The sequence below is a fragment of the Lytechinus pictus genome, chromosome 1 (genome assembly GCF_037042905.1).
Source record: "Lytechinus pictus isolate F3 Inbred chromosome 1, Lp3.0, whole genome shotgun sequence".
Lineage (NCBI taxonomy): Eukaryota > Metazoa > Echinodermata > Echinoidea > Temnopleuroida > Toxopneustidae > Lytechinus > Lytechinus pictus.
Window position 1 is genome coordinate 35,962,537 of NC_087245.1, and position 64,964 is coordinate 36,027,500.

At 36.5% G+C, this 64,964-nt stretch overlaps 1 protein-coding gene across 2 annotated transcripts; it reads left to right on the forward strand.

Annotated features, from left to right (window-relative positions):
* The first annotated feature begins 24,684 nt into the window (after positions 1-24,684).
* LOC129261867 (ubiquitin carboxyl-terminal hydrolase 37-like) lies at positions 24,685-60,315 on the forward strand. 2 transcript variants are annotated; one of them, XM_064101544.1, is made up of 19 exons: positions 24,708-25,016; positions 28,549-28,696; positions 30,962-31,083; positions 33,189-33,412; positions 34,340-34,446; positions 35,664-35,751; positions 36,373-36,534; positions 37,499-37,627; positions 40,653-40,779; positions 41,225-41,502; positions 42,140-42,262; positions 45,383-45,550; positions 46,800-46,910; positions 49,161-49,269; positions 51,183-52,136; positions 52,188-52,608; positions 54,139-54,204; positions 54,851-54,966; positions 56,694-60,315. In XM_064101544.1, the coding sequence occupies exons 1-19, from the start codon at positions 24,807-24,809 to the stop codon at positions 56,913-56,915; spliced, it is 3,885 nt and encodes a 1,294-aa protein (XP_063957614.1). In that variant the 5' UTR covers positions 24,708-24,806; the 3' UTR covers positions 56,916-60,315. The 2 variants fall into 2 exon arrangements, with proteins under 2 accessions (XP_063957609.1, XP_063957614.1); XM_064101539.1 differs by having other exon boundaries at positions 24,685-25,016; positions 51,183-52,608.
* The last annotated feature ends 4,649 nt before the right edge of the window (positions 60,316-64,964 follow it).

Consider the following 64,964-nt stretch of genomic DNA (forward strand, 5'->3'; position numbering starts at 1 on the left):
AATTAAAAGTGTGTACATGGGGATGTGGTTGAGGAAGATAATAATGTGTGGAGGAAAAATTGACAGGTCACAAAGAAATGCCCAATGTAAGTAGCTAAAACCTTCGAAAATGCATCAAGTGTTATATACCGCATTTAAACAAGTGTTTAGGGAATTACGAAGTATGTACATGTATTTATCAGTTTGTAACTGCTTCAGAGAAAAGTACTTCATAACATTATATGAGAAAATATCATTCTTATCACAAGTATTTTTAAACATCGAACGTAAGGTTTGGTTGGTTGTTTTAATATGCATTACATCAGTGTGGAGCAGAGTCCTGTTAGATGATCCCAGCTTTCTACTTTGTTGATTGATGTAATTGGCGCCCAACTACACAATACGCTTTCTCAATCAAGCGGACAGCGAAATCCCCCCACTCACCGCCGCAAGAAAAATTAGTTTTACGATTGATTGATTTTTGGGGTTGCTTGCCGCCCCCAAGGCAAAAAAGGCATCATGAGACAGCATGAAATATGCATTATTTGGGGGGGGGTAATTAGCCCGAAAAAATTGGCTTCGAAAATAGCGCTGATCTAATGAGGCAGAAAAACAACCCTAGCTGATAACTTGAATGCTGTCTGCCTGACGCATGAAAAGAGAGATGTATAACTCACAGTTGATAAAAAAAATGGGCAATCTTAAAATGAACATTATAATGATTATGGCGTTGTGGTTGCCGAGTTTACAGTAAGCATTATGCTATGATTAGAATTTGATAAATTAGGAGGGATGATGCAGCAAAGTAAACTGTGTAAAGTAGGTCAGTTGTGTTATGATGAAAAAGAGCTAGGTCAATACTGATGTGAATTAAAAAAAAAACGAAAGGAATCGGGTCATTGATATTCATGAGTAAGTCCTAGTAACTATAATACGTGTAGTTAATGGTATCGATGATTCGAAGTTTTAAACTGCCATCTACTTGACGAGATAATGAGACGATCTAGCCATGCCATTTTGATGACGTCATTATGCCAAAACTTGGACATATTTCATCTTGATATGTCGACTTAATATTCTTATTGTGTCGACGTGCTAAAATATATTTTCTTGCCCAGTTATATACGTCGTCATTGTGGGTTGTATTATCGTTATCTACTAAATATCTCACCGTGACCATGATGGCGGCATGTAACTTTGCATAAGTTGACTCGGCAAGATAACGTGTCTCTTCACAACGTGGTTTACGTCGACTTGGCAAGATTACGTATCTTTCCATGTCGACCTTATAAAGCCTTTCAGGCGATACTGTAGGGCAAAGTATTTCATAAAGTAGATGCCACTTTAAAGCTTCCGTAGGTATACATGAGAATAGTCCTAGTAACTATAATATATGACAGTATCGATTTTACTGTCTGAACTTTAAGTGTATATGGTTCCTACGTATACGGGAGTGTTGTGAACAGCCCATCTGATGGACATCGTCTTGATTGGAAGGGGCTTTGAATTAAGCTCTCAATTACGGTCGCAATTAAATAGATAGGTTATGATGTTTCATTTACGGATTATGTGGAGAGAGGGGAAAGAGAGGGGGAGTGATGTGGGTACTGTCCCACCAATGGAACCGATACCAAACCGACCGACCGTATGTCATTGGTAATGACGTAACAGCTTTTGACGGTGTAGAACCAAGTTTACCTGTGTGACTGGACCTTTATATAGGAGAGGCAGAGATATGAAATGATAGGAGTCAAGGGTAACGTGTAGAAAGAAAGAGAGGAGAGTGGGGTGTGTGTGGGTGGGCTCGCGTGTATGAGATAGGATCAGTTGTGTGTGTATGGGTGTGTGTGGGGTGTGTGTTTGTGATGTGATGGAATGCGGGTGTGTCTGAGACAGAAAGAGAGGGAAAGGGAGATGTATGCGTATCTAAGCTCATGCGTTTGTTTGGTTTGAGGGAGAGGGTGTGTGTGCCAGGGTGTGTGTGTGTGTGTGAGGGCGATATTAACATACAAGGACAGGTTTCGGAAAGAGAGAGAAAAAGAAGATAGGGAAGGTAGAAAAAAATGAAAAGGGGTCTGAGTGTAATTTTCTTGTGTTTCTTATGTTTTCTTAAATTATTTCATAAAATCATAATTTTTTCATTATTTAATACTTGTGTGAATAATATGTCTCCCTTATAATGAAATAAGTTGCAGCAATAAATATCGAATGCACTAAATCAGTTGTCAATCCAATTTTGTCTAGTTCTTGGAGGAAAAAATTTGAATAAACCTAATTTAATACAATAAAATACAACAGAACAAGTGGGGATATGACATCATCAGCCCACCTAATGAATATTCATGACGACTGTTTTCACAAAATATTGCTAATCTTTAAAATTCAACAATTTTGTTATTTGTTATCCGATTTTTATGAAATTTCCAGCATTTTGCTCAGTGAAATCTACTCTATTTATTAAGCTATAAATACTTTCAGCCCGGACCATCCCTTTAAGCATAAAACGGTTAAAAACCTACGACAATGATGGTAAAGTTCATATAGTTATCAGCGCTGTATTTAAATAGCGTTTTTACTGTTTCATTACAGTACTTTTTCAATCGATTCTCTCGATTATTCAATAAAGATCTACTGACTAGTCATTGTAAAAAAAGCAATAAATTGTTTTATTAAGTGGTGTACAATATGGAAACTACTATTCAAGTAAAGAAGAATTTGTCAGTCTGCCCACTGCTACCCCATAATTCCCCCATAGTCTCCCTTTAAACGTTGATGCATGATAAAGATCAATACAGAGCACATCAATGTAAAATACTTCAATAAAAGCATGTCTCATGGTTTTTCCCCCAACACGTTCCTTACCGAACATTATTTATCTCAGTTTACCTTGAATAACATTATGATAGAAGAATATCAACCAAAGACTGCCTGAATATACCCTTCACATTTCAATTTCTAAGGCGAGCGAATAAACAAGGACGCACTGCATGTCGTATCGGGTCAGATTAAAGCGCGCCTTTTCCTAGGCAAAACTTCACCTATTTTATTGCTTTCGTTTTAATGTTATAAATGTGCTTCTGAGGGGCATTTCAGTAACATTTTCCGTCCGTCAAGTTGTCTGTTTCTGATAACCTGTTTTTAATTTTGACTGGCTGAGACGCGATGTTACTCTGGTCTGATAAAAAAAATTGTTCTGACACATTATGTCATGAAACGCTCTGGACAGAGTTCGTGTTGTTTTTTTCCGAAATGAAAAATGATGAATAAAGAAATGGGCAAAGAAGGAGTAAGTGGCTATATCGACCCCTCTCATCTTTGTCAATGTATCATTTGTATTTCTAATTAATCAAATACCTAGCATGACCTATTTCAGCTATTTAGATTACTGTAAAAGATGGACTGGTACAAGGAATAGACGCTCAAACAATACACCCAAGCAAAAGTTCATTACAAAATTGAACCACCAGTGGTATGTAGAAACATATCCAAATCTGTGAGAGTAAAGATTTAGGCACAGTACGTGTGAAAATCTACAAGTGAGCGAGCAAAGCGAACACAAATAGATTGACATTTTTAGATAGATTAGTATTAATGACAGTTTTCTGGGATTTGTATAACAATCATTTCGTCAGGGTGAACTACCCTCTTTAACTGGAGGCGACATTATCAAGATGAAGATGCAAAGATTTTGACAAGATTTTTTCAAAAAATTCAAATTGGTAGTATGTGTTTAACATTCTGAGGCAGGCAAGCAGTGTTGATATTCATATCAATACGCCAATGTATCATGCATACCAAGCCCTAGAGAACTCGGTATATATAAAGCGTAATTTCCAGATAAGAGATAACATATTTTCGCGATCACGAATAGAGGTGCCCGGGGTCGCCCTTGGGAGTGAAGGGGGGGGGGGTAACATAAAGATATATGCTTAATATCTACAACTTATTCTAACTTTTTGTACATGGCTCTCTATAGAGTTACAGTGACACAATAATTATACAATGTACCTCGTACGTTACACGGCCCTGCGAGGCTTTATATGATCTTCTTATATTTTTAAACTATCCTCTTGAAACACCGGTATTCTAAACAAATTGAAATATTTTATCCTGATTACATTAAAAAATATTTCTCATTTTTTGCATCACATATGAATTATGGAATATTGGCCTGGGGAAACTGCAATAAAACTTCAATTCACAAAATATTCAAAATACAATAACGAGCAATGAGGGTGATCAATCAAGTTGGGTATTATTCCCACACAAATCCCTTATTGAAAAATAATAAAATACTTAAGATTTCTGCTTTATATGCATTTCATTTTGGAATGTCCATGTTTCGGCTTTCAAAAGATGGATTGCCTGATATAATTATTTGCGCCTATGTTTCAAAGGAATAATCTAGTCCACACGAATCCCACCCGGCAAAGCGACTCTGTACTCTCCTTGCTCAGAGAACAATGCTTTTGAAGGATCCAGGTTTTGGAACGGTCTCCCACACGATAAATAACAATAATAATAATGATAATAACAATAATAATAATGATAATAATAATAATAATAATCCGCTTTTGTATAACGCTTAATACATCGGAACGACATGTCTAGGCGCTTTACAGATATATTATTACTCCGGTCATCGAATTCAATCAGTCATTTCCGCACACAATGTGTGCACATCCTCCACTCCCTTGGGATTATTCCAGTCAGTCGCCGGTGAGGTGCGCGCAGTACTGGACAAGCTACAATGACTTTTACATCATACCTGGTACCCATTTAGCACCTGGGGCCCGTTTCATAAAGATTTACAACTGTTGTAACTTTGCCATTATGTCAAATACCATGGCAACCTTGATTCTGATTGGCTGCTGAGCCATGTTACAATGGTAGTTGCCATAATGGCAAAGTTACAACAGTTGCAAGTCCTTTGTGAAACGGGCCCCTGGGCCGAGAGTGGCAAATTGTGGATAAACGCCTTGCCAAAGGACGCCAGACCGCGGTGGGATTCGAACACACGACCCTCTGTTTGCAAGACGAGAGTCAGAACCACTACACCACGGCCCCTCAACGATGTGGTACATATTACCTTACTAATTATTTTCAAACATAAATTGAAGTTGATGTTGATTGTTTCTTACAATTTTCCTGTGTAGGTTATATAGACAATTTTACAAATATTGTTAGTACACTCTGGTTGATTTATGTCCAAAGAATAGGAGTTTGAACACGAGAATGTGTGGTGGTCCTTTATCAACAGAGACCGGTGTCATTCTCCAAACTATCCAAAATGCTCGTCTCTTTTGAGGTAACACTTGATAAGCCAGAGTAGCAAGACATTGTGGGGAAAATTGATATTGCTCTGAACATAATAAGCAAATTGGCTGCATTAATAATTGGTTGTAAATGGAAGATCAGATTTTATAAAATTATATAATATCAGTACACACTTAAAAAGTCGGGCAACATACTGTCCACTGTGTTGGGTAATGTATGTTGGTAATATATATTCTGGGCAATTATTATCAAATTGAGCAAATTTATTACCCAATTATTAGTTTTTATTACCCAATTTGGACAGATTTTAACCTATAGTTGTGTGGACAATATGTTGCCCAGGGTTGGATTAAAAATGGGCATTTTTTTGCCCAACTATTTTAAGAGTGTATACAGACCAGTATGCTCCAATCAATATTGTTTAAATATACACATTTATTCTGTGGAAAATCCTTCTCCTATAAATACAGAATGAAGAATGGTCCGTCGACTGCTAAATAATGTGCAGGGATAGGATGATGTCTCTTGTAATATAGGGTTACAAGAACTTAATGATAATTTAAGCTGAAAGTCAACAATTCAAATTACTTACCAATGGTGCTGACAACCGTCAGAGAGAATAACATAGATCCAAAGAATGACCATTTCTCGCCATCATCAAGATACTCCATGAAGACCATAGATTTAGCCGTATAATTCTTTTGCTTGTCAGATAATCTACTGATGGCATTATCAGTCCAGTTCCTGACATTTATGGTCGTTGCTTCCTGGAAGAGTTCCTCGAAGTAGTCTTCCATTTCCCTTCTTATTTCACCTCGCAATGCTGCTTCTTTTCCCATTTCGATGTTCCTGAAGGCTATGGCGCCAAGTAGTAGGTAGGCGCAGAGCATAGCGGTCAGGCCGACGTAGGAGAAAAGAAACTGGATGAAGGCCCGAAAATAATGGCAACATTGTTCTCCAGCGCTTGGTCGATCGATGATGTCGACCCGACCCTCCTCGATGTCGAGTAGGGTCGGACTGTTACTCGATGCTTGAAGACGATTCTCCATCGTTGGCAATGATCACGGCCGAATATCCAAAATGGTGTTAAGAATTGCACCACCTCAAAGAATCACTCAATTCATGACATTGTTTTCTACTGTTCGTCTGCTCGGGGAAGCTATTACAAGAGGACATTTACGTTGGTCAATATCAGGCTCAGCCAACAAATGATATTTCAAGTATACAATATGTTGAATAAAAGACTAGAGAGACAAATAATTGTTGGTTTTTCTTCCAATTTGGCAATTATCTTTATCGGTTAATGCACCGTTCACGAACATGTACCTTCAATTTCCTCGTCTATGCTATTTCAAGACAACCGACACAAACCATGATTGTGATGAGATTTCACAAGAGACCATAACTTTTACGATAAGAAGTGAAAAGCCAAGAGCATAAAGGTACATAACAAACTTATACGTCTCTTGCCGTCCAAACGGTCGCTTGTACCTTACACATATTAAAGATTTTTTAATAATTTTCCGTCAAGCAAATACAATATTCCAACACGTCGTGTATATACCGTTGTTACAAACAATGCAGAAAATATCCTTAGCGCTAAACTGCCAAGCGCGATTGTAGAAGTATTATCCTAGTTAAGTAATCCATTTCGGATTCGCAACGTTGAAACACATAGCAAACTATATTCATAGCAATTGAATCCAAAAGCAATCGGCTCGATTTATATTGTTAACAACCAATTATCTCGTTATTAAATGCCCAGGATATGTCCAGGGGAGAGTGACACCTTCCAAAAAGTTTCCTCCTATTACGAAATTTCCGCTGTTCATCTTGTTAGAACACGAGAACACAGTTCGACACCACTCCCATCGCCGCATAATGGGCCGACACGATTAAGATGACGATGCATAGATTTTGACAAGAAAATGCAGCTGCACTTTACCGCCATAACTATTTTCACGTTTAGTTCAATTTCGCCCCCTGCACCCGGCTTCACCTCTCCTCTTTTTTGTCTTAATGTTTTGTTTCCCTTGCTTCTCTCTCCGGGGATGAGCAGATAGCCAATGTGAGATGGCAGGAATTAGGAGAGGTGTGATAAGACCTTCCGTGGTAGTTAAGCGCTCGCTTGGCGGTGAGCTTCATTCATACAGACTCGCTCTATCCAGCCAAGTTGAGTAAAGCCCATCTCATTGGACCTTGATACCAGCCCATGAGGAGAACGATAGGATTCCAGCTGACTGATGGCGCCAAGCTCATCAACAACATGGATGGCAGCGCCAACCAAGATTGATGAGTATACGGATTGGTTCTTTCAACATTAAAACATGTTTTATGTCAAAAGGAAGAGAATTGGAAAGACAATGAGAAAGTAAAAAATATATTTATATAAATATATATATATATATTTTTTTTTTTTACTGTGATTTTGATTGTAGTAATACATAGGAAAGGGGGTATGACGCTTGAAAACGGGGAATATAAGGGCCCATAATTATCTATGGGTCCTGTCTAGGGATTCGCTATCGCTTTAATGATTCATTGTTTATCGCGAAATGTGTTTTCTCCCTCCCTCTCTATCTCTAATTTATCATTGTCTTCATGTAAATAATGACAGTATGAAAGGGTAAAAGTTTGTTCGCTTGTTTAAAGGGTGAGGTGTTTTAACATTATTTTATGTGCATAAACTGTTTTAAGATAGGAAAATACTATCACCACCACCACTATCATTATTGCTGCTGATGCTGCTGCTGCTACTATTACTACTACTACTAATACTAATACTACTACTCCTACCACTACTACTACTAATAATAATAATAACAATAATACTACTACTAATACTTGTACCACTACTACTCCTCCTCCTCCTTCTCCTTCTCCTCCTCCTACTACTACTACTACTACTTCTACTACTAATACTACTACTACTACCACCACTACTACTACTACTACTACTACTACTGCTACTACTACTACTACTACTACTACTACTACTACTATTACTACTACTAATAATAATACTAGTACTACTATTACTCCTCCTCTTCCTACTACTACTACTACTACTACTACTACTACTACTACTACTACTACTACTCCTACTACTACACTACTTCTACTACTACTACTACTACTACTACTCCTCTTACTACTACTACTACTACTACTACTACTACTACTACTACTACTACTACTACTACTAATGACTACTACTACTACTACTACTCCTCCTACTACTATTGCTACTACTCCCATGACAGCTACTTATCCTTGTATTTTGATTACTAGTCTGTTAACAAGCATTAGCAAGCATTGCTAGCAAGTAAATTAAAAAAGATAGGCTCTAACGAAAGAGGTAAAGCAAATTTTTAGCCATATTTTGATATTCAAATGTAAAAAGGAGGGTACTCTGAACATCATTGCCGAGCTGATGGATAGTGATTCGCTATCGCTTTAATGATTCATTGTTTATCGCGAAATGTGTTTTCTCTCTCCCTCTCTATCTCTAATTTATCATTGTCTTCATCTAAATAATGACAGTATGAAAGGGTAAAAGTTTTTTCGCTAGTTTAAGGGTGAGGTGTTTTAACATTATTTTATGTGCATAAACTGTTTTAAGATAGGAAAATACTATCACCACCACCACCACTATCATTATTGCTGCTGATGCTGTTGCTGCTACTACTACTACTACTACTACTACTAATAATAATACTACTACTTCTACTACTACTCCTACCACTACTACTACTTCTAATAATAATAATAATAATAATAATAATAATAATGATAATAATAATACTATACTACTACTACTACTACTACTACTACTACTACTACTACTACTACTACTACTACTACTGCCACTACTACTACTACTACTATACTACTAGTAGTAGTAGTACTACTACAATTACTACTAACACTACTGCTGCCACTCCTCCTACTACTATTGCTGCTACTACTACTACTACTAATACTAATACTAGTACCACTACTCCTCCTCCTCCTCCTCCTCCTCCTTCTACTACTACTACTACTACTACTACTTCTACTACTACTACTACTCCTACTACTATACTAATTCTACTACTACTACTCCTCCTCCTACCACCACCACTACTACTACCACTACTACAACAACAACTACTACTACTGCTGCTGCTACTCCTCCTACTACTATTGCTGCTACATCTACTTCTACTACTATTACTACTAATAATAATAATACTACTAGTACTACTACTACTACTCCTCCTCCTTCTACTACTACTACTACTATTACTACTAATAATAATAATACTAGTACTACTACTACTCCTCTTCCTCTTCCTCCTCCTACTACTACTACTACTCCTACTACTATACTACTTCTTCTACTACTACTACTACTACTACTACTACTATACTACTACTACTACTTATGACTATTACTACTACTAATACTATTGCTACTACTCCCATTACAACTACTTCTCCTTGTATTTTGATTACTACTCATACTTCTCCTCCTACTATACTACTTCTACTACTACTACTCCTACTCCTCCTACTATTATTGCTACTACTCCCATTACAGCTACTTCTCCTTGTATTTTATTACTAGTCTGTTAACAAGCATTAGCAAGCATTGCTAGTAAGTAAATTATATAAAAAGATAGGCTCTAACGAAAGACGTAAAGCAAATTTTTAGCCATATTTTGATATTCAAATATAAAAAGGAGGGTACTCTGAACATCATTGCCGAGCTGATGGAACTTGCATGCATGCTAACCCACTGCCCTTTTAACATATTTATAAATATCATTTGATTTACAGCGGGGTTTGTAGTGTGATAGGGAACGCTGAAATCATATTTAAGGGCAGGGTAATTGCATTATGTATGGCCATAACATCTTGTAAGTGAAATGTTTCAATTTCCAATGGCGTGAAAAGGTTGTCACTGCCTACTGCACTGTGCTACCTTGTGATATAGGGAACACTGCATAGGTTATGGTAATTAAGTCAAACGTGTGAAAATCGTTAATGTTTCATTCAGATAATTTACCATCAACTGTTACAGAGTTTATTGCAGGGCGTCGTCAGTATTTTAATTGGGAGGCAAGACGACTCTAGGGGTATCATATAATTAATGCTATGATAAAGTCACTGTCATTCTATACGATTTTCTTTTCTAAAAATGCTTTCGTATCTTGTATATGTAGTTCTTTACAATATTCGTTCAAGGGATACACAGTTCACACTCTACGAACTCTGTTTTAGTGGATTTCTCCATTTATTTAACTATACTTTTATAAAGAGGTACATGCATTTTCCGCTATCCAAATATTATGATTTTTATTTTATTCATTACATCGTATATATTGGGTATTGATCTGCATTGTAATCTTGTTTACTACGTAGTAATCTGCTTTATAATTATTTTTAAATTGAAATGAAATAACCAGTTTGAAACTAGACATTGCAACACATGAATGGGGGGAGATGATGTAAAAAAGGCCTCCGTGGAGATTATTATGTCATCTATACATCTATAGATGCCTAACATGAATTCACATACATGGCCATATCGGGGGGGGGGGGGTTCATTATAATATGGCCACTGGATACGGGGTCTCATGCCTCGTTTACATTTGCTACGATAGTCGTACGATAGAATAAGCCACGATTTGTATGACATCGTGGGTGGCTAGACCGCCTAGACGGACTGCAATTTTGTGTTTGACATCATTTGGTCATTGTACGATTTAATGTATTTGGTATATTAGGTGGCTAAAGAAAATGTAATATACAGAGTCCCTGTATTGGTCGTACTCGTACAGATATCCTATGATGCCCCTGCTGATCGTAGAATGTCCTTACAAAATGTCATGCCCATGTACTGATCGTACGGTGAAAGTGCTCTCACCGTACGATGCCCCTTCGATATGTTTCATGGCTACAATAAAAAAAAAGAGTAATATACCATCTACATGTGGTATACGATCATCCAAGATGCCCGTTTGGTGATCTTGCTTATGGTACGATCTCCTAATATGGCATATGATTAAGACCGTATGAATTTTGTTCGGTTTCACGATCATTGTAGATTTTTTTTTGTGTGTGTGTCTTCAAAATATAAGGATCGTAGCCCTTAAATACATCGTAGAGGTAAGGCAAAGTTCATTGTATGATCGTTGCAGGGCCATCGTACGATCAGGCACAGGGACATCGTACAATGTGCAGACATCGTAGGATAAGCACAATGACACAGTAGGATCGTACGGGCATCCTTTACCTCAGCACTGTTTTATCGCACGATCAGCCTAGTGCAGGGACAAGAAAGGAAATCTCACGATTATCCCAAAATATTGTAAGCATACAATCGTAGCCTGTAGCCACCTACGATGCCACCAAATAAAGATCATGGACTAATATCGTAGGCCTATGATTAGCAGGATACGATCTACTTACGTGCACCCTACAATGGTCGTAGCCCAGATGTAAATGGAGTGTTAGATTTTAGGAGGTTTGAGATTAGTATTAAGACATCAATCCAAAGAAACCTTACCAACTGTATGTGATCAAATTGACAGTGAGATGCGGCAAAGGAAAATGTTAAGATGGTGCAATGAAGAAATGACCACAGAGTGAAAGAGAGGGAGAGAGAAAGGGAGTAAACGAGTGTGAGAGGGGAGTGAGGGAGATAGATAGCGAACATGTGCTACCAAATTCGTTTAGAGCTGTGGAGTGAACAAATGAAATCAGATCTGGTAGTTCGATTAGCGGGGCAAAGATAAACCCATTAGTTTTGTCTATTCAGATCAGTACAGAACTAATGTCATATCAGGGTATTCCCACGAGAGGTACAATGACGTCACAATAATGAAACTTATTTCTTATAAACGTGCATTTTGATTTTACTAAATCTTTGCAAAGGTTCATTTTCTATTATTCGCATTAATGTTACCATAGTAAGTCACAAGCTAGTGTGATGATAATATAGTATTTATTGATTAAGTATGTCTCATTTTCTCTATATATTATAATTCATATTTTAATGATAAAATAATTATTACCAACAATCAAGAAATCAGTTACATGCAATATCAAACATAGCATTACAATAAAAAGAAATAATAAAAAAATAAAGGAGTGTCATGAATTTTATCATATAGAGATTACTACGGATGACCATGAACATTCACCAAAAACTAACAAAATCAAATTTACATTTGCGTAAATGAATAGTTAGTTTCCCTTGTTTTCCGATACTCTGTTTATTAATTATTATTCAAATAAACTTTAAATATTGGTAGGTGGAAGGATAAAATATTTAAGCAAAAGAAAGATATTATAAGTCACAAATCTGTCATCGTTATCCTAACATTCTTTCAAAGGGTGTAAATTTGATATCACTTTGCGTTTCATAGCTTTTATCACTTCGTTCCAAAGAGGTTGGATGTGGGTACATGCCATAAACAAACGGAAAATGTTTCTGGTTAGCTTTGCAAAAAGAGCAATTTGGATAGTCGTTTCTTCTGATTTTATGTAAAACACATTATAGGGGCGATTGATTTATGAAAAAAATAAAATAAAGAGAACGAAAACAAGAAGGCCTATGTCTTTTTTTTGTTCAAAATGAACGCATATCTGTATATAAAAGCACTTGTTTTCTAAAGTTCAGACGATGAAAGGAGATTCCTACGAAAGCATGACAGAGATGGTCAAAGCTGATTTTACACAAAAATTTGTTTTATTAAAGCGAACACTTAGTCTGTTTTTTAATTTGACGAATTTACACATTGTATAGGGGATATGCGCAAACAAACATACTGATATACCAGAAAATGATGAAATATGAAGAATCATGGCCAAAAGGAAAGAAAATCAGTTAAAATGTAAGGTAGGGTAATTCAACATTAACATCAACACAGATTAACAAAGTATCAAATCTTATTCTGGCGAGGCTTTTTTAATTGAAATGAAATCCAGACTGTTTAATTGATAAAACATAACAAGTGGAGGGAGGGTAGATGAAGACTCAAATTATGAGATTTTGCTGATAGGATTTCCTTATCATTTTTATTTGAGCATGATCATCAATCCGATAATTCTAAAAAGAAAATTAGACCTATCTCTTTCTCTGATTATCTCCTGGCTGTGCTTAGCCCATACATGTAGGCCTATAGTTCAGCGAAGCGAGGGATCGATGTAATCGGTACAAAACGATCAACTCCTCTGGTATGCGTCATCTTCGAAAAGGTGTTGACTTAAATTGTCTGCACATGTGCCCATGAATTCCCGCCAAAACTATTCCATAGCCTAAAGTGCAGGACTCTGATGGAGGCTCTTGGATGCCGCTAACAGAGAGAGTATCAATTTTACATTTTTCTTATTCGTGCAGTAATCTACACTCTGATATGAAGATGCGACTCTCATATGAATGAGCTGGGTATTCAAAAACCATCCCTCATCCAGTTTATTTTATGATAATATTGCAAAAAGTATATTTAGAAAATATTGAATTAAAATAAAAAGTAAATAAATAAAATAAATTCATCAATTTCGTCATTGCCATTAGATCTAATGAAATTACGTAATTTAATCAACTTTAATGTGATTGGATTTAGTTAAATAAATAATTGAAAAATATAATACTTGGAAATCAAGTAATTGCGAACACTAAATTATCGAAAAGCCAAACTCACTTTGCTTTGTTAATTCATACCGCAATTTGTCCATGTTTTATATCCATCATCATTACAAGACATATTGAATGAGATATGTATCCCAGCCATGGCGTAATTTCCTTCAGTAAAAAATGTATCCACATTGTGCTGCACTCAACCCAGGTGAGGTGAAGGTTACCCGGCAAGATTAATTCCTTGAATGCACTGAGCGCTGAAAGGCAGCTCGAGTTAAAGCCAGGGTAATGATAATAATAAACAATGCGCCTCCGAATAGATTATTTCTAAATAGATGGCGTTATATAAATGCCTTTTATTATTATTATCATTATCATTATTATTACTATTATTGTTATTATTATAAATATTATTATAATTATTATTATTATCATCATTATTTTATTATTATTATTATCATCATTATTATCATTATATTATTAATTATTTAAAATGATATTGATAAAGCCACATGCCACATTTACATACAAGTAATTTTCAGCATAATAAACATAATGATAACATAATACTCAACAATGTATTGTTCTATAAAGTCAAACAAAAATCATACAGGGAAATTTTTCTCCTTTTTAAAACATGTATTATAAACTATTAAAAAATACAGATAATATCGTATAATGAAAATGTGAGAGACCGCCATCTCAAGCTCGGAGCTTGAAATTGATGGAGGCCTCAAAAGAAAAGGGGAGAGAAAACCAGAATATACAATGCAATGAAAGAGCCTTTTCTTTTATTGCACAAAATGATAGCAATGTAGGAAAGGAAAGGTGGTTATGGAAAGAAAAAAAAATTGAAAGTTAAAAGTTAAATATTGAATGTTAAAAGTGAAATTGCAAGTATGGAAGTGAGCGGGTGTGCGCAACGGGGGGGGGGGGGTGCCGATTTTCTGTGTGGAACGTCCTCATATTAATTTGAAGCTCCATATATCTCTAGTTTATATTTCAAACCAAACTGTATTTTTTTCAAAATCATTTCATTTGTAAAGAGCCGATTTCGAAGTCCTTATTACGTGGTTTCCATTATTGTTTCGCAAAGATCTTCAGCTCAACCGTTTCTCTCAGACTCACTATACATCAATAATTCACATTGACCTTACGCTTACCTGTCGAAATCTTTTTGGGGGCAACGATTTTTGGAACCCACCTCCCAGCTCATAACATAAAATCCTCGTTACTGCTAAAATAAGGTTTATGATTTCTTTAGATTCCATTTAAATTATAGGCTCTTAATTGGGACAGAAAACTGAGAAAAAAAATAAGAAAAAAGATGTTAGTGTCTTTGGAGCGAATTCACAATGAAGATTCTGCGAAATCCATCGTTTTGAATTCGGGCCAAATATTTTGATTTAAAATAGTATAATTTGTTAAATGTTTTAATTTCAAATTTCATTAATTTAAAAAATAATGTAATTTGTAAAATATTTTGATCTTAAACTAATGTAATTTGAAGAGGTAATAGTTTGAATTTAATTACATTATTAGCGAGAGCATTGAAAAGACTTGATCCCATTGAAAATTTCCAGACAAAAATAGGAATTTTTTTAAATCTAAATGAAAATTGAGGTATATATTTTGCCATGTTAGAACAGTACTCGTTTTCGTCACAGTATGTTTTTTAAGAATTGTGTCATCCTTTCTTCAGTAGTTTGTTCAGTTGTTGTGCTTCGGAAAGCCGGAAGTCTATATAATAAAATGTGTCTTTATCTGACAATTATAGGTCTGAATATGTCAGATTTGAAACTCGATATTCTGGTAATACTCAATGAATGGTAGATACGAGCGTGGTGGGACAGAGCTTGCGTTGATAGTGTTCACATGTCCCTGACTTTATATAGAGGTAACCCCCTCGGTATTACCGGCACATCCAAAGTTCCTTCAAGTTGGCTTACATGACGGAGATATTCTGGGAATGTAAACTGATATGATGAAGTTCAAACCAATGGTGTATCTAGTTAGAAGGACCGGGGGGGGGGGGGCAAGTAGCGTACTGAATGGGAGGTTGTGGGTTCTATATCTTTGGTCGCACCAACGATTTACCATCGAGCCAGACGCTCGGCATAGAATGGGGAAGTGTATTGATACATTACCGAACAAACAGGAGTTTAGTGCATTTTACTCAAAATGGATGGGGTGCAAAATCCTGTAAATATATATATCCCCCTCTCATTATATTTTACCCCGGGGAAGGGGCAGTCAAATATATTGCTGTGCACATGCGTGACCAAAAAAACCGCGTTTTTAAAAGGGGGTGTTTTTCCGTTTTGGACGAGGCCCGCGCGTGCACTCGTTAAGGCGGGTATCAAAAAGACAGATTTTCAAGAAAAAGGTTGTTTTTAAAGACTGGTCAATGGTCTATCGCGGGGTCAAACGTATTTAGGGTATGTTTTTTCCAAAGTTTTTTTTAAAGACTAGCCAAACGTCTTTAGAGTATGTTTTTTCCCCCAAACTTTTCCCCCCGAGGTCATATATTTTGGCGACAACTTATTTAGGGGCCAAATTGTGTAAATAAAGCCCGCGAAAAACTTGTATGGGAGATTATTTTGCACACAGAGAAAAAACTCGTTTAGGGGTGTTTGGAAATAATTTGGACACGCACGTGTACAGCAATACATTTGACTGCCCCCCCCCCCCCGCCCCCGGGTATTTTACGTCATGATCATAGCGTCGGCCGGAGCACCAGGCACTAGCGTGTATGTGTGTCTGTATTTGAGTTTTGTCAGACGTGTATCAATCAGATATGATTATTTACGTCTGGACCGACCTTTAACGTCACCATCCGAAAGACGTAAGACGTAGCTTATTCCCTCTCGCTGTTGAACCTCGAGACATTTGTTGAGAGAACGGCGAATGAGTTAATATGAATTTTGAGGAAAAAAACTCTCATAGTTGTCTTTAGGTCTACACAATATTATAATGCCCCTGATCCCCATGAAATGCAATTAAATTTTAAGATCCGCCTTCCTGAGAGATAAAAAAAAATGGATTATATGGGGAGGGGTATTTATAGTTAAGTGCTGTTAGAAGTATTTTGTTTTGTCTCGCACTGGGCATTTAAATAAATAACAATACCCAGTATTTATGACGCACTTTTCCAAAATGGCCCAAAGCGCTCATAATTTCAATATTGCACATACATAAAACGAAAGCAGTTGCCTAAAACAGAAAGGTTTTTAGGGACTTCTTGAATGATTAGATTGTTGTGAGAGGGCGTTTGTTCCATTCCATTGAGGATGCAACACTTCTTTCTCCGGTCTGTTTTCGTTCATTTTGATATATATCAGCTTAAGTCTTATTGGGTCTTGAGAAGATTTAGTTCCTTTACCAGGGTTCTGGGACATTTTAAACCATTCGGCAAATATTTTGGGCAAGGTTATTAAGTGATATATACCAAAAGAAGTAGCTTAAGATTATTCATTAATGTCTAATAGGGAGCCAGTAAATAATGCGAGCGCGAAGCCCGAAATAAATGTCAGTATTTACTGACACGAAGAGGGGTGATTTTAACCACAATTTGTAATTGTGGACGGGAATGCACAGGCCCTTAATTCTCATGAAACGAATAATGCGTGCCCGGAGCGCAGGCTAATATATTTTTGGTAGGCTTGTCCTGAAAAGTGACATAAAATAAGTACTTTTTTGTTATACCTCAGATCTCAATAATAATAATAATATAGTGTCTATTTATCATCACCAAATCTGAAGAGTGTTATGAGTCTATTCTGACGTGTTATGCCATCCGGAACTATTGTGCTTTAACAAGAGAGTGGAACGATCGAAAGGCAAAATAATATCTCCTCATATGAATTCAAATTATTTGCAAATTAATAAAATACGACTAATATCTTGTCAATATAATTCCATTTTTTTAATTGTGTTCCTTAACTCTACAGGATGTTTCTAAAAAAAAAGGTAACCGAAGTTCAAAGGTCAGCCTTATCAAGAATACATAATCAATTCTTGTGATTTCTATTCTGCATAACCATAATAACCGAGTATCTTATCAACTTTGATTTGACACCTTTCTTGCGTCACAATTGTCACGGGATACAGAATTATGCACTGTTAAAAAAACCCTGATTTGCAGGAAAAAAACAGAAGATTTTGCAGAAAGCAATAACAGAATCATTCTGTAAATTCATTTTTTTTAAATGCCAGAAACTCACCAAAATTTAACAGAGGGGATAGGATTTTACTGAAATTTTGAAGGGAACACTCTGATGAAACCAAAACCTTACAACATTCACGCATGCACTGTATATTAAGACCCTAAAAAGTGGAAACAGTAGCTTTTGTATACCCTATACACCTTCGATGAACCATAACTCTGTACCTCGTAGAATTGTGATCGATGCAAGGAATTGGTGTCAAATTAAAGTTGATGGTAAATCTTGGAGATATGTGTGCTTGTGTGTGTGTGTTTTTAATTACATATCCATGTATCTCACGAAAGTGCATGGGAAAATCCCGGGGAGGGGGGCACTTACATTGACGATCGAGTGGATACCATGCGCGACCAAAAAAACATGTAAAAAAAACGGGATGTCTTTTTCAAGATAGGGCTCTTTACATACGTAACGTAATAAGGGTGTCAAAAACACTAAAATAATGAAAAAAGGGTATCTATTTTCGCTAGGAGAGCTACGTGTTTAGGGTCAAATTTGCGGGGTACAGCCCGATAGACCGCGGGTCCGATAGACCGCGGGTCCGATAGCCCGCGGGTCCGATAGACCGCGGGTCCGATAGTCCGCGGGTCCGATAGACCGCGGGTCCGATAGACCGCGGGTCCGATAGTCCGCGGGTCCGATAGACCGCGGGTCCGATAGCCCGCGGTGTGTGTAAAATTATGGTCAGGATATAGTGAGATCCAATGCCATCAAGAGGTCAAAAGGCCAATGATACGAGTCCATTGGGGTTCTATAACGATGACCCAAAGGACAATCGCCCCTGACATCTACTTCAAGGAAAATATTATCCCCATATTTTATCGTCAGGGACTGTTACCCCCCCCCCCGGAAATTTACCCTCTAGACGCCATACGGAGCCATCGACTTGACGACATGGCGAGATACTTTATCTTGCCATGTCGACTAAATAATGGCGCGATACGTTATCCTGCCAAATCAGTCCACTTATAAAAAGTTATATGTCAACATGGCGAGATATTTTATCTTGCCAAGTCGACTTAAATAAGTTACATGTCAACATAGCGATATATCGGGATTCTCGCCGGGGCTTGTTACACTTCATATCTCGCCATGTGGACATATCGACTTGACAAGATAGAATATATCGCTATGTCAAAATAATAAGCGTATTAATTACTTAGGCGGCGGAAGCGGGGGGGGGGGGACCTTTCCTCCTAAATTTGAGGTGGGGGACGGTCCCCCCTAGATTTTTAGTTGAGAACCTTTTTTTTTGCTTGTCAATTTGTTTTCTACGTCCCCCCTAAATTGAGGTGGACCCCCCCTAAAATATTTTTGTCCCCCTAATTTTGGTTTATAACATTTTTTCTTGTCAAAAATTTTTCAAAATTGGTGGTCCTTCCTATAAATTTTGGTTGATTTGCTTGTCAATTTTTTTACCTGTGTCCATCCCAAAATTTCAGGTGGACCCCCCTAATTTTTTTTGCCTTCCGCCGCCAATTATTAATTAAGACATGGCAAGATAAAGTACAACGCCATGTCGTCACGTTAATGGCATTTTCAAGGCTCCATACTAGGGGTAATTATCCGGGGTAATTATCTGGAGGGTAAATTTCCGGAGGGGGGGGGGGTATCAGTCCCCGCCGGTAAAAATATGGGGATAATATTTTCCTTGAAGTAGTTGTCAGGGGGTGATTGCCCTAATTGGGTTATTGTTATAGAACCCAGGCGCGGATCCAGGATTTCGTGGGGAGGGAGTGGGGGGGGGGGGGGGGCAAATTTGACCTGATTTTTGGCGCCCATATGTGTACTTTTCGAAAAATGGCGCCCACTCCCTCCCGGCCGCGCGGGCTAACTAAAGTGCCTTAAATGGATTTTGAATTATCTTATAATCACATTTAAAAAAAACCAAAGACCACTTTTTCATGTGTTCTTGAAAAAAAAATCCATGAATATATAATGTAATATCAATGGGAGCGCAAAGCACGAGCGATTTTTTTTTTTTTTTTTTTTTTTGGGGGGGTTCAATTTGGTTTAACTTCTTACCAGAGTAGGCCCTACTAGAATATTCTGTGAACGGGAGCTGTAGTTTCTGTACTGTTGTGTTAGAATACCCTTCAATAATATTAATGATAACATCTTGGGAATAATGCAATCTCGAAGCAATCGACTAATTCTCCTCATCAGTGGCGTATTTATTCAGCATGGGTGCACGGGGGGGGGGGATGGGTGGCGAGGGCACCAAGTAAAAAAAAAAAATGAAATGGGGGGGGGTAGACGTCAAAGAAAATCTGATATTTCATTCTTAAAAACAAATTGAGGTATCTCACAAGGCCTAAATAAATAATGAGAACGCGAAGCGCGATCTGATTTTTTTTTATAGAGTTATCATGTATTATATCCTGAAAGCCTAAGTCAGGGGCGGACCCAGCTTCCGCCATTAGGGGGAGGGGCCATTTTTTCACCCATATTTTCCCCGATCGGCCGCTCAAAGTTGATTTTTTTTTGGTTTCTTTGAAGGGGTTGTCCCAGTGCCGTAATGAGCCAACAATTTCGAGGGGGCTCGATATGGTGTATCGCATAAAATTAATAAGAAGTTGCCAGTGAGCGAAGCGAACAAGCAAATATGCTGACATTTTTATTACAAAAATACAAGGTTGTGATAGATTTTTACATAATATTTGGAAAATAATATTATATTTCATCCTTATCCCTTTCCTTTTCTCTCTATTTTTTCTTAGTCTTGATTCTCTCTTCTTCTTTTTTTTTTTGGGGGGGGGGGCAAAACACCCATGTCCTAACAGTCATTTCCTAGCTTTACTTTATAAGCAACATAAATGTGTAATAATCTCTTAAGCCCTATGTAATCTAAAAATGAAATTTCATGTATTTTGTCCTGAAAATTGAACATTTTGGGCAATGTTTGTGAACCTGAATAGCGTATATAACTAGATAATTACCACGAGCGCGAAGCCGAGCAGAAATGTTAAATATTCGTTCTGGCCTGAGTGAAAAGGGACATGTTAAGGATGTTTTGCAGTTAGCCATTAAGACGATACATATTTCAACGATTAAATAATGCGAGCGCGAAGCGCGAGCTGAACATTTTTGATATTCCAACCTAAAAAGATGAGATTTCAAATCCCCCAATGGGACATTCGATTCATGTTTGTCAATCATAAAAAAGAATGGGTAATTTTTGGTATCTTCCTACAATAATAATGCGAGCGCAAAGCGCGAGCAAATTTTTTTTGATATTCTGATTCGAAACTGGATGATTTTAGCACGTTTTGAATAAGATCAAGCTTTGTATCCTAAAAACATGCGTGCGCGTGTTTTAGAGTTAGACAGAATCCTGGCAATCTGAATACATTTCATTTTTCATCATAAAAATCAATAATGCGAGCGCAGAGCCCGAGCTGAAAATAATATTTGAAATTCCGATATGAAAAGGGTCAATTTAAGCACTGTTTACAGCACTGTGTATATAGGGAAATCTGATAGCACTATATAAATAATGCGAGCGCGAAGCGCGAGCTGATATTTTATTATTTATTTGACCTAGGATCGAGACATTTTAGGCCTAAGGACATTTTGTCATCATATAAGAATGATGACTATCTTCTCTTTGTTTTCCTAAAAATTTATTTCTGAAAAAGGGACAATTTAGTTATAATGAATTTATACAAATTTTATTTCATATTTATTAATCTGTTAAGCCTAATTGAGTGTGTGAAATTTGTTGACAGTGCATGAGGCCTGAAAACTGGATATTTTAAGTATTTTTGTAATCATGAATAGGATTCATTGGTTGATATATTTTTAGCAATTAATGCGAGCGCAAATCGCGATCCGGATTTTTCTTTTAATGGGGGGATTTAAGTAGTATTGTTATAAAATTAATATATAGGTATACATAACTCACCAATCAAAACGCGAGCGCACAGCGCTAGCTCATAGGCCTTTATTATTTTTTTTTATAATCGAGACACCTGAAAAGGTATATTTAGAGAATCTTATATGAAATATAAAAAGACAATACATAGGCCTACTTGGCATATAGTGCGAGCGCACAAAATGTTGCAAATGTTGATTCAAACCATAAAACGGACATTTTCCAGAGCACTTAAAACATAAATTGGTAAATAAAACAAAATAATGAAAGATCGATGTCCGAGCTGAATTATGTTTTGTATATTGATATCAAAACTTGATATTTTAAACTACATATCAGCCTATTGAGCTGTATTTATATACTGACTTAAGAAGGACTAAGGTATAATTCCTATTCTAATTGCTTGTCCTTTTCCCTTCCTTTTTTCTGTTTCTTACCCCTTTTTGCGCCACCATCTTTGCCCCCTAGATCGACCTATGTATGTTGACTTGAAAAACACTAACACTTACATGTGGGATTGAAGCAGAGGATGCATACCTCATTAATCAAATATTGCGAGCGCGTAGCGCGAGCTGAATTTGACAATAACCCTTTTTTGTGACCCTGAACAGGGTATCTATCTCGCTAAACAGACTTAAAACTCGAAAACATTTTTTTTTCTGTTATCGTAAAAACGGGATATTTTAATTCAGCCGCATTAATTGAAGTTTTTTGGCAGGACATATATTTTACTATAAACAGGCAATGTTGCGTCCCCGGTCGAAAATGAATTTGCATGAAGCCCTCTAAGTTCAAGGTCAATTTGGCGCCCTCGGTTGAACATAAACTTGGTGCCCCCATCATGTGAAATATAACTTTGCCCTCCCTCCCCTCTCTGAAACATGTATTTGTCGCATTATGGTCAAAATTCAAATTAGCGCTCCCCTAGTTCGAACATCAATTTGGTGCCCCGCTAGATCGAACATCAATTCGGCGCCCCATAGTTCGAACGTCATTTTGGCGCCATCAAATCGACGTCCAGGTCAACATCTCCCTCTTCCGTTTCCCATCTCCTTTTCTTTCTTTTTTCTTTCTTTTATCCTCATTCCCCTTCCTTCCTTTCTCTTTCTTTCTCTCTTTCTTTCCCCCTCTTCTTTTCCCCCCTTTCTTCTCTTTCCCCCATCTTTTCTTTCCCCCTTTTCTTCTCTTTTTGCTGTCTTTTCTTTCCCTCTTTTCTCGTTTTTCCTCTCTTCCAACTTACTCTCGCTCTCTTTTCTTCTTCTTTTCCCCCTTTTCCTTACTCCGTTCTTTTCTTTTCCCACTTCCACTTTTTTTCTCTTTTCCCCTTTACTTCTCCCTTTTTCTTTTTCTTTCCTTCTCCCTTTTTTCTCTTTTAATATTGTTTCTTCTCTCTCTCCCCTTCCTCCCTCTCTCTCTTTCTTATCTTCTTCCCCTCTTCCTCTCTCTCTCTTTTTTCTTATCTTTCTTTCCATCTTCCTCTCTATTTAAATATTCTTCTCTTCGTTCCTCTTTTTTTTTTTCTTTTTCCTCCTTTTCCTTTCTCCTTTCTTTTCTTCTCTTCCTTTTCCCTCCTCTTTTTTCCCTCTTCTTTCCCCTTTTCTTCTCCCTTTTTTCTTTGTCTTTCCTTTCCCCTTTTTCTTCTCTTCCTTTCTCCTTCTTACTCTCTTTTCTATTCTCTTCTTTTCCCATCTTCCTCTTTCTTTTTTTATTCTCTCCCAGTTTCCCCTCTCCCCCCCTCTTTTTTTTGAGCTGGGGGTGGGGGGGGGGGGTGAGGCAGTTCCCCCTCGGCCCTCCATGGATCCGCACCTGATAGAACCCGGCCCCATGGCCTCGTATCATTTGACCTTTGGACCTCTCGATGACATTTGATATATCTGATCATAATTTTACACACACTGCGGACTATCGGACCCGCGGTCTATCGGACCCGCGGACTATCGGACCCGCGGTCTATCGGACCCGCGGTCTAACGGACCCGCGGTCTAACGGACCCGCGGTCTATCGGACCCGCGGTCTATCGGGATGTCCCCATATTTGCGAGGGTGTAAAAAATTAAGACTAAAATGTTTTATAAAGGATGTACTTTTTGCCCCAAGAGTCAACACTACGTGTTTAGAGTACGACTTTGCGCGGGATGTGGGAAGTGGGGCTTTACTTAAACCCAATCAGGTAAAGGTAAAACCGACGACTGAGTGACATAACAATAAAAATATCGGTGTACTTGTTTAGGGGGTCAATTCAGGGAATACTTATAATTGCCAAGAGTATATTTTGTTTCCAATACTTAAAAAGGGTAGGGTTTCACACGCCAATACTTGTTAATGAATGGAAAATACGTGCCTGCTTTTCGAGACCCCATGGTCGCGCATGACTCGTCAATGGAAGTGGCAACCCCAACCCCCCCCCCCCCCCAGGGGCGGAAATCTCTCCCAAAAGGTAGGGGGGAAACTTGTCCCGGACAAGGGGCTGGAAAATTTGACAAGCAAAAAAAAAAAAAAAAAAGTCGTCCTAAAATGCATGTTTTATTTCGATTTTGAATGATGTATTTCTTACCATCATAAAAGACCACAAATAGTAGGGTGGACATTTGATATTGTGTCCCCCCTACTATTTTGAGTAGGGGGGCATGTCCCCCGGCCTTGCCCCCCCCCCCCCCCGACTTTGCTAGCAACTTTGCAGCACGAAGCTCGAGCGCGCTTGATGAGAGCGCGCGAGCGGCACCGGTGCGTGCACGGCGGACATCGGAAGCGCGCGATTTGTTTTGTGAGAAATTAAAAATGACTGGAATATAATTTCCCAGATTTAAAAGTGTATCTGTACGATAATGGAGAAAAAACAAATAAAAGAACGATATAAAGGAATCATCTGTTCAGCTGGATACCAAGATAAGGATCTTTGGAGCCAAGTTAAGCATTCGAGTGTGGATAACTTAGCGCCATCATGGAAAGATGGCAGATTGCACATTGCTCAGTCCCATACAGACTCATTTATGCTGGTTGTGGAGTACAGGAATGGAGTCCAGAAAACGTTCCCGGTAATATATTCAGGCTTTAATAAACTTTCTTGAAACTCTCGATCAAAATCACTTAGAGACCAATTTGTTTCTTATAAAGGATATTTATCAGGACACTTGATGGTGTAGATTTCATTTAGATCAGTCAGTAGAATAAGACAGCTGGCAGCCGTCTGTTTCGAGCAATCGAGGAGTTATATTATTTATTATAATTAATTTCAATTCAAAGAATCAAACTTTTTAATTCAATTTTTTTTAAGTTAACTTTTGACTTTTGTATTTCTCCTCGCACACAAACCTAGCCAGGATGCTCCTAAAAGTCCTAGAGAGTAAAAATAATTTACTTACGTATGCTTACACCGAGCCAGGTATTGCGTCCCATTCCTGTGCGTGTACCGCAAAAAAAAAAATGAAACTTTCGCCCCCGAGATTTCTATTACTTTATTAGTTACATGTACTTTCCTCCTAAAAGAACTAGATCATGTAGATCTAGGCCCTAGCTAGCCCTAAATCATGTTAATGGGATGCAACTTCATTTCCAACATTTCTACGATATTGATTTCATTTGTAAACAAGAATTCATTTAAAAAACAAGAAAAATATTAGCAAAAGACGGGGGAAACTTGCGCGATGTTTACGCCGCCATCTTGTTTCTTCGCCAACGTTACAGACAAGGATATGCATCGCAGTTTGTCCTGCTTGTTTGTAATTTAATGTTTAACATTGTTTATTGAATTGCTAGTTATTTTTTCTTCATTGTTATTAATTATTTATAGGGTGTCTGGAGAAAAATATTATTTTTCTTATTTCAAGAAAATATCACATTTTCTTTGTGAATTTGAAGAGAAATGACCTTCAGACTGACAGAAATGTAACATTTTTGAAAAAAATCTGATTATTGGCTACAAAAAAGAAGAATGAAATTAGGTCAATTTTCAGCATTTCTCTGCCATAGACTGTGTAGTTAAGAAATGGACACACACAAATCCAAATTTTTAGCTTCAGAGAGCTGTTATAAATTTATTATTAATGCCAAAAACTTGTCCATAAAGAGTCCAATAGGATTTTTTATGCTCTTTCTGATGGTATGATTTTTATAAAGATTTGGAAACCAGATCACAATGAAAAATTGCGACAAAGTGAAAAAATTGTGCAAAACAGAAATTTCATTTTCCCATAGAAAACGCATGGGGAAATGGCAATCTCAACACACACAAAAATAAGGGTTTGCAATTTATCTCTAAATCCTTAATTCAAATGATCATATAAAGTTGTCCTTACTGTCAAAAGAAGCCCCTGAATTTTCTCTTTCCATACATGCCAAACACAAGTTGATAATCAATTCAGATCACGTTTTTTTAGTAGCCTGAACTTCCCGAAAGAAATGTGCCACATTTTCCCCTAAATCAGCCTGTCTTATGCTGACACTTTTCAGTGTGGCTTCAGACACCCTATTATTTAATTGGTGTTCATTTAATGTTTATTGTTTGTAGTATTGCATGTATTAAATTAACCGGACATTCTAAGTTATAAATTTGTCCATCAAATTGAATAGCTTAAAGGTCAAGTTCACCTTCAGAAAAATGTTGATTTGAATAAGTAGAGAAAAATTAAACTAGCATAAAGCTGACAATTCATCAAAATCGGATGTAAAATAAAGTTATGACATTTTAAACTTTCACTTATCTTTCACAAAACAGTGATGCACAATTCAGTGACATTCAAATGAGACAGCTGATGATGTCTCTCACTCAACTTTTCTTTTGTTTTTTATTGTTTGAATAAATACAATATTTAATTTTTTACAGATTTGACAATAAGGACCAACTTCACTGAAACATAAATTTTTAACAATGCTATGTTCAGGCAGGAATTAATTGTTGTTTCACTTGACAATGAGGAGAAAATTAGAATATTTCATGTAATGAAATTCAAAAGAAATAGTGAGTGGATGACATCATCAGTCTCCTCATTTGCATACTCACCAGGATGTGCATATAACTGTTTTGTGAAATTAAGCAAAACTTTAAACTGTCATAACTTTCTTATTTTACAATTACATCCAATTTTGATGAAATTTTCAGTGTTATGCTTGTTGGATTTTTCTATTTTCATTCAAATCATCTTTTTGTTGGGGTGGACTTGTCCTTTACGGAAGGATTAACCTTATCTACTTTGAACAGAATTTGTACTTAGAGGAATCCTTTTCATAATTTTTAATTTCTTATTTGATAAAACTCACTTGAAAATTATTTTATGAATATTGTGAAACATTGTCAACATAATTATACAGTATCAATTTTGGGAATACTTTCTGAGGGACATGTTTACATGTACATGGATATTGTTTTCGACAACGGCACTTATTCTCTTCGACTTTCTTGAAACTGGTATCCCTCGAACCAGATTCGGGAAATAAGTTTAGAAGATTCCTCTGTCTTCTCCACACAATCTCCTGAGCTAATTGTATCCTTACCTTCGCTTAAACCAGTCTAACGAGGCAAAGAGGTCTTCAAAGCCATATCGCAAATTTGGTTTTCGAACTGCTCCGAGCATTTTGCTGTGATGATATTGAAATATTATATATTCACTACAGATAACAGTGCTTAATAACTGATTTGTTTGAATCTGCTATTAATCCCCAAATTGGTGGCTGGTCAAAAATAGTCTGTGCCACGTCCTAAGCCACTCATCAAAACTGTCTTTTAGCACGAATCCTGCTATAATGGTTTGATTTTGTTTCCCAACATTAAGCCCTCCAAAGGCCTTTTATTGAGTCAAATACATGTAATATCAAAATATACACAAGCAAACATTATTACACAATTAATAAATGAACTCAAACAATAATAATACTTAAACATTTCTCTCAAGTAAATGAAGAATGAAGTGACATCCATTTAGTATTAAATTTGTTTAAGAAACCCGATATAGAACTAATATCTCATCTTCATAATATCGAATCATTTTTTTCTTTGCATATGTAAACACTGGTTTTTTACTATTTAACTTTTGAAAAAAAAAAAATGCTGTTTGATTATACATACCAAACAATTCAATGCATCGTTTCTTTTCTCATCAAAAACCAAAGATTACATTTTTCAAACTAAATTCAAGTTAAGTTTAGTTTGAAAAAAAAATAAAGGCTTGATGCGTCTTTTCACTGCGGCTTTCCGCATTGCCTATTTATTTGGCTACATGAATGATGAAATGTGAGAATTGGTAATCAAACGCTGCTAACGGGATTTCTGCAGAAAAGACACAGACACCGACTTTGACGAGGTACATGTAGACACCCTAACAAAAACCTGTGCTGTGTCTTAATAAAGAGGAATCCAAAATAAAAGCACCATGCATCTTTGTGTAATCAACGGTGTCTCACTCTTAACCACATTCCTCATTCTTTGATAAGTAAATTTTCGTATTCCTTGTCAGATTTCTTCAACCTTCCACCAATTTGTGTTTCGTGCCTTTCTTCTCACAGGAATTGTTTTATCACTGAGGCGGAATTATAATTTGAATAATACCACTATTACATTTTCTGTATTTTCAGTTGAACGTGAAGGGTGCAACATATACACCCACCAACAACACTCGAGCAATGATTTTGCTCAAGGATGGCACAGCAGTTCACATCAATAAGGCCCCTGCTTCTGGTCTTGAAAAGATGATGGATGCTATCGATGCTTTAGGCAAAAAAGGTTGGTTGAAAACTAGATAGGTTTTCACTTGGCTCAATTAAGTATGTACATGTACAGTACATGTATTTATTGGTCTAATATTGCTCAGTTATTGTTATACAGTGCGTATAAAAAAAATGGGACAGATTTGAAAAGTCTATAAAATGTTTGTTTCAAATTATGATCTCTATATTTTGGTGTCAATACGTGTAGGTGCTCTGAGGTCTTATCCTTCAAATGCCATCAAAATAATTTAGTTTCGTTCATGTTTGAGCGAACACGGAATGTTTTTGTCTGAGGTTAAAAAGGAGGCTTGCGCCAAAATGGCATAAAATGATAAATATGATGGTCAAACTTCTTGCTAATCAGCAGACTTCCTCTTGACCTTTTCATTAATATCTTTGCCATAATTTTCGAATTATGCGGTCAAAATTTGTTTCCAAATCTACTTATTTGCTTGAATAGTTCTGTTATTCGTTTTTAATATGTTCTCTTTCAGCTTTGAATATTCCTTCTCTAAGCAAAAACAATTTTTTCAACCGAATTATGGGAGAGCGTCAATTTTTTTTCAAATCCTTTTATTGTGTGCTACAAAGGTTATGGTGCCTTTGAACAGTGGCAGACTGATGGGTGGGGGATCGGGGTGCCCACCCCCCCCCAAAAAAAAAACAAAAAAAAATAGAAAGTGAAATATGATATCATTTTCTGAATATTATGTCAAAATCACAAAATTGGATATTTTAATTTAAAAAAGTGGAAATGTTTTGCTTGCTCGCTTCACAACTTTTTAATACATTTTACTCGATCTGCCTTATCTTGCTCCTTCAAAATCGACACAATAGGCTACACCATTGCCATTGAAAGACATGAATCCTTTCCTGTTTGTCTTGCCAAGCACATAATTAAACTTGAAGGATTCAATAATCTCTTGAAAATAGGATTCATGTTTTTTTTATAGGTACCATAACATAATTTGTTTCACATAATAAAAGGATTTGAATAATAACAAATTCTCCCAATTAATAATGCAAATCTTCTTACTTGGGTTGACAAAAAGTCTTCTTTTCTTACTTATGAAGGAAAATTCAAAGGTAAAAGAAGTTTAAATGAAAAACAAAATAATTCAGGTAAATAAATAAATTTGTAAATAAAATTTGACAGCATAATTTGAAAATTATGGCAAAGATAATGAAAAGATTAAGAGGAAGTCTGCTGATTGGCCAAAAGTCTAATCATCAAATTTCTCATTTCTGCCATTTTGGCGCAAGCCTCTTTTTGAACCCCCGACAAAAACGTCCAATGTTCGCTCAAGCATGAACAAAATATATTTTTTTTAATTGCATTTTAAAGATAAGATATCCGAGCATCTATTAACATCAAAATATAGATATAATGATTTGAAACAAATTTTTTATAGACTTTTCAAAACTGTCCCGTTTTTTTATACGCACTGTATAGATTGCATTATTTGCATATGACTATTTGTTTGAAATTAGTAAACAACTAAACATAATTACAATTAGGACAATATCATAATTGGTAGAAGTAAAAACCATCGTAGGAAAGGATTGTCAGAAAATCACACTGCCTCCAACCGGGTTTGATCTTGGGACCCTAGCTTGCATGCCAGGTCCTTGGGTTCAAATCCTGGTTGGGACATTGACTAAGCGATGAAAATGAGTCCATAGAATGTACTAGGCATTCAAACTAAAGGGTAGTGTTACGACACATTTGACCCTGTCACCTCTAACAAGTTTACCCATCTCATGTCATATTTGTCATGTAGAATGAAATTGACGACTTACAGGTGTAACTTGATCAACAGACATTGACAATGGCCACAACGCCCTCTCTCAAATAATAAACTTCCTGCCAAAGCCACCTATTAGAGAGACTTGTCGGTTGGTTTCAAAATGATGCTCTACAAGGCACGATAGCTGAGGACTGTTTGTCTTGCAACTCGGCGAAACAGTTTTAAAACCCATGCTGGGGGCTTTTATGATCCTCATTACAAGGTCCCTTGGAGAGGACCTTAGCCATTGGTTACCAGGGATGTATTCGAGACCATTCTTGAGGCCACACTTGCCAGCCGTGGCCTTGGCCTATTAAAGTCACTTGTACAAAGTCTTTGAGAGAAGGTTTCTCCGGCAGCCCCATGACTTGGAAGAACTTGTCTCGACTACATCTCTGTTTGTTACTTCAAATCATTCCTGCTTAATACATTGTAGGTGAAATAACCATCGCCACATTTAGCCTTTCCCGTTTCTGTTGTGTTCATGTGTCTAGGCAAGACTACAGGGATTAGTTCTCACTTGAACAGTAAACCTCAGGTAAACAAGACATCGCCCCCTTGGCTTAAGGAAGTTATATCACCTCAGAAGCCCAAACCTTCACGAGAACAATCATTGGTAAGTGAAATTCATTCTTTCTTTTTCCACTGTAGTATGAGATGGAAAGTGAATTATTAAATGAATCCATTAGATTATTTGTACAATGTGTCCCCCCAAAATGTCCCTCTAATACATGATGGAATTAATCCCAAAATGTACTATTATTCTCAATTAAATATCCAGAACTAGAAAGCTCATTTCATTTTCTGATTTATCTGAAGATTTCATGGGTCTTGCTTCAGTGGTTTCGAATGCACATTTTGTTTTATAACTTTTTATTCAATTAGGTAAATTAACTTGATCTCTGTAATTCTAATAATGATAATACCAACATGGTTATATACTGTAGCACATATCACTGCCAAATGCGTCCCTATGTGCTCAATGTGATATTATTACCCTGGCTTTAGCCCTGCAGGCTTTTACAGCGCGGTAGCATTTCAAGGAATAAATTCCTGCCAGGTACCCATTTACCTCACCTGGGTTGAGTGCAGCACAATGTGGATAAATTTATTGCGAAGGAAATTACATCGTGGCTGGGATTTGAACCCACTACCCCCTGTTTCAAAGTCAGAAGACTAATCCACTGGGCCATAACGCTCCATAATACTAGTATTAATGAAAGAATGAAAACAAGAATGCAGTTGTTGAAATATATGAATATTAAACATTGAATCAGGCATGATACAGGCTTGGCGGGTTATCCCCGTCAGCATTTCCCATTAACAAACTTAGAATGGCCTGCCAGGCTTTGGTGTTACATATTGCCCTTTTGAACGTGCTCAACTTTGTGATTTGATGAGCCTGGTTAGGTCATGGCAATTTCTCTGGTCAGATCCGGGAATTCCCTGGTCAGATTCTGGATGATCAAAGGGGATTGATATGCCAGACAATGCAGAACATACATGTACTGCAGTGCTGCATGCAAACTTGAAATGGGCCAAAAATTACCACTGTTGCATATTAATAGATTGTGTATTCAAAACTGCTGAAGCGAGACCATTGAAATGTTTATTGAAGTTTGAACACACAATTTGCTTCATAGTTCTGCACATATAACGGAGAATAATACTTAATTGTAGATTTAATTCAGTTGTATTTGAGAGGGACATTTTTGGGGGACGCACTGTAATGCTAGAATCTGTAAAATTTGCCTCTAAGGATATACAGTGCATGTGGGTCCATAAGGTATTCTTAAGATGAATGGTTAGGTGTGTATTTCACTGAGGGGCTAATGTTTGCGAACATCAAAAATTTAGAGTTGTGTACTACGGGTACATCTGGGTTTTAAAGGTTACAAACGGCTCACTAACTGCATAGCGTAGTAAGACGTACATGTAGGTGCCGGCCGCTTTTCTGACAGTGACGGCAGTGAGAGATCAAGTTCCTAGACCGATAGGAGTAGCATTGCCTTTTCATGGCCTCTGATAATTGCATTGTTTATTTAATAGCAATGTCACAAAGTCAACACTGCCGCTATAAATGCAGGTGAGACTGCTAGAGGCATTCCACTTGTTAATATTGATATTGCAATTGTTTCTTAACTTGCAAATGCAAATTTATCTTCATCAAAGTTTTACAAACATTTGCATACTTTGCAAGCATTTATCACATAGTCAAAGTGTTTGCAACATTTAGCAGAAATGGGTTGATGAATAAAAAAAAAAAAGAATCACTCGTAGCTCATTCTGGTACACAGTGTCTATTGGTGGAAATGCAGTTGTTAATTGATATGTTTTAAAAGGACTGTACACACTTAACATTCAAAACTATGTTTCTTATGGGATCAATCTTTGAGTGATTGATATGATTTGAAACACAATTACCTGCACGGGATTAAGAGGGACAAAGCCTTTCATTTGATAATTCTTATTTGTTTTGTGTTTTGTATTGATTTTTAAGATGCATTTCTTGTAAGATGTTTATTTAACTCATCCCATGTCTGTGCAGAAAGTTTTGAACGTATCATACATTGGCCCGCCTCCTTTATATTACATTCCAACTCAATCAAGAATCATACGGTATGCTTCTTGATTGAGTTGGAATGTAATATAAGGAGGCGGGCCAGTCCCCGCGTCAAGTGTAATTAATCAATCTGTTCTTTGTTTTAATTCTAAACTTAGACACCGGGCCGGAGTCGGACGGGTGATCGGGAGGAATTCACGGGTGTGAAAACCCCAACCTTTCATCAGAAGTCATTTTCTCCATGGAAATCCATCAAACGCAAGACCCCTGATGATGAAGTTCTTGAAGTCGGTGACGGCGAAGACACAGAGAATCTAGGAGCATCAATGCTTTTCTCTGATCAGACAGATAAGGAGAACAGATACACACCTACGCCTTGCAGGTGAATTATTATGTTTTTAAAACGCTACCGATAAACCGGCGTTTACGGTTAACCGGAGGCGGTAAAAAAAGAGAAAACCTTCACCAAAGTTGCTAATGTTAACTATAGTCCCACATGTTGCCCCGGGGACCTCGACACGACGTCTTCTTTTACGTGTTCGGGCTGCCGCAGTAAGTCCCACATGTAGACTTTCATAGTGTTGCAACGTTAATTGAAAACAATCGTTTGATCATTCTGATCATTTTTGACCGTTTTATACTCAATCAACACCATGAAAGTGTACATGTGGGACTACAATATTACCGAGTGTAACATGAAACGATCGTTCCGATTCAAGAAAAATGTGAGTATTCTTACTTTTTTCTTTAGTTTCCAACTAAACTAAAACAATTTCAAGGAATCATTGAAAATAGATGACCATTTTATGAATATAAAGATGTAAAATCTGAAATTTCAGCAACTTTTTTGAAGGTTTTCCCCCCTACTGTTAGGCCCTAGATCTATGGTTAAACGGTTGTAAAAATAGGTTAAACGTTTATGCTTTTAACGGTCGTTTGAACAACGTTTAAGTGTTTTGACTCAGCCCTGCTTTTTGATTTGTGATAATTCAGGAAACTAGATTGTTCAAACTATTTGATTGTTTACCCTGGCGAACAATCGAATGGCAAGAAGGGTATTCATCCCACGCCTAGTTGTCATTCAGTTAGCGGAGAGTCACCTCATTCAATCAAATCCAATGATATCACTGAAAATTTCAGAGGTGATGACAATAGTCAGTGCTGACAACTGTTACAAAACACCTTCGGAGTTCAGAAGACGGCCATCGATTCTCTGACACATTCGGTCTACTATTGAGTTTGTAGAGGTCTATGCTTCATCTGTTCATAAGAGTAATATCAGCTTGCTGTTTTTGCTTCTACTTCACAGAGGAGAAAGGCAGGGTGTGCTGCAGAAGAGGATGAAATCCGGGGGCTCCATATTCCTAGAATCGTTTGAGGAGAAGCAAAAGGGAATGAGTGAAAACAAGAAGAAAGGTAAAGCTCTTTGATTTCATAACTAAGCTCAATTCATTTATCTGAAGACAAAGGTTTTGACTTGTGGTGTACGTGTATACTATTTGTATATTCATATAAAGTAGGACTCAAATGACTCCCAGGTTTTTCATTACATAACACACCTGTAAGCACCTCCCCATATGTCACGACATTCTACAAAATGCCACTTACTGAGAATATTGGATGATTCACTCTATCCTAATAAAGACACATTTCATTCACACTTCAATGGACATAAATACATGTACTTGTATTAGGGCAATTCCATAAAATAATCAACCTTTTTGTACATTTGACCCCATTTTTCTCAAGTTTTACTTCACTTAATGAACTGACCAAGTCATGGTCGTTTGAGAGCATTACAGACTGTCAAAAGAACAAGAAATCAGAGAGGGAGAATTTCATGAAGGTCCCACATATAGGGGGTTGGACGTACATATCTTATGGAATTGCCCATATATGTATGGGGCAGCTGCTAAAATATAATGTCACGAAAGCAAAACTTGAAAAAAAATCAGAACTGTATCAATCTTTGTCAGATTTTTTTTCTTCAAATCTTCATGAGTGTGCTTCTCTAACTTTCTTTGTTTATCGAAACAAACTATATGTCAGGATGTATTTCTCACTTGAAAGTATAATGTGCTTACAAAGTTAAGTTTTGTTGTTTTCATCAACAATGTTCTTTCGATGTGTTGTTTGATCTCAAGTTTAAAATTAATTTTAATGGATTAGTCAGATTCTTAATCTGTTTTCAGCTGCTTGTGATGTGATAAAATAGCATTTTGATATCCATCATGCAAGCTACAGTCCTTTGGGGAGGGTCCACGAGGCTGAGGGTTACGTATGCTTGTCTACATACATGTACATCAAATTATTTTCTGTGTTGCCTTATCTTCAATGTAAACTGAGGTATACATTCTAGCAAACACTGTCATCATCTAAACCGCATAGAAGTTATCTTTTGGGCATGTTTTGAAATCGAAAGCAAGGTAGATAAAGCTATTTTTATTTAGACCGACCTAATCCATTGCTTCATGGGAAAACCCCCAGTCCCTCCATGCATGGTATAACTCTCTGAAACAAAGCTCCAAAATCAGAATCTAAACAAACTTCATTTCTTTCATTTTGAAACTATTTTCATAATCATTGTTTGTAAGCTTTGTATTTTCTTATTTTTGTTTTGTGTGCGTTTTCAGGTCCGAATTCAGCCATGGCTGTGTCTCATAATTTCTATTCCCGTGGCAGACAAATGTCAAATTATGGAACAAGTGATCTCTTCTCACGGTAAGTAATCATGAAAATAAAATCATTTCGTTACGTATGAGTTTTTTAGGGTGTTGCTCGAAAATTAGTTGCATGCAAGTGCAATTTTCATGGCAGGTTTGTAGTAGATGCATTCTTTTTGTCAGCATCTTTGTCTGACATGTTTTCAAATCTGATCTTAGCTTTGATATGCTTTAGATGCACACATGTTTGACTGTTACTATGGTAACTGTCAGATTATGACAACTAATCCATTGCTTACAACTTTAATAAAACGGTCCCTTGGTTGAAATATTGCAGGGCTGCCAACTCACTCTGATTAAGTTTCTTACAAATGGGCAGATTTTAGCTCCTAAAGACATTCTCCATCAATCTCTGTTCTAGTACATGTCCTTTCAAAATAAAAACAACCACATGTATTTTTTTCTGATTTGAAATATTTGAGATCAAATGAGGCCTGAAACATTCATTTCACAGACCAGTCATTATTCTTTTATTTCTGGGGCAGTGTTTCATGAAGTAAAATGTTGGTTACTTTCATGAACCACTTTGTTGTGAGCCAATCAGATGCAAGGATTTCAGTAACTTTTATCACATGTCAGTGAAAATCACTGACTATTTGTTTCATGAAATGCTCCCCAGAACTCCATCTCTAAGCAGTAGATCACAGTCTGAAGAACCAGGCAAGAAGACAACTCCTGGGTTTCTTGTCTCAAAGTCCAACAATGTACCAAGGTCAAAGTTCAACTTCAAGACCTGGAACAAACCAAGCGGGATGGAGTCATCTCAGAGAAACCTGCAAGGGTGAGTCACCTTTTATATTGCGGATCCTCCCCACCACCCCTTTAAAGGTCAGGTCCATCCCAGAAAAAAAATTGATTTGAATAAATAGAGAAAAATAAAACTAGCATAACACTGAAAATTTCATCAAAATCGGATGTGGAATAAGAAAGCTATGACATTTTAAAATTTTGTCTATTTTTCTCAAAACAGTGATATGCACCATTCATTGACATGTAAATGAGACAGTCGATGATGTCCTTATACTTACAATTTCTTTTGTTTTTTGTTGTTTGAATTATTCAATATTTCATTTTTTTTTCATATTTGACAATTAGGACCAACTTGACTGAACCATATAATATTAATCATTGCTAGTTCCACAGGTTCAGGGAGAAATTAATCATTGTTTCACTTGACAATGAGGAGAACATTAGAATATTTAATATATCATATTATAAAATACAAAAGAAATAGTGAGTGGATTACGTCATCAGTCTCCTCATTTGCATACCGACCAGGATGTGCATATGCACTGTAACTGTTCTGTAAAATTAAGCAAAACTTAAAAATGTCACAACTTTCTTATTTTACATGCGATTTTGATGAAATTTTCAGTGTTATACAGGTTTGATTTTGCTTTTTTTATTCAAATCACCTTTTTGTTGGGGTGGACTTGTCCTTTAAACTTTCCATCCAACCCCCCCCCCCCTGCAGGTTCTCTAATCTTGGCAACATACATTGAATGCCATCCGATCATCATTTCTGGGTTTACAATGCTTCATCTAAGGAAACAACATATACCTCTCCTGATAACCATATTTATCTGTGATATACTCTTGAAGGGTTTTGTACGTTCTCTAACCTCGGTAACACCTGTTACATGAATGCCATCCTGCAGTTGTTACTGGGTTTACAATGCTTCATCCATTGTCACTAGCATGTACTTATACTGATGACTATTTTTTTTTATTTTAAATCTTTGTAGATTCTCTAACCTCGGTAACACCTGTTACATGAATGCAATCCTGCAGTCGTTATTGGGTTTACAATGCTTCATCCAAGATCTTCAGCATATACCTCTCATCAAAGTCTTGCCTAAATCTAGCCTCTATAGGTAAGTCACTAATGCACATGTACATGTTTTCTTTCTGTATAGAGTCTGTCTTTTCTTCCGATTTGCCAATTTGATAGTTTTCAGGCAAGTCCTACACGAGGAACACTGTTAGGGCTATTTCCTGGACACTTTTCAAGAATGTTGTCAGAATTTACTAAATCATTGTCAGCATTTACTACACCTTTAGTACACCCCTTAGCTTTGATTGGCTGATAAGCAACAAGGTTACTGTCAGAGAGTAATACAGTGTAGCTGTGTGATAAATACCATTGGAGAAATGCTTTGGATTACAGTTTTATTCATATTTCTGAGACCACATGTTGCAGACTAAGAATGAAAGCAATGGCATCATTATTTTCATATCACTTTTTGATGTTATATAGTTATCTATATTTCTCTCTTATGGGCATTTTCACCACAGATGGACACAGAGGCAAAAAAATCAAGTTGATATTCATGTCAAATGCTTTATGTTTTTTAATAAAACTAGACCTGAAGTTACTGAGACAAAAAAATTTCCGACTCTGGCAGCCATTTTTTATTTCAAAATGGCTGCCAAAATATGGATACAAATTAGTGTTGAAAATAGTATATTGATACATATTTTGTTTTGACAGATTTTTAAAGAACAGTTTTGATCATGTTGTTTTCGCCTGTGATTTAGCTTGCTATTATAACACTTTTTAAAATCCCACAGAAAGAAACACCAGTAATTTATTCATCTGATAAAAAAACATTGATGAAGTATGTGATATGGTATGTAATGTCAGTTACCGAAAACATGATTTTTTTTTTCTCATTTCCTGGAAAAGAGGATATATTATATGAAACTTGGTAGATTTCCTCTCTAGGTAACACCCCTCCCTTCTACACCAAAATGAAAGATTACCAATTAAAGATGAAGCCATAGGGTACCATTAAATATATGTAATGTCAGTTACCAAGTGGAAAATGTAATGTCAGTTACCGAGATGTAATGTCAGTTACCATGATAAAACGTTGGTTACCAATATTGAAATGCAAATATGTGGTCAATTTTATGGTGAAGAAATATTGTATACTTGTTATTTAAGTCTTTCACTTTAAAAGTCACACCAGAAGGAGCTTGCTATTGACTTTTAAAAGGTATAGTTCACAAGGAATACTATATGAAATTATGAAGGAAGTTGCATTCCCATTGTGCAAAAAAAAATTACTATGAAATTGTTTTGTACATGCGCTTACCAAGTACCTAATTGTTTGTATCAGACAATTTTTTGTTTGGTTTTCGGGGGGGGGGGGGGGTAGGGGGTACTTTTCCCAACCTATTGCCTAAATCTGCAACATTTTTTAAGCTTAACATTGTGATGAAGGGGATTTCCAGGGTCCCTTTTTTAGTTTCTAGGATTCTTTAGAGCATTGCCTCGCTAAAAGTAAATTCCTGGTTTTTATACCTGTTAGTATGTGGATGTGTGATACAATTTTGTTTTTGGTTTACAAGTATAGATGAAAAGTGAAATTTGACAGTTCTGATCAATGTTGCATGGATCTAGTAAAACTGTGTTTTCTTTTTCTAATTTACAAATAGTTCAGTTTCAGTTTAGAAGCTGGAGTTTATTTTTTGTTGACAGCTTAAAAAAGAAATTAGCAAAGAAAATGATTAAACAAATTATGAAGAGAATTGAAATCCGACAGATATGAACAAGCATTGCTTGTACTGACCAGAATAGAAATCAATAAAACTACATGGCTGCATGAGATTCGGGGGAGGGGTACGTGAAGCCTAGGGGAGGAGACCCTTATTCATTTTGCCTTTTTTGAGGGGAGGGGGAGGTTGGAGAAGGAAAAGGTTTAAAAGGTCAATATAAAACTGATGAATATATTATGGGTGTATAGTCAGAAAAATCCATGTGTACAGTCAATGCAATATTAAATTACTATAGGAAAACATGTAGCTGCTATGACCCCACCCCCCCCCCCCCCCCCCGAGTAAGTAAAACATACATTTCTTATCTTTTGATAATTAAAAATTGTGAAGTATTATGAAACTTTTATGATTTTAAAAAGCCTTACATATAAGTACCAAGAAAATTATGCTTTTGAAAATCATATAGCACTGGTAAATGTTAATGTGTATTGTCAGTTACCGAGTAATGATAAAAATGTTCACATCAAAGAAAGGAATTAAGAAAAAGAAAAAGTTTATTCATTTAAATGTTCCTAGAAACTTGGGTATACTTCCACATCAAGCTCACTTTCAGGTGAAGCCCTGCACAGAAGATACAATGCAATGATTCCACACATTTGACTTCCATGTGTTATCTCTATGGCATATTAAGTGTAATGTCAGTTACCGTAATGTCAGTTACCAGCATGGTTGTGGAAAAATTATCATAGCCCCCAAAAGACAAAAACGAATTGTTTAATATTTTGACACATCTTAACCTAGTAACGGAGGTATACTTACATATTCAAATTATTACTCTATCTACTCAGGGACATGAGATATTTAAATTTTAATGAACACCCTGAAATTGCATGTCCTTTTGCGTAATGTCAGTTACCGACACATTTTTGCTTGCTGATGCGTAAAAAAATGTGGTTACATAGGAAAACTTAGTATCAGAGTATACAGCAAGGCTCACTTTATTAACTCTATCAAAAGCAAACTCCCATCATTTATTGTTTTAGAGATACACACAATGAAAGGTGTGAAAACATTGTGCCGTGTAATGTCAGTTACCGTGAAAATGCCCTTATGGAAATTAGATCAACTGTTGGGTCTAAGGAAAACCATATGATGTAAATGTTATGTGTTTAAGTGGAAACTTCTTTTAATTTGTGAAAGACCCCCTTAAATAGTTTGGGTTTTTCGGCTTCAATACAAAACATAATTTTTGAATGAGCAGAAGTGGTGAAAATGGCCCCAAAGAAAATTGGAATGTTTTATCTATGTACCTAACCATGATTTAGTGAGATCGTGAGAGTTCCAAACTTAGAAATCAATGTGAGAAAGATTAAATCTCTGTATTTTGTTGTTTTCTAGGGCCCTGTCTCGGCTGCTCTACTCAAAGCAAGGCAACAAAGGAAGCAGTGAGATTGAGTTACGCCTCCAGAGTGTCAAGGCTGCAATATCGGCAACTGCCACAAGATTCTCAGGATTCATGCAACATGTAAGATTTCAGTAAAATTATTGTAAGATTGATTTATATGGCAATATCAGAACAAAACAGTATGCATTACAATAAAAATAAATGTAGAAGTATTTTAAGGACCCTTGAACACAATATCTGGTTGCCTGGTTATCAAAGGCAGGTCTTAAGTTTCAATCATTTTCTGGCAAGGATATCTTTCTTTATTGCCAATCAATGGAAATATACTGAATGCTCCCCACTATCAGTTTCAAGTAGTTGCATGTTGCAAGACAGAAAATTCATTACTCAAAGTTGTACACAAAAGCAATATCCTTTCAGCGATATTAAGCCAATTCTTAAAAAAAAAATTAACTGATGCTGAAACCACATTTTCTGGTAGATTGTTCCAAGGACTTATTACTTGTGCCCTTGCTGTATTTTGTTGACATTTTGGACACAATTATTTTGTAATTTGATATTGTAGGATGCCCATGAGTTCCTCTGCCAGTGCCTAGATCAGCTCAAAGAAGATGTGGAACGAGTAAACAATCCAAAGACGGACAAAGACATTCAAGAGGCTGTGTCCCCTCCCAGCCAAGTGGTACCTTCCAATCAGTCAGAGGACAAACCCAAGTTTGCATGTGCTGTCAGTCAGAACTTTGAACTGGAAGTAGAACATTCCATTCTGTGTCAGGAGTGTGGAGAGGAAATAAGCAAGAAGGAGACTTTCAATGATCTCTCACTGGACCTTCCAAGGACGTGGTAAATGTTTTGTTGTGTTTCTCGTAGCACTATACAGACAAACTATTACCTTGGTCATCTGATCCCGGCTTGTCCAGACACAACATATGCACTTTCTCCACTCCCTGGGGAGTATTCCAACTTCCATAACATTTTAAGACAGGGTCCAGGGGTCTATAAAACCAAGGATTGCAATCAATTGCTATTTGGAAATGGCAATTGAAGATTGTTGTTGTATGCTTATTTCCATTCGTGACATAATATATTTGTTCCTTACTGACCAGGAACCAATCAGAATTGTCCGGGCATGTACGTGCAGCAAATCGCAAATCTTTGTGTTACAGAGCCCATATGTGCTGGTGAACGAAGGAAGTAAAAGTGTAGTTGATGATACCTCTGTCTTTAGGTGTTGCTGGAAGACTTCCATTTTATAGACAATCATTTCTTCTGTATTTTTTCTTACCCCCTTCTTTCTCTTTCTCTCGTTATCTCTTTCATTCGTTCTCACTCCATCTCTATCTCTGTCTACCTATATCACTCTCTCTCTCTCTTTTGCTCTGTCTGTGTCTTTTTCTATATATGTATCTTTCTGTCTCTTTCCTCTGTCTCTATCTATCTCTGTATCTATGTCTCTGTCTCTCTCATTCTCTTTCCACAGTGAGCCCTTTTCATTGCAGACGGCTCTAGATAGCTTCTGTGCATCCGAGAAACTAGAATACGCCTGTGCAAAATGTGACTGCAAAGAAGCTAAGGTGTGCCACAAATTCACCAAACTTCCCAGGTAATCTTGGTTTATATTCAGTTTATGTGCCATAAAATCACCAAACTTCCCAGGTAACCTTGGTTTATATTCAGTTTATGTGCCATAAATTCACCAAACTTCCCAGGTAACCTTGGTTTATATTCAGTTTATGTGCCACAAATTCACCAAACTTCCCAGGTAACCTTGGTTTATATTCAGTTTATGTGCCGTAAATTCACCAAACTTCCCAGGTAACCTTGGTTTATATTCAGTTTATGTGCCATAAATGCACCAAACTTCCCAGGTAACCTTGGTTTATATTCAGTTTATGTGCCGTAAATTCACCAAACTTCCCAGGTAACCTTGGTTTATATTCAGTTTATGTGCCATAAATGCACCAAACTTCCCAGGTAACCTTGGTTTATATTCAGTTTATGTGCCACAAATTCACCAAACTTCCCAGGTAACCTTGGTTTATATTCAGTTTATGTGCCATAAATTCACCAAACTTCCCAGTTAACCTTGGTTTATGTGCCATAAATTCACCAAACTTCCCAGGTAACCTTGGTTTATATTCAGTTTATGTGCCACAAATTCACCAAACTTCCCAGGTAACCTTGGTTTATATTCAGTTTATGTGCCATAAATTCACCAAACTTCCCAGGTAACCTTGGTTTACGTTGACTTTATGTACCATAAATTTACCAAGCTTCCCGGTAACCGTGGTTTACATTGACCTTATGTACCATAAATTCACCAAACTTCCCAGGTTGGTGTTTCATGAAGCTGTCCGTAAGATAAGAGCGACTTCAAAACAACTGGTGATCCTTATTTTTGGTAATTGGCGATGGTCTAGCACGTAAGAAAGGTTCACCAGTCATTCTTACAGTCGCTCTTAACTTACGAACAGCTTTATGAATCGGCCCCCTGGTAACCTAACTGTGGTTTATCTGCACTTTGTCTACAAGAATTTGGTCTTCTTCTCAGATAGGCTATTAGTTTGGTCTACACTATGCTTTGTCTAATACCCACTTGGTTCAATTCTAATTTATTTTAATGCCAAGATGGGCCATTCATCGTCTCATCATTTTTTCATTTGTCAAATGAAAATTTGATTTCATTTACGATTCCTCTCATCGCATCTATAGACGATAACATGGTGGTTCACCGAGTGGATATTAGACCAAATATGGGTATAACGTAAGTGGAAATGGTAAATGAGAAAAAAAATGACAATTAGACAACACCATCTGAGATGTAGGTCAATTTCATTGGATGGGTTAGGGGAGAGCAGATATGGTTAGGCCTGAAGAAGTATCCCATTGTGTCCCTGTTTGGTGTACAGACATCATTCAGCAAGGTAGTCTTGAGGTCAAATCTGTCTTATCAAATTCTATAATTTCCGTAAATATTTTTTGAATAAAATTCCTTGAAGTGCAAAAAAGTGCAACACAATTATTCTCAAGCCAGCATAATTATTTTGCAGGGTTGAAAGGTAAGAGGGAAATGTTGTAAAGTCATCATATGAAATACATGAGGGGGATGGGCGGATTTTGCCTTGATGACAGCCCAAATAGCCCCTAAAATTCCCCCAAAAGGCATGCTTTGGGGCGACCATTCTTTCTAGAGTCGCTCCAAGAGATCTGTCACAAAAAATATTCACGATCATGAAAAATCAATATTCTAACTATGGCAAAATAATGATATTTGCTTCTGCTGCATGATTACTGGTTATGCCTAAAAAAGTAGTTTTTAAAATGAAAGAAATAGCCCCCAAAATTCTGCAATCGCCCCAATGTGCAAAACAATAGCCTCTAAAAAATAAGAATTATTTCCGACCCTGAGTAAAGTATATGTGTTAGATGTTTGAAAAGCAAGTATAATTAATGTTATTAGCGTAACAAGATCTTGGGGGAAATAGAACTGTAGTTAACTCTAGTCCCAGGGGGGGGGGGGGGGGCAGTCAATGTATTGCTGTACACACACGTGGCCAAATTATTTCCAAACACCCCCTAAACGAGTTTTACTCTGTGTGCAAAATAATCCCCTAAACAAGTTTTTCGTGGGCTTTTTGTACACATTTTGGCCCCTTAACAAGTTGTCGCCAGAATATGACCGCGGAGAAAAAGCTTAGGGGGAAAAAACATACCCTAAACACGTTTAGCTAGTCTTAAAAAAAAAGCTTTGGAAAAAAAAAATTCCCTAAATACGTTTGACCCTGCGATTGACCATTGACCAGTCTTTCAAAACTACCCCTTTTTTTGAAAATCTGTGTTTTTTGATACCCAATAACGAGTGCACACGCGGCCCGCGTCCAAAACTGAAAAACACCCCTTGTATCACGTTTTTTTGGTCACGCGTGTGTACAACAAAATATTTGACTGCCCCCCCCCCTGGGACTCTAGTGGACTCCCCTTGATTGCAGTACTGAAATGATCAGAGATGATTGTTTGAAATTCGGTGCAATCAATTGAGTTGAATGCAATTTAAAGGAGAATGAAACTCTTGGAGCAAGTTAGCTTTTGTGAAAGCAGAAAAATCAAAAAATAAGATCAACAAAAGTTTGAGTAAAATAGGACTAGCAATAGAAGAGTTATGAGCATTTGAATGTCGAGATCACTAATGCTATGGAGATCCTCATATTGGCAATGCGACCAAGATCTATGATGTCACAGATGAACAACTCTCCCATTTTGGACACTGAAAATATACCCCAAAACATCTCTTTTTGCTCATATTCTAATCATATGACAAACGATTCATCAATGATATAATGTTGTGAAACCTCTGTACTTGTCCTCTCATAAAGAGAACACCTCACCTTGTGATAGACTCTATAAAAGTGAGAATATAAGTGAAATAAGTACTAAAGTAATGAGGGAGTTGTACGTGTGTGACATCACAGATCTTGGTCGCATTGCCAATGTGAGGATCTACATGGCATTAGTGATCTCAATATTCAAATGCTCATAACTTTCTTATTATTCATTCAATCTTCCTCAAACTTTCAACAATATGTTTCTTTGATTTTTCTCTTTTATATGGATTCAGCTGGTTTCAAGGGTTTCATTCTCCTTTAACTGCACTGAACTGTTACGAGCTGAACAGCTGAATTACCCTCAACTTAATCAGACATTGAATGATTATTTTTTTTAACAGAGTTCTTATCCTCCATCTCAAACGTTACACCTACGACTCGGATGCCTCTCTAGACAGCAAGCTCAGGTCAAGTGTTGTCATCCCACGCTTCCTGACATTGGCCTTTCACACCACGAAGAATACTGCCCCACCGCCAGCAAGATCAAACCACACACAAGCTTATCATGTGTAAGTATTGACTATAACTAGATAAAGGTTGAAGGCGGTAGAGGGTGCTAAGGAGGGCACCATAAAATTCACCAAGGGCGTTGAGTATGGAAATTCCCCCATAATTCCAATATGATTCTCAAATTGATATTGAAGAGAAACCCCTTCGTTCTTTTGGTTGGTATTTTCATAGACCTGGGGGTGTTTCACAAAGATTTAATATGACTTAGAGTCGCACTTAAATACCAAGTTGCGTACGGTATGAAAGGCTTGACCGCACTGGTCAGATCGTGTCATGAGGACGTGCACTACTGCATATCTATCAATAAGATCGCGCGCTGCATGTCATGACACGCGTCGGCATTTAAGTACGACTAAAGTCATACTTAAATCTTTGTGAAACACCCCCCTGGTTGGTTGTTTCATAAAGCTGTTTGTAAGTTACAAGCGACTTTACGCACGACTGGTGATCCTTCTGGTAAATGATGCGCACCGGATTTGCATTGGTGTTAATGTAGTTCCTAAGAAAGGATCACCCTTTTTTCATAAAGTTGCTCATAATTTACGAACAGCTTTATGAAACACCCACCTGGCGGATGAATGTATCATTTCTATTGCAATATTCTTATTGGGGGGGGGGGGCATTTACACCAGTTCATATCCTTTTACAGCAATATTTTTTGTAATCTATAGGAACTCTAATTACATTTCTATTTTATAAATTCTGTTAATCATCCTCCCCCTTTATTAAATGTCCGACAGGGTTGTAAAAATTGTATCTAAAACTCATCACCAACAATTTGCGCATTTACATGTTGTCATTCGGCAAGTTAAAAGGTAATATTGCCGATATTATCGAAAAATGTAGTTTTTCATTTTTTACATTTTCTGATATTGAAAGCCCTTTCCGATGATGTCTTCAAAATCGCCCAAATCACCATATTTTTGTAGCAATTTGATATTATAAGAATAAAAGGTCGAATTGCCCCCAAGTGCCAATTTTGGTTAAAGGAAGGGCAATATATAGATCACGCCCTTATACCACTCAGATAACCGTACAAATATATAGGTCGTAGAAAGGGCAATTAAACTGGTACCATTTTTTTTTTCTTCAGTTGTTGCCATTTCATGATGTATGATCATATTTAACCACTTTAAATTGTATGAGTCACTGATTGGTCTTACCACTACCATTACCCTTCAAGAAATGCCATCTTTTGTTCAATACTGTTATTTTTTTTTTTTTTTTTTAATTTTTTTTTTTTTACAGTCCGTTGTCACCTCTACGAGACAACATTGGGACACCTTTCAACCACAGCAGTCCTGATGAGAAAGGAGATGGTAGTAGCATCAGGAAGAAGCTGGACTATGAGAGTACCAGGTTAGTAATCTTAGGCAGTGTTTATGCTTCCACTTTTCAGGCCAGAATCAGCGTTTCCATACGTGATTAGTCCAAAACACGGTTGCGTCCATACTTACTTTCATTTAAACGACATTTCAAAACGCTGATAGTGTTTAAATGACGTCATTTGGTACATATGCTTCCGGTGAGATGAAAATCCGCGGGCAAATGCAGTCGCATGGTACCTCCACGGTATTACCTCTCATCTCTCTTGTTACATTTGCATGTGTGTAATAATTGATTTAAGTACTATCACTAGTATTACTCTTCCAGTTTGTCATCACGATGAATGTTGAAGGATTTACAACAATAAAACCTGGAACATGAGTTATAATGAGGAGAAATCGCCAGATGCCCCAGTAGCATAAACAAATATATGTTTTATTATTTTATAATGTATCTCTGAAAAGTTAAGCATAAACAACACTCCCAGAACCACGTTTACGATTGGCGTTTTGAAACGACGTTTGAAAACGCTGATTCTGTCCTCGCAATGGAAGCATAAACACACCCTCAGCCAACAAAGACATACTCTGTTGAAGCCACCAAGCACTCAAGAGTGGACAGTTAATTTAATTGAAAATCTTTACACAAGTCTTAATACACATTGTCAACAGATATGCCCACATGGGCATCTCTTCATTGATTTGAAGAAAGTCCATATTCCTTTACCAGGGGGCGTTTCATAAAGCTGTTCGTAAGATAAGAGCGACTTTAAAAACGACTGGTGAACCTTTCTCACGCGCTAAACCATCGCCAATGAATATACCATTGACCACAAGAAAGGATCACCAGTCATTCTTAAAGTCGCTCTTAACTTGCGAACAGCTTTGTGAAACACCCACCAGTTTTGCAAATTTTTGAGCATTTTCTCATTGTCTTCCTGAATTAGTTGGCACATAAAAAAATTTTGCTTTGATTTATCTGTTACATTCTGACCAATCTATTTTGTGATAATTACCAAAATTGGAATATATGTGTAGCTGTGGTTTAAATCAGAGGTCTAACTAGAAAAGCTTGGTACTTGGTGGTTTATCCTCCAAAATACTCATGTTGGAATGTTAACTAGGATATGGTGCTTGAGGGTGGATTAAGGGGGGTAGGATCGTGGCTTTAAATTAACCTGAATCAGTTGACGTACGAGGGTAGGATGAAGGTTATTCAACAATGTGATTGTGCGGGAGAAGAAGGAGGTATACAGATTGAGCCTTGAAGATGTTGCCTCACACTGGAAAGAGCATCCATGTCTGTTACTGTCTAGTTGAGTGTTTGCTTGGGGATCAATGTCCACTTTGCAATGTAACATTTCAAAGAAGCAGCTTAAAGCAATGCACCTGCAGCTGTGTCTCTCTTCGAGAGAATTCCAGTCGAGTGAGTTTAGTTGGGTGACACTTGCTTCTGTCTCATTTGTACTGTATTTCAAATCGGACTGCTTGACTCATTCAAGAGAAGAGATATTTTGGAATTGGGTGTATAGGTCAAGCAGCAGAGAAAACACTCGAGCTAAGATTAAATTAGCCCCTGAAAGATTGTAAGATTCAGTTCATTACAATTGGGTTCATGTAAGTGGTGCTTTTGAAAGAACAGAAATAGGAAAGCCAAAATAGCCCCCATAATACTCTTTTTTTAAACATTTTTTTACCCAAGGATGTGATTAAACCAACAACTTGCGCACAACAACAATGGCAAAGAAGGGCACACATTCTTCTCAGATGTCCAACATTTGCTCAAGTTTGTATTCAGTGGCTTAAAAAGAAAAGGCACATGGATATGCATTTTGACTGCATATATTAATCATCCCATTTGTGATTATCTATTTGCAGCGAAGTAGCGAAGGTATAAGAGAAAATGACTGACCTAACTTTCTGATTCCGCTCTGTTAAATGTGGGCAACATGATAATATTTGTTAGGTCTTATAACTTTCTTGGTGGTATGAAATGCTCAGCTTCATTTTGAAAGAGAGCTGCATCCAAATCACCTCAGAAATTATATCTTGTCCCAATCACTTACACCAACTGTAATTATTTGCTTACCATCATGGAATAATGTCTCAAACTTTTATTCCCAGTCAGTTAGAGATGGTGTTGAAGGTTTTCAACAAATGATTTACCAACATCACTACAAATTGCCAATAGCCTCTTTACTTTTGATTTGATATCATTCTTTAAAGTTGCTTAAAGTTTTTTTAATGATAAACTTTGAGTGCATAATTTTGCTTAATATTTTAGGTCTGGCTTCAAGTTCAACCGGGGACGTTTGGCATCGGATTCTGCTAAGAAAGGATCTGAACACTTCATCAGTCGGTTTGAAACAGATATACAAGATAGTAGTAAATCTGTAAGTATGGTACCTTCTATTTCTTTTTTCATTTAGTTTTAACCCTATCTAGGCCGGGGTATTTTTGGAGATCATATGGCTGGGGGGGGGGGGGGGGCCTCCTATGAGATCTCGGCCGTCTATTGCGCAATCATGCCAAAAATTGGCATGCCGGTTGTCTGGGACATAATCTACAAAATTGTATAGTAATTTATTTCATGCAAATTGCTATTTATTGATTATGCTAATTTACATGTAGGTGTAATATAGTACGTAAAATCATGCTTTTTTCTCTAACTCCCTAAATAAAGCTACAAATGTTCAAATTTTTTGTATAAAAACTCTTTGTGATGTTCTCAGCAAATGTACAAATGACAAAAATTGCGATATCAGATCAATTTCTTATGTATTATATTGTATTTTGCAATTTCTCATGTATTTCTTTAGGTTTTTTTTACCTTTTGTTTTTTATTGTTTTTTTGATGAACTTTGTCGGGTCTCTTTTAAGATCATAAACAGCATAAATAAATCCATTTGGAACCAGTAAACCTAAAAATAGTCATAGATTTATGATTTTGGATTGAAAACACAATTTGCATTGACTTTGTACAAAAAATCATGTTTTTGAGCAATTTTTGGTCTGACATGCACTTACAAGATGTTTCATAATTTCGGAACCGCGTACCCGGGCGTCGCAAAATTGGTCTCAAAAGATGCGCAAGACTTAAAAGTAAAAAGTCGGCCTAGATAGGGTTAAACCTTGTACAGATATGGCGAGTCAAATTGCACTACTTATGCTAATATGTTTTTATTGAACCCTTCTCCAATCTAATTTTGCAAAGGCCTTTAATGTTGAGTGCCTATCAAAAAGGTAGAAGGTCCCATTTCTTTTCAAATTGTTTGATCACATTTAGCCAGGGATTGAACCCATGGTATCCTATTCAGTAGGGGGGGGATCCTCTGCCACTTAGCCACCATATCTGACGACTCAATGGTATAAAGAGCAAATGGTACTTTTTTCCTCAAATATGCGATGAAAGAGAAAAAAAATATGTTTAAATATTTTCATAAGAAATCTTTTTTCAATTAGTTTATGTCTCAGAAGATTTTTGTTGTTGTTGACAATTTGTCTATTTGAATTTTTCATGCATGATATTTGTGTACACAATTTAGTTTTGTACTGTGTAATAATTACATTATATTGGATGGGTTAGAATGGAATACCAGAAATATTCCAAGAGTTCGGGAAAATATTCTACTAATCGCAGATGAGTGGAATATTGGCCCTAACGAGTGGAATATTTCTGGTATTTCATGAAATAAAGCCATCCAATATAATTATTATATTCTATCCCACCCCCCCCCTCCCCCCCCAAAAAAAAGAGGTAGCAATTTGATTTAACAAGTCATATATCACTTATCACATTATGCCATTATCACTTCATAGGATCAAATTTGGTCGTTGACATGCGACTTGCATGTAGTTCATTATGACGTCATCGAGCGTAGTTGTGCTCTATGCTGCACATCACATTGCTTTCATTGTTGTACGCATTGTATATTTCCCCTAAACTGTTGAATATGCTCTCATATTCAATAGCAAATTTTGTACAGGAGCCTATGGGATATTCGTTGGATTTTGGTCCTTTTTAGGGATATGCTCCGATACTTCACGGGCAATTGATACAGACCAAAATATGTGTTTTTAATACATCACTAGAACACTCTATATAGATAATAATAGTAGTTACACTAGGTGTCTAATACATCATAGTTTCATGCCAAATCTTGATATACCTGTATATCTCTTGCTTTGCATATGACAAAGTTTTCTCATTTCCCCCAGATTTTTTAAATATTTTCTTAACCCTCCCGTGACAACTTTTGCCTATTCCAAAGAAAGTACATGGACCATGTGTTTTGTGAAATTGCAGGAAAAGTCCAACAATGAAAACTTCATAGAGATGGATGAGGAAGAACAGCTTGCACGTGCCTTGGAGCTGAGTCGCCAGGAAGCAGAGGCAAGTCTTAAAAGGAAGCCTGATGAGGTTGCTATAGATGACTTTACGGATGAAGAATTGGCAAAGGCCCTTAACGATTCCATGGAGGCCGAAGAAAAGAGAGAAAAGTCCAAGGAGGAGGGCCAAGATAGTGATGATGATCTTCCAGTTGGTTTGATTGAGGATCCAGAACTAAGTGACATGGAGAGAGTGCTCTATCTTAGCAAGAAATCTCATCAAGAAGAGCATGGATTGAACGAGGATGCAGGACTTACTGACCTTGAGAGGGCGCTCCACTTGAGCAAGAGAACTCACGAGGAAGAGCTCAAGAGGCAAGGTGCTGTCAACGGAGAAGGGCCTGTAGGAACCCTTACGAATGGTGGCCTTCTCGGAGGTGCTAGGAGAAAGTTTGCTGGAAAATCCACTACTCAGGGTTCTGAAAAGTGCAATTCGATGGGAAATGTAGGCAATTCTTACACGAGAGAGGGTGGGAAATATGCAGGAAGGGATCCTGGTAAGGAGGATGGAGATTCGGTCCAAGAAGGCAATGGCTTGCTTGGTGGAGCCAAAAGATATCATCAGCAACGCTCGGCGTTTGCTACGGATGAGCCAATGGACACTGAGGATGACCAACCCATTGCGTTTTCCTTAGACAGTACTTCCGATGAGGACCCAACTCAACCTAGCATGTGGGACTCGGACACCAATCAAATTGGACAGAAATTAAAAGAGCTTTCCCGTCTACATGCATCTCATATCTTGCCACCAAGGGAAAGCAGTCCGGACATTGTAAACCTGGTGTCTTCTGATGAAGACATCCTTCGTCATCCAGGCAAGGTCAACGGCAAGAGCATTGACAATGTCGCTTTATCAAAGACACCAAACAAGGTCAGTGCCACTAGTGTCGATGATAGCGGTTTATCAAAGACACCAAACAAGGTCAGTGCCACTAGTGTCGATGATAGCGGTTTATCAAAGACACCTGACCACAGAACTGAAGGTCTCGTCAATACCAGTAGTCATCGCCAAACTTCATCTTGCAGCAAACCCAGAAGCATTCTGAATTCTCCATTGACAAATGTGCCAAAGAGTGAGACCAAATTCAATCCCAATGATAAATCTCTTGAGGGAAATAGGGCTGACCTGTGGAAGCCGTACAATAATTTGAAAAAGAACATCTTCCAGCAGTTTCCCTCCTCTGATGAGACTAGGGCAGATGAGGAAAAGAAAGATGATGATGATGATGGAGATGGAGATGATATCCTTGGAGAGGTAAAAGAAGAAAGGAAGCTCAGCTATGACGAGATGAAAGCCAAGGAGGAGGAAGATATTAGGAAAGCTACAGAGCTCAGTATGCAAGGTAAATCATTGCCTTTAAATTCCTAAGGACTTTAATGAAATGTCTGTGACCATCTTACGAAAAAAAGTTTCAAGTTCCAAACTAATGTTTCTTTAGAAAATGACTCCCTGGCACTTAAACTCTAATTGTGAAAAAAAATTGTTAAGTATGTGCCCTTTGTACATGCATGCCCACTAATGACCATGGAAAGGGTGGATGAAAGCAATTTTGGCTCAACTTTTGATAGGGAATAACAATAATAGGCATTTATGTAGCGCCATCTATCTAGAAATATTCTATTCCGAAGCGCACAAGAAAAGAAAGAATGAGAGAGTTTAGATGAGTTTCAAAGTGCCAATAACTAAATACTGTAAGAATAGACTTCAGTTTAGATTTCAGTATAGAAGGGAACTCCACTATAGCTTCCCTTTGCTTTCTTTGATAGTATTTTCTCTTCCTTCTTGTCTTTACTCTTTATACGTGTAAGTCCAAAAAAAATGTATGTCACACTCAACACCATGAAATTCTTTTACTTCTGTATCAAGTGTAGTCAATACATCACTAGGTAATACATGCATCATTTGGGATGAAGTGAAAGACCCAAGTTTATGCTCTTCCTTTAAATCTTTGCCCGCCACAGACAGAATCATTCCTGCACCACCTTAATCTTAAGGTGCAACCTTAAGAGGGGTTTTGAATTGATTATGCTTATTCAGCTCACGATAGCTTTTGATTGGTTTATTGTTAAAGGTCAAGTCCACCCCAACAAAATGTTGATTTGAATCAATAGAGAAAAATCAAACAAACACAATGCTGAAAATTTCATCAAAATCGGATGCAAAATAAGAAAGTTATGACATTTCAAAGTTTCGCTTATTTTTAAAAAAATAGTTATATGAACGAGCCAGTTACATCCAAATTAGAGAGTCGATGATGTCACTCACTCACTATTTCTTTTGTTTTTTATTGTTTGAATTATACAATATTTCAATTTTTACGAATTTGACGATTAGGACCTCCTTGCCTGAACCACAAAATGTTAAAATAATGGAATTCCACGTATTCAGGGAGGAATGGAACTTCATTTCACATGACAATGACGAGAAAATCAAAATATTTCATAATTCTCATAATAAAATACAAAAAAAATAGTGAGTGAGTGATGTCATCAGTTCCCTCATTTGCATACCGACCGGGATGTGCATATAACTCTTTTGTGAAATGAAGCGAAACTTTAAAATGTCATAACTTTCTTATTTTACCTCCGATTTTGATGAAATTTTCAGTGTTATGCTTGTTGGATTTTTCTCTTTTTATTCAAATCAACTGTTTGTTGGGGTGGACTTGTCCTTTAAGAAAAGTTTGTGTGTACAATACGATGCCCACATCAATATTGTGTATGTGTGTATGAACAATAGACTTAATGCAGTCTGTGTCTATTGTGAATAAAATGTGACTTGAGTCGAACTTGGCAGTCTGCTGTATGTGACTCTCGTGAAACAAAGCGGGCAAAGAGTTGATGTTTTACAACCATTTATCTTGCATATACAGAGGTAAAGGATCTTTCTGAGAGAGAAGCAGCTGAGATATTGAGAGCACAAGAAATGAGTCTCCAGGGTAAGTGGATTGTTATCATGGGGGTGTGTCCAAAAGCAAGCTGGCCATGACCGAACGCATGACTATTGACCTCGGCCTCGTTGCATAAAAGTTACTAAAGTCCGACCTCTCTTATCCGGTCTCCCCTTATCCGGATCTCTCTATTATTTGGACGCACACTTGCCAAGATTTTTTTTTTCAATCTAGTACGTCGGGAAATGAGATTTCAATCTAAACTCAAAATTCCTATGCAAACTCACTTTGATTACATACATTTTCCAATAAAGTCTATTATTTTTTATGAAAATATCTTACCCAACTCAACGAAAGAACTTAGAATCATTTTCCAGTAAATCAGGGCACAGCGCAACCATTTTATCACGTTCTCTTTTTTTTCCGGGAAAAATTGTCTCTTAAACAGTCATACACAATGCTATACCCGACTGTCACGAATTTGGTCATAAACGTTGGGCAAAAAAAACTTTATTAATTTGTGTGTTATTTTTATTATTGTTATTATTATATTATTATGTTGCTGTACAGTTGTAATTTTTTTTCATTACATCCTTGTATGATACACCACTAAAATGTTACAACAGGGCCTTTCTTATTAATGGAGAATGTTATTCACTTTATCATGTAACATTCATTTGTTCCTTCCACTCAGATCTGCATGAAAGACAAGGTATGACCCCAAACAAAACCCAAGCCAGAGCTGATTCTAAACCAACATCACCAGTCTATTCCAAGGAAGAAACAGAAATGCTCTCTAAACATTCTGAGGTAAGAATTATATGAGTGAGTGATTAGCAAATGAATGAATGAATGAATGACTGAGTGAATGTATGAAGGAGTGAACATTCTGAGGTAAGATTTATATGAGTGAGTGGTTACCAAATAAATGAATGAAGGAATAAATAAATAAACATTCTGAGGTAAGATTTAAATGAGTGGATAACAAATGAATGGATGGATGGATGGGCTAGCGAACAAATAAAATTTAGTGTATCTTGTTAAACTTGTTAACTATGTGTGTCTGTCAACTCAAGCTGGTGGTCTGTGTTGCAATGCCAGTGTTAAATATTTTTTAAAGATGGGTTTGGGGCTTGTTTCGTTAATAATTTTAATTATTAAACAGGACTTATAGTTTTTTATATTTCTTGTTCTACTCAATTAATCCTCTTTTAACCCAATGACCTACATTTGTGTTATGACCATAGCCTACTTATGATATTTTTGCGTAGTTGAAAGGGGAGGGGGTGAATACCATACATATTTAGACCACAACCTACACATAATCTTTCTTCCTTAGCAAGGATGGTTATAACCATACACTCAACAAAGAAAATTAAATACTATCAAGTAATATCACTTTTGAAACTTCATGAATCAAAGGGGGAGGGGGAAGACACTACCACAATCAAACTTTTATCCTAAAGTAATATCATTTTGGGAGGAAAGACCTTTCTCAGTGGTAGGCTGTTTAGCATAGGAATGATTTGTATCAAAATACCCAAATATGCCAAAAAAGGTATAAGAGATTGGTTAATGTGAGAAAGGTCCTTTGCCTTGCTGGGGAGTCCAGGTTGCACAGTTGGTAAGATGCTGGTCGTGCAAGCTGAAAAAAGGGGTTAAAGTCTTCAAAGAAATCTGTTAGCATGGTAAAGCCTGTTCTTTTCCTCTCCTACCGTAGACTTCTATAATCTTCTCTCATCGTGTGAGCAACTCACACTACCCATATCATTGTACATGTAGTGTGATTTGGTCACATTTCTTTTCTATGCTGTTAGAGTGATTAGAGGACAAGTCCACCCCAAGAAAAAGATGTATTAATAAAATGAATAATAGAGAAATCCAACAAGTATAGCACTGAAAATTTCATCAAAATCGGATGTAAAATAAGAAAGTTATTACGTTTTAAAGTTTCGCTTTATTTTACAAAACAGTTATATGCACATCCTGATCAGTATGTTAATGACGTGACTGATGATGTCATCCACTCACTATTTCTTTTGTATTTTATTAAATGAAAAATTAAATATTCTAATTTTCTCCTCAATGTCAAGTGAAACAACAATTAATTCTTCCCTGAACATGTAGAAGTAGCATTGGTTAATACGATATGGTTCAGTCAAGTTGGTCCTGATCATCAAATCTGCAAAATATGAAATATTTTATAATTCAAACAATGAAAAACAAAAGAAATAGCGAGTGAGGGACATCATCATCCGTCTCATTTGCATGTCACTGAGTTGTGCATATCACTGTTTTGTGAAAAATAAGTAAAACTTTAAAATGTCATAACTTTCTTATTTTACATCCGATTTTTATGAAATTTTCAGTGTTATGCTCGTTTGATTTTTCTTTATTTATTCAAATCAACATTTTTTGGGGTGGACTTGACCTTTAAACAAAATCCACTATTGTACTACCATTAACTGTCACAATTCAGGCTGTTTTGATGTACATGCACTTAGACATTTTTTTTTTCTTTGCTTCCTTTCAATTAGCTTGGCCATCTGAACAATGCCTATCGTCTTGTCTCCATCGTGAGCCATATCGGAAGTACGTCAATGACTGGACACTATATCAGTGACGTCTATGATGTTGAGAAGAAATGCTGGCTAAGTTACGACGATTCAACGGTGATGAAGAGAGATGAGAGAAGCCTACGCGAGGAGAGGAGAAGAACAGGATACATCTTTTTTTACCATGCTAAAGAGTTCCTTTGAAGAAGAATTTCACTGTTTTCACGAACTCCACATTGTAGGACAAGGCCGGAATGCTGCCAATACTCCATGATCGACTTAGAAAGGAGGAATGTACAATCAGATACAACTTATTTAAACCTTGATAAAGAGTTCAACCTGAAACTTTTTGGACAACCTTGCCCTGGGTGGACAAGGTCTCTATAATGAATCAAAGAGTTGCCAGCGGTCACCAATGGACTCTGAAGGGAGTGATGAACAACCAGATACAACTCATTTTACCTCAGAAAACTTAACTAACTCGGCACTGGTCAGCAAGACCTCATAACGGTGTGATTTACAAAGCCACCCTCCCCAGATGCCATCAGAAGAGAGAGAATGACTTCTTCATTTCCCTTGAAAGGTGCTTTTGTAAACCAAATTACAAACTCTTTTTGAGAAACACCCACCTGGATAAGTAAGGCCAGATAATGTTTTACATGATTAAAAAGCTGCCAATCCTTCTTGATCAATTGCTTTTACCTCGCTGAAGATTTTCTGTTTAAACGAAACTGGAAACCTAAAGTCATGAATTTTACAGCATTATCCGAGTGCATTTTGTAAATTTGATGCAAAATGTTAGTCCTGTTAGGGCTAACGCTTTATCACATTATACTAAATGATGAATCTGTAAATGTGTTGCATTTTCTTTGGATGTTCATGTTCATGTTCATGAAGATTGATATACTAATGATTATATGATGTTTGTCTTGAAGGCGTAGCATGTGCGCTGTGGCGTCAGCGGCGTCCACATCAAATCTTCATCTAGGTGAAGTTTTTTAAATGTCATGATTATTTTGAAATGTATGAGGATCTATTTCGTTGAATTTGGGCATTAAGATAATCAAGTGTCACCGACCATTTGGCATGAGGTTCAGGTCATGTGATTAAGGTCAGAAGTCGACAGCATCAATTATTTTTATTTCTTGTCTGAAGGCGAGACTTGGGGATCTTCATTTGGTACTAGATGGATCACCAGTAATGCATAAGATAAAACAAATCATGTGCAGTGTTACAAACAGCTTTATGAAAAGACTCTTGTTCATGACTTGATATATCAAATTCATCAATCAACTTTGATGCAGACTCTTGGCCCCATGGATGATTATAGAAATGTTATTTTCCATCAGGTTGCCTAACTACGTCCGAGGTTTTCGTCTTGCCTACATAGCAGAAGCAAGACATAGTCGCTGCTTACAATGGTTTTGGCAATGCCAGCATCATCAACAACAAATCTTAACCAAGGTTAAGTTTTTGAAATGCCATCATAACTTTTACAAGATATAACGGCCTTCTGCATGTCTTTCATAAGACTTTGACATAAGGCGAATCAAGTGTCACTGATCATGTGACATCGAGATAATTGAACTTTGATCATTAATGCTGTGTTATCAATATCATATTCCATGAAATTTACCTATTATAATTATCAAGTATCAGCAAATAAATGTGTTATTTCAGGTCACTAGGACAAAGTCAAAGGTCATTGGGGGTCAGTAAACTGGTATCAAGTAAAACAAATTCAACCCAAGGCTAATTTGAATATTTAAGATATTTTGAAATCTTAAGTCAATAATTATTCAGTTAAACTTGATGATTATTAGGTCTCGGCTATTACGAGGGTAACGAGAGCAGGACGAGAGGTCATTGGATCAAGGTAAAATGTCACTTCAGATTTTAAATGTCACTTCAAATTTATTGCTCCAACTGTATTCTGTTCATTATTTCAAAAGTATTTAGTCAGATTAATTGATACTTGTATGAGATGTTTATAAGATATCATAAACAATATTTAAACTAAAATGAATGTGTGCTCTCCTGTCAAAATGTAAGGCAGTGGGAAGTCAATGAACTTTGATTTATTATCAAATAAATAATAGAAATATGTTTATAACTTTGTAAAAATATTAATCCTATTTGTTCTCATAATCCATGAAGCTTGTGTAAAGGAGTATTGATTTCCCCAGGCCAATAAGAGTGGCATTGCTTCCTTCATGACCTTGGGTGATTGCATTGTACATTCAAAGGTTAAATTAAAAAGAGAAAATATTTGATATGTCAATGTCACAAGGTCAGCTTTGCTGCTATGTGTCATGATTGCATAATGATATTGGTCAAAATAAAGTACTCAAAAGTGTTTAAAAAAAAAGAACAGTAAAATACAGAACAATAGGATACCTTAGAATAAATTCATAAAACAATAAGATAAAAGAATAATTTTTTGTTCAATGTTAACAAGGCTTCTAGGATACATTAAAAAAAAAAAATTCATAAGAAGCTTTGTTTATGAAGTGATTAAAGGAAAACACAATTTATGCATATCGTTTGCATAAATCATCACTAATTAAAAAAACAATTTTTGTGAAATTTGTACCCATATTTATCTCTCTGTGCTATTAGGCGTGTGCAGATTTTTGCGGCATTTGGCTCCTTCAGGGCCGAGATCTGAGTATTTCATGGAGCGAAATAGCCCAGTTCAGTAAGGGTTTATCGGGTACCATGAATCATAAGTATAAGTCCCTTTTCCATAGAACTTTCATATAATAATGGTTATCAACAGATGTATGAATGAAAATTCATGTCACTAGGAGAAGTTTAAAGTTTATTTGAATTGCAGATACCGTCTTATAAAATTGTACTAAAGGTTAGGCTTTTCAATTTTCAAATTGATTTTGAAACTATTTAAAATCATAAATATGAATAATAACTTAGATGATTATAGATTCAGGTTACTGGGTCAAGGTCAGCGGTCATTTCAGATCAATTTACTAGGATAAGAATTGATAACTTACAATTACATGTAAGATTGGTAATTCATCAAAGAGAGATAGAAAAAAAAGGTATGCACCGTTTCAATTTATATAACTTTAATCTGATCAAATAATATTTGATCAGATTAAATGAAATTTATATGAATTGAAAGTTGTGAATATTTTTGTTTCTGTCTCTCTCTCTCTCTGAAAAATTATCTTACAGGCAATAATGCCAGAGGTTTTTCCACTTGTTTAGTTTTATCAAAGAGGCTGCATTCCAATATTATTCCATGTACTAACAAATATGCATTTTTTTTTTGGGGGGGGGATTGCAAAATTACAGACTTAGCCAGCTTTAAATAACAATTTAAGCCGAGGCTAATTCAATAATATTTCCAACATGCAGACAATTATGTTGTACAATCCTATTAAAGCTACAAACATGAAGGCATTAAAATGATGGTAGACCCATATGTATAATATCATGTGAGTTAAATACTTATGAATTGCATCATGTTGTTGTTTTGTTTTACATTTTGTTTCTCATTGATCTGAATGCTCATGTACAAAAAATATAGGCCTATTAAGATGTTTATGAGATATTGTACTGAATAACATGCACAAGAATTAAACGTTAATTCTGTGAAGCCTCATGATTCCAAGAATGTTGATATTTATTGTGGATTGTATTTAACTTACACTTCCCCTATCAGGAGAAATGCCTGATAATAATAATAATAGTAATAATAATAATATTAATGATAACAATAATAATATTGATAATAATAATTATATTAATAATAATATTAATAATAATAATATTAATATAATATTAATGATAATAATATTAATACCCATCTACTTCACCTGTGTTGAGTGCAGGTCCTAATCAGGGAATTCAGAAAATAAATATATGGTACTTTATCATAATTAAAGAATAATACCTTGCATTTCGCCAACATAAATTCAATACCTATATTTGTATTATCCTTGTAGTAAAATGCTAATAAAATTAGGTGGTACTCTTTCAAAATTCCAAGCACTTTTTTAGGAATTACTCAAAGGTCCCAAGGATATTTAATTTGGAGTGTAAAAGCAAATTATCAGTCCATTTTAGTTAACTCTTATGACACTGGGGGGGGGGCTGATTCACCCCTCCCCTCGATGTTTTTCGCGATAAATCCGCCGCGCTAATTTTTTTGACCGTGTCTCTCACTGACTTACTTTCAAGACTCGCAACTTTTGAGACCAAAATTGCGACCTCCGGGTACGCGATTCCAAAATTATGCAACATTTCGTAAGTGCGTGCAGAACCAAAATTGCTCAAAAACGTGAATTCGTGTACAAATCCAATGCAAATAGTGTTTTTTGCCAAAATTCATAAATGTATCACTACTTTTCCTTTTACTGATTAAAATCAAATCAATTTCATCTTGTTAATGGTCAAAATAAAGTCACCGACAATTTCCATTGAAAAAAACAAAGAAATACATAAGAAATATAGAAAACAATAACTTACGTAAGGAAAATAAATGTGATGTTGATTTTTTTTCAAATACATGTTTGATCAGATCCCTATAAAGAATCTGTGAACCAAAAATTAGCATTTTAGGTGCATTATATAGTTAATTATAGCATTTTTTAATTTTGTGCATAAATTAGCATAATTAACAATTAGATTTTTCGCAGAAAAAAAGATCTTACAGTTTTGTAAATTGTGCCATGGGAAACGTGCGTGCCAATTTTTGTCGTGACCGCGCGATCGACAGCCGATAGCATAGGGGGTGGGGATAAATGGCCCAGTCTAGGGTTAAACAAACTTTTCTCTTTCGAATGCAAAATGTTTATACACTCTCAAGTGACATATTTATCTTGTTCATACTGATTTTCATGCCCACAATATTTATCAGGTATTTAGAGGACAGACAAGTTCTTATTTTTTTTATTGGATAGGTGTAACTTTTTCATACATTTAATACTTTTTTCTTCACTCTACAGAAGGGCATTTCATTGATTAAAAAATCACTTTACATAATATGCATTTAGATTATATATTTTTTAAAATAAGTGATCATAACAATAATAAAACAATGACTGATTACTTGCATTTTTTTTATTTAATGAAATAGAATGATGTCACTGAAGACCCCGGAGAAGTATTTAATATTTCAACAATAAAGTAAAATCAGACAAGCAAAACACTGTTGGGGGCTATATATGGCTAAATTTAAATAGAGAACCAGAGAAATATTACCAAATAAAGTAAATAAAAAAAACAATGAATGCTGGTCAAACTTCAGTAATCTTTTCGACATTGGTAGAAAAGATAAATGAAGTTTGCCTAGCACATTTCAAAAGAGTCTTGCTTCATGTTTTCAAATGGCTAATGCCCTTGTGTTTGTCAATAGTATTGTTATGAAGTTATATTCAAGCATATTATGTATGATAAAAAGAAATGTGCATTCGCATTCGAGTTATACAAAAGTAAAACTTTTAATTTCAGATTTGCCCAAATGTTTCATTTGATTTAAGTGAGCACAATAGATAATTATACTTGGCTATTATATATATCTATCCCAGGAATTAAACCGGGGAATTAATCACACTACCTGGAATCTAGTAGGCATACCCTAACTGCTATGTCGGGTAACCCATGAACATATCCTTCACTTTGCATTGAACAACGATGATACACAAGAAAAAAAGAAGGAATTATTTCAATCTGGACTGGACAAAAAAATATAATGCCAAGTTATGTTATCATAACTAACCAACCCCACTCCACGTCCCTTTCAAACATCCTTCCTAGCTACCAGTTATTGACTTGATTTTACAAGAAAGGAAAGAAAGAAAGAAAGGGATAAGACAAGAAAGAGATAGAAGCATACTTTGGGGTTAGCTTGCAGTCCCCCCCCCTCCCCCTTCCGCGCCCCCTCTAATATTTTACCATATCACACCATTATTTTTGTAATACATCATCTTGTTTTAACGCTTTTATCACAACTATGTAATTTCGAACTTCGTTGCTTAATACTGACAACATGAATATATCTTCTTCAGTAAAGTCAGAGTCTTCCAGTATATACGCTGTCTCAAATATAATTCCACCGCCGTCCTCCCCGTTGCGGCAAGATGTAAGTTCTTGCATTAGAGGCATCAGCTCGCAGCACGGAGGTAGAATCCCCGTGCACTCCAATGTCATTACGCACACAAGAGCTCCGAGATTCTTTTTCACTTCGGTTCCACTCCAATATTCCAACCCCCCTTTGATAGGAGTTGCGATCAGAGAGCATTACGCACACATCACTGGAAGGATTTGTATGCACTTTAAAGCACACATGTACTTCGTCTCTTTTTTTTTTGCAGCATGCCACTGTTTAGTTGAGGCAATTACAGCGAGAGCAGACGATCTGTGTGTATTCATTGGCGGGAAAAATTATTGGCTGAAATAATTATGGCGGACTGGAGGAAATTCCTTTCGACCTATGTGTGTATTTATGTAATACATCTCCTGCAAAGTGGTAAGTGCTATGTTTTCTTTTCTTTTTTTCACCGTTGCTTAGGGATGTATTCACTGGTGTATGCAATGTATCATACCTCACCCAATTCACGTACATGAATTTATGATGAGAGTATGACGTATAAACCGTGGCGCCGTTTAACATCCCTCATGCAGCAATCTGTGTGTCTCACTTGGTGAATCACAACATCAACAATTTTCATAGTTTTGCCATCTTCTTTTTTTTGCGGTTGGATATATTAGCGACAATCTGATTAATTCTGTCCTTGGAGGGGATTCCCGACTAGATCTCATTTGAAAATGATAGATTAATTCTGAAGTGAATGTCTTCATAAAATTTCGGAGTCAAGAAAATGACAAACCGTCGATGCAGATTTTTCGTCATCACTGGACTTCGCTTGAAATATTCATTCCTCACATGAAACAAAGAAAGCGGAAATGGAAATTAACTTTTATTCATTTATTTCATTTTTTTTTACTGAAGTTATCGTCAGGTAGTTGAAGGGTAGGGTGGTCATCATAATCATTATTGGTCACTATCATGACCATAATATTTGTGGTAATGGTTATGCAACATTTATATAGAGCTCAAAACGAATGTTGGTCATGGCAGTTATAACACGACGACGACGGCGCTGATGATGGCGATGGTAATTAATGGTGATGATAATGAAGATGATGATGATGACAATGATGGTGTCGGTGGTGATGATGATGATAATGATTGTGATGATGGTGGTGGTGGTGATGATGATGATGATGATGATGGTGATGGTGATGATGATGATGGTGATGATGACGACGATGAGTCACGATGAATGTCATAAAGATGCCAGTGACGTATCCGTATATTAAACCAGCCACTTTTAAAACAATTTTTTTCAATTATAAAATATATTTGCGGATGCATTGTTTACATTCTAATTGCTATTTTTTCAGGTGGAGAGATATCATTTTTTATTTTACTCTGAGGAAGATGTTATTATTAATAATTAAACGGGAATAACGACACTACATACCTCAGATATGACTGAATTTATCGTGGAGTGTTCCATACAAGAGATGACAGAGAAATTAATAACTAGAATTTAATGCAAATGTTTCGATTCCGAATTCGTCTACTGATGCAGTTCAGCTCCGAATTAGGCGCCACTTTGCTTTCTCTTTACACAAAGAAAGCTATTCAGACCCATAAAAGGCTTATTCCATAGGAACGGCCTAATCCAATACAAGATAATACAATTTGGTTTCTTCTGTGTGTTCTTATACTGCCGTTTGGATTTAAGCGATGATTCAAGCGTTGACTGCGTCGACAGTGATATTTTCGATCCTTAAGACTTTAATATTAACATTTAATATTTGCGGTCTATTTCCTCTAAGGAATATGTAAGAAATTAGATACTTAACAATTTACCATCTTATTTTTAGAGACTGTATTTTGGAGAACCTTACCTCCATCCCGAAATTTCATTTTCTTCCCTTTTCTTCCGATTTTGCATTATGAAAATCTTTACCATTGGAATACTTTTCTTTGTCTGTTAACTTTTTAACTAGATTATTTTTGTATTTAATTTTTATTAATACAGCTATTATGTGCTTAGATTTTAATTGATAATTTTCATGCAGGAATTGGCTTCTTTTACCATTTCACTCACCCATGGATTACAACCATGACAGTTGCATTACAAACAAGAATGTGAACATAAACCTTATGAATTAAGATCCATTTTCAAAACGAGGGGAAAATCCGTTACATCGTCC

Coding starts and splice junctions, on each gene's coding strand:
- LOC129261867 (XM_064101539.1), top strand. CDS start 24,807: ATGGAGAAAAAACAAATAAAAGAACGATATAAAGGAATCATCTGTTCA. Junction 45,551..46,799: donor CACACACAAGCTTATCATGT/GTAAGTATTGAC, acceptor TTTTTTTTACAG/TCCGTTGTCACCTCTACGAG. Junction 49,270..51,182: donor TACAAGATAGTAGTAAATCT/GTAAGTATGGTA, acceptor GTGAAATTGCAG/GAAAAGTCCAACAATGAAAA.